This window comes from Myxocyprinus asiaticus, chromosome 33 (assembly GCF_019703515.2).
Source record: "Myxocyprinus asiaticus isolate MX2 ecotype Aquarium Trade chromosome 33, UBuf_Myxa_2, whole genome shotgun sequence".
NCBI classification, from domain to species: Eukaryota; Metazoa; Chordata; class Actinopteri; order Cypriniformes; family Catostomidae; genus Myxocyprinus; species Myxocyprinus asiaticus.
In genome coordinates, this window is record NC_059376.1 from 10,957,419 (window position 1) to 11,029,507 (window position 72,089).

The 72,089-nt window shown below is 39.5% G+C and overlaps 1 protein-coding gene across 1 annotated transcript; it reads right to left on the reverse strand.

The window, feature by feature from the left end:
* Window positions 1-15,583: 15,583 nt before the first annotated feature.
* LOC127423984 (fibroblast growth factor receptor 1-A-like) lies at window positions 15,584-53,290 on the reverse strand. The gene is made up of 5 exons (XM_051668727.1): window positions 53,158-53,290; window positions 32,078-32,227; window positions 26,830-27,020; window positions 16,629-16,773; window positions 15,584-15,785 (listed from the first exon to the last, which is right to left on the reverse strand). The coding sequence occupies exons 2-5, from the start codon at window positions 32,166-32,168 to the stop codon at window positions 15,670-15,672; spliced, it is 543 nt and encodes a 180-aa protein (XP_051524687.1). The 5' UTR covers window positions 32,169-32,227; window positions 53,158-53,290; the 3' UTR covers window positions 15,584-15,669.
* Window positions 53,291-72,089: the final 18,799 nt, after the last annotated feature.

Genomic DNA, 72,089 nt, shown 5'->3' on the forward strand with positions numbered 1-72,089 from the left:
CTTGTTTTAAGGATTTTTAGGCAATTTTAAATGGAAACAAGACAAACACTTGATAACAATAAACAATTTTCGCATTTAATTTTTTACTGAATTAAACGTATTATTTTTTTCCCTTTAATTCAGTGAATTTCATTTAGAGGTATTTTTAAAAGACGATTTTGTCCTCTTTATTGTTAGTAAGCATGTTTAATACAACCTTTTAAGTCAAGGCACAAGCTGAATAGTCGGTTAAGTGCTAATGATTAATCGTTGCAATAACCGACGAATAGTCAAATAATCCTTCTGATAATTGTTAGATTAGTCAATTATTAATATAATCGTTAGTTGCAGCCCTAGTCTGTAGTCATTAAGTCCTGTGATTTTGGGGTTTTTGAGGACCAGAATGATGGTGGAGCATTTGAAGCAGCAGGGATCTTCACAGTGCTCCAGTGATCTATTGAAGATCTGTGTGAAGATGGGGACCAGTTGGTCAGACTTTCAGACAGGCAGGTATAACACCATCTGGGCCTGAAGCTTTCCTAGTCTTTTGTTCCCGGCACACATCCTCCTCACAGATCATAAGTGCAGATTGAGTAGCTTGAGGGGGGAGGAGGGGGCTCCAGGAGGTGTTGGTGTGTATGTGTGAAGTGAAGATCAGAGCAGGGGAGGGGTGTGAGACTGGGCTTTTCAAACATGCAGTAAAACATTTTCAGTTCATCAGCCATTAGTTGACTCTGTACAGAGCGAGGGGGAGGTGTCTTGTATATGGTGATGCTTTTTAGGCCTTTCCACACAGATGCAAGATTGTTGGCTGAAAACTGTTTTTTCAGCTTTTCAGAGTAGCTTCTTTTTGCCACTCTGATTTCCTTAGTAAGTGTGTTCCTGGCCTGGTTGTACAATGTTTTTTCCCCACTTCTGTAAGCATCCTCTTTGGCATGACGGAGCTATCTGAGTATTCCTGTAAACCATGGTTTATCATTATTGAATGATAAAAAAGTCCTAGTAGGGATGCACATATCCTCACAGAAACTGATATATGATGTCACAGTATCTGTGAGCTTATCCAGGTCTGTGGCTGCAGCCACAAAAACATTCCAATTAGTGCAGTCAAAGCAGGCTTGTAGTTCCAGCTCTGCTTCATTGGTCCATCTCTTTACGGTCCTTACTACAGGCTTAGCTGATTTTAGTTTCTGCTTGTAGGTCGGGAGAAGATGAACCAGACAATGATCAGAGAGTCCTAAAGCTGCACATGGGACAGAGCGATATGCAACCCTGATAGTGGTGTAGCAGTGGTCCAATATATTTCTTTCTCTGGTGGGGCATGTGATGTGTTGTTTGTATTTTGGCAGTTCACGGGTGAGGTTAGCTTTATTTTTAATTCTCCCAGAATAAAGATAAGAGAGTCTGGGTGTTGTTGCTCCATGTCTGTGATGTGATCAACCAGCTGTTGCAACACTGCACTCATGCATGCTTGTGGCGGGATATAAACATTTACTAGAATAAATGAGGAAAACTCCCGTGACGAGTAGAAAGGCTTACAGTTGATGAAAAGCGCCTCTAAATTAGGACAGCACATCTTCTTCAACGCTGTTACATCTGTACACCAACTTTCGTTGATGTAAAAACGAGCTTCTCGTTTTTCCCAATGATTCCGCAACGCGATATGCTCTGAACAGCTGAAAACCTGGCAGATGAAACATGCTGTCTGGGATGGTTTCACTCAGCCAGGTTTCTGTGAAACACACAGCAGCAGAGTTAGAAAAGTCCATATTTGTTTGAGTGAGCAGAAGCAGTTCCCCCGTTTTATTGGCAAGGGAGTGGACATTCAGCAGATGAATACTCGGCAGCGGAGTCCTAAAGCCACGTTGACGAAGCTTCGCAAGCGCGCCGGCACGTTTCCCTCGCGTGCGTCTTTTGGATCGCTTGTAGAGCACTGCTGCGCCTCCAAATAAGATGTCTAATAAAACGTCAGAATAATTAAACACCTGCAAAAAATTATCAGGTATGCTCTGCCACATATTCAGCAGTTCATTCCTGGTGAAACTGATTGGGAAAGAGTGACAAAAAACATGACAAACAAACAAAAGTAACAAAAACGCTAGCGAGCTCCACACCGAAGCAGCCATCTGCGGCGCCATCTTTTTCTTTCCGCCATCTTTTTCTTTGGTAGCCGCAACATAAATTTGGAACAGTGCCAGTCCGTCATGATGACTTTGTGGCAACGTCTAGGAACAATAGTTGTTTGTTGGTAACCAGTTGGTAATTTTTGCTTTTAATGATTATTCTATGGGTGGACATGCAGTAGTCTAACCTAATTTATATCCTTATTTGCCCAACATTAATTTAAAGGTTATTTAAACAGTTATTATATTGAATTATAGCAAAAATGTAAAATTAATCAGTTAGCAAAAAAATTTAAATTAACAAACACACACACACACACACACACACAGATTTATATATATATATATATATATATATATATATATATATATATATATATATATATATATATATATCAGCCGCGGCCCGTGCATTTTAAATCTAGGCCGTCACACCGTATGCCTATCATACATTACGTGGCAGTCAACTAATAATACCAACTGACATTTTAAAAACACGTCCATGCACGAAAGCCAGAACCAAGAAGGTCTAATACCAAGAAAAAGCTCTCTAATAATTTTTGCGATTTACATTTTGCTTGTAATAAATTTTGTTTCGTCAGGGTACACGGTTACTTTTCAAAACTTGATTCGACACTGAATGCTCAAGCAGCCTAATTTACACTTAGAAACCTCCTGATGTTGCTTTAACAATGCAAAAAGCACTTACTTTTTTGCTAGAAGTAAAAATCAGCCCTCCTTTCATGTTTAATTAATCATTTGCACAATCATGCAGAACATCTCAGGTTTTTAAATCCATATGGATATCTTTCTCAACGGCAATAACAGTAGTGATGACAGCCGACTCATCACATTTAGACAACATTATGCCAAGACATTGAGGATACTAAATTGTGAACAGATTTTGATATATCGAACAGTGTTGCCATGGCGAGGCATTAAATTAATGGCAAAAAAATGGGATATAAGAAGTGTCTCTTATCTTCTGTGTGCAATGTGTGATTTAGATCAAAATTGAGATGTATGTTTAGTCTTGGGGGCTAATTACATGGATTTGTCCTGGTAGAAGGACGTGTGGCTTTTACAACAGACTTTAAAATAGTCCTCTTATATTTACTCAAATTGCTTCAAAATTGTTTAGAATTATGTCAAATGCCAAATGCATGTGTTCACATTGCATTGTTTTCCGAAAGCCACCGGGTGGAAATGGACCAGTTGTACTTGGGCCGGTCACCGCTATATTTATTATTATTCGTCTTCTTTTCAAGGTATATCTGTGAAAACTCTTGAAATTTTGCACACATATGCGAGTTGTTGGCCACAAGGGCTGGGCAAAGTTTCGGGGTGGGGGGGGGGGTGGTATTTTGATATTCTGAAAATCGCAGGCTCTGAACTTTTAAATACTCCTTCTTGGAGACTTTTGTGACTGGCACCAAATTTGTGCAACATCATACCAAGACATTGTAGATGCTAAATTGTGAACTGATTTTTGATATTTTGAACTGTTTCGTGATGGCGAAGCAATACATTTATTCTGAAAAATGGGAAACAGGAAGTGCCTTATATCTTCTGTGTGCATTGTGTGATTTTGATGAAAATTCAGCTGTATGTTTGGTAATGGGGGCTGATCACATTGATGTGGCTATTATGGGTCACGGTCATAGTGCCACCAAATAGCAGCAGGAAGTATAGCACTTTTAGCAGACTTTGAAATAGCCCTCTTGTGTTTACATGAATTACTTCAAAATTCTTTAGAATAATGCCAAGACACTGCTGATGTAAAATTGTAAAAGAATATTTGATATCTTAAATATCTTAAATTGTTGCCATGGTAAGACATTAATTGTTATTATTCCTTTCTTCCTATTTTTAGGTTATTTTGAGGCACTTGGCATGCTTAAAATTTCACACACATCAGAGTCGTCGGGCATTAGGGCTGTTCAAAAGGTGCGGGGGGGGGGGCCCTGTAGTGCCCCCTTTAAAATGGACATGTATCAGGGTCTCTGTAGCACCCCCATTTTCACCTAGAGTCACCAAACTTGGTACATACATTGTTCTCATCAAGTCAAAAAACTTTCATAATTACAGTCATTAGCTTGCACAACAGGAAGTCGGACATTTTGGATTTTCTGAAAATAGCAGACTCTGAACTTTTAGGGTGGTTTCACATATAGTATGCTTTAAGTGAACCAAACCCAGTTCGGTTAAAGTGAACCAGAAAGGGAACCAGCCTCAAATGACCTCAGTGGTTTTGGTGATCACAATGTAAGTGGACTTAAAAGGACCCAGTTTCTTTTTTTGTCCTCTTCACATTAAAATGTCTCAGACCCCTTGTTGTTCACATCACAGCTGCTTAAGAACTCAGACCCAATTGCAGCTAGGGCTGTCACGATTATGAAATTTGGCTGACAATAATATTTCATAAATAAATGTAAGCGCAGTGTAGTTCTAGCAGGAAGACTAGCAGCTGTACATCATTGCACCATTAGCTAGGTAACTCCTAGCCAATCACATGTAAGCCATTGCTTTATAAGTCTGCTCACAATCTATCCCATTGCTGTTTCAGTGTGCTAACACAGCAACCTCCACCACCCCACCACCACAAGTTGAGTCCCATCCTGCACGGGGGTAGGCTCCTCGCCCCTGCCTCCTATCTCCGGCAGGATATGACGGTTCCGAGTACAACTTCTTCGGACCGCCAGATGGGGTTTATGCCAAAGAGAGACATTTCATTTACTGTTTTATATTCATCAAATAAATGTCATCTTGAATTTCACTCAAGTCTGCAATTCTTCCTGATAGAATTGTGATTATTATGATAAGCAATTGTCATACAAATTGTCATACTTCTTAAAGTTCACATATGCTTATTACAGATAGGCCTACACCTTAAGTAGTAATTTATTGATGTTTAACTTGAAATCATATAATAAAATGGGGCTATATTATTACTTTTAAGGCTTTAAAGAATATTGAATTTTCCATTAAAAATGAATGCACAGGGATAGAATTACATAAAAAGTAATATTTTATGTTATATCGTTTATGAAACCCAGACAACACCGGCAATTATATTACATTATGCAATAGTAATAATGTATACTGTATTTCTATCCTAAATTCTTCACTCTCTCACGTTATGTTAAGGCTCTCCGATAAAACCTACAAGCCCTTATTCCACATGAAGGAAAATATTTGAAATTCTATGTGCATTTGAAAATATGTTTCTTTATCTATCATCTCGAGAGTAATGGAGCAAGCAAGCATCTCCTCCTGCGTGTCATTTACATTGTGTGCAAGAGCCAAGAACATTTGCCACTGCACAAATAAAGTTAAAGTGAAATTATAAAAAATCCTCGATTGTATTTTCGTGGGAGTTTGGTGCGAACCTTCATAGAGGGTACGCCCATCAGAGTGCTTTATAGCGGTTCATCTTAACGTGCTCTGTTCTGAATGCGACTGGTCTGTTCATTTTAGGTGCTCAAATAATAAAACAAGAATGGAATATGAGACACAAAAACGTGTCATGGTAATCATTATATATCTATATTCATGTAACAGGGACTCAGAAGGACTGGGATTAAGATCCATGTGCGGTTTATTAAACAGCAGAATAATCAGAGTACAAACAGGCATGGGTCGAAAAACCAGGAACAACAACAGTAATGAAGACAGGGCAATAATCATAGTCAGTAACAGGCAAATGGTCAGGGCAGGCAGCAGGCAGATAACAGCAATGGTAAACATTGTTAATAACAGGCAAATGGTCAGGGCAGGCAGCAGACAGGTAACAACAATATCCAGATAGATAAGTCAGGGTCAGAAGGCAGGCAATAGACAGTGGAGAAACGCTTAGTAGTATAGCCGTGGCAAAACAAGACTTCGCATTGATTCTAGTTTGCTCAGCGTTTAAATCGTCCTTGAAATGGGGAACAGGTGTATGTGCAATCAGACCAGGTATGTGGGTTCTGGGATTTGTATTCCAATTGTTAGTATTCGGGTGAGAGAGACCTCCAGTGGCAGACGAGAGGATTTTCAGAAGTGGCGTTCGTGACAACTCATTTAAAATTCCCATAACTGCATTTCATTGGCTCTGTACCTGTACTCCGCACAATGACAATAAAGTTGAATCTAATCTATCTAATCTAATATGTGGACAGTTAATTGTGACTGGAATATGAAGTATGTAATGCAGCTATGTATGACAAGCCATGAGGTACTTATGTCATAAAATGCAAAACGGACAGGTACCTCTTCGCTTTCACATCGCACAAATCAATCGAACCACAAAAGCACCCACAAACGAACCATACTCAGACCACCTCCTGAAATGACATCAGGACTGAATATCAGACATCACATTATGCTGTGCATATTGTATATGTTAGAATTGTGTGTTGCACACTTTATAGTACCACACTTTCACAAAAAAAAAAAAAAAAAAAAAAAGATGAGACAGAAAGAGTGGGGGGAGGCTGCTAAAGGGAGTGTTTCTTTGCAAAGCTGGGTTCAAAACACCAGCAAGCAAGCAGGTGAATCATGTGATGAAAATATACAGCAAAATATCCTGCACAGAGCACACTATGTCTCCAGGAAAGTATTATCCTCAAAATCATTTGCCATGGGAGGAAGTAATGTATAACTTTAGGGTTTGCAAGAAGCACATATTTTAGGTAAAACTAAAATTAATATTAGTTTACTGATAATTTTGGTTTAGTTATTTACATTATTTTAGAAGAGTTGTGCATTTAGCATATTAATATATAGACAATACTATTACAATAAGGCACCGGGTCAGAGAGTGAGTGAAAGTGTTTCTGAGCATCAGGAGTCAGGTATACTGGTGAGAGGATTTTATTGACTTACGGTAAAGTGACATACTACTAAGAGTTTGATAAGGAGAAAGATAGACATGGGAATCTTAGAATGGAACATAAGTTTTAACAGCAACAACAACAGTAGTATTATTAGCATGAAGCCTTATTATTAACAATATGACTTTGATCTCAGTTTGAGCTACTGCCCCTCAAAATGTCTATGCATGACCCTGCTTGAGATTATGGAGAGTTTTATCTGATTTGGATGATGCTAATTTTCTGGCTGAGAAAACAGAGTTGAGCAGTTCTAAACTGTACACTGTCAAGCAAATTAATTACTTTTTAGATAAAATTAAAGAAGCTCACAAACCACAGACTGAAGTTTTTTTCTGTTTTTGGTGTCCTGCAAAACCGCAACCGAAAGTAGTAACACTTGAAGAACTTAATGGGAAATTAAAAGACATAAGCGCTATTGTCTCAAAAAAAAAAAAAAAACAATAACAAAGGCAAAAGCATGATACATTGTAATGTCAAGAAGGTATTTCAGTATGGTGTGAAAAGAATATATGGAACATGTTTTGATAGTGTTAATAGCCTTCTTAAGTTAATAGCTAGCACTATGGCATCCTTGAAGTTCCATACTGGATCTTTAAATATCAATGGATGTCGTAGCACCAAAAAGAGGTTTGCTTTATTTTACTTTTTATCTTTGAAAAATTCCAATTAAACTTGCAATATGTCCCTGTGTGATTATTAAACCAAACTAAATAAATATATAATCTGCATGTCAAAATTGATGTGTGAAGCGGGCTGCTCATACACTGACAATACCTCATCATGAGCATCACTCCTGCTCTGGGTGTGTGGATGTGTGTAGCATGAGCACTCTGAAGCACGTAGCACATACAGTATATACAGTACGTATATATACAGTATATATCACTGATTCTTGAGATAAGGGACAAAACATGCCTTACACACAAAAGTCATCTTTCTTTTAAAAATCAAGAAATTCATAATAATAAATATACAGAAAAAGTTAAATCTAAAGGAAATGTGTATACTCAGGGCATTCAGAACATCAGGATATTCTGAATCAGTGTGAAAACTAAAATAACTAGAATGTATTTAATCACTTAACTCCTTTACTGAACACCATTATTAATGACTTTACTCTCTTGTTGGATGGATCAAATTAGAATAGCATGCTTTTTAGCGTGTCTGACAGAGTTGACACAAATGACAGTAAGATGAATGTTCTGAAGTGAATAAATGTAAATTTTAATTTAATTAAATCACAGCTTTTTGGGGTTTAATAATCACACTGGGCCATGCAGCGAACTGCTTATCCAGAGATGAGAGACCATCAAAACCATACAGAAACGCCAAAATAAAAGCTTGATATAAATGGTCATGTGAAATGAGGGGAAAAAGACAATAATATATTATTACTGTGTAGTAATGTAATGTTTATTGCAATTAAGTAATAGTAATAATAATAATGTATTAAAGGAATATCTTATATTTGTGATGTTCTGTTGTAAATCACTTAATTTCACAAAAATATCTCCAGTGTTGTTGTTTGATTGTGCTGTGAGGATTTCGTAGAATGCAACATTAATTATATTGTAGTTTGATTAAAGTTTTAATGAATTCATAAAACTGTCAAATACAGAATTCAGAAAAAAAGAAACATTCAATAACCACAATACTGTATACATTATGACCGTTTGTGTGTTTTTGTTTAAATATTACACCCGTTGGGCACATAAAATGTCCTGAAAATGTCCTGGAATGTTGTGCCTTGAAAAGAGTGGGAAACCTGAACAGTGCCGATCCCTACCTGACTGATGATGACGGAGCTACACCGCTACATAAGGCACTACTTATGGCGCAGCTAGATTTTATTATTTAGTTGATTTTATTTCACATTCAGTGGATTGTTTGTAGATTGTCAAAGGTATAGTTCATCCCAAAATGAAAATTCTGTCATCATTTACATTCCAAATACGTATGACTTTGTTTTTTTGCATGGACCACATAAGGAATTATCTTGCAGAATATCCAAGATGCTCTTTTCCATACAATGAAAGTGAATGGGGATGAGTAAATGATGACAGAATTTTCATTTAATGAACTATCACTTTAAGTTTAGTGTGTGGTACATTCTTTGATTGGGTAAGTTTCCTAGTGAGTTTGTGTTTGTATGTGAACACAGGCTGCTGAGCAGGGCCATCTGGAGGTGTGTGAGCTACTGGTGAACCGTTGTCCAGCCTTGCAAGCTGTGAAAGATAAACAATCAAATCAAACTGTCCAGAGAAGAACACGCTTTGAGAGTTTCTGAGGCCACCACAATGACCTTACCTTACCTACTATAATGAAGGTATATGAAGAATCAAGGTGTAATAACGACCATAGACACTCAGGGGCATATGTCTCAGCCAATATTGGGATTAGTGGTTTAGTTAATTAATTAATGTGGGTTTTCAATGACTGGATCTTAAGCTGTTACATTTGGTTTCCCCAATCTTAAATATTTGGTTACATCCTGGGAAGAACAAAGCAGTGCCTTAGTGATACAGTGTGTCTTATAGCTGAAAAGAAGCAAAGTGGCAAAGTGTCTTTATGGACACCTAAGATGGTCCTCATATTGTGTAAGAGAATGAGAATTGATCCTGTTTTAATGGATGACTTGTCACCAAAATGTCTTACAGCAGTGGTGCATTTAGCCAAGACACTAATGCTTGTAAATTTCTTCTACATGAAGTGACATAGTCAGCCTGTACTTTATGAATTCTCCAGTAGAGGGTGCTATTATCTTATTAATAATGCATTATTAATATTATTCACCCACATAGCTGCTACTGTGGAGCTTGAATGACTTACTACATTATAAACAATTTTGATGAATGACACAGTATATTGGTGGCTATACTGGTAAACAATATTTAGCATTTTTTTTTATTGTTGGTCTAAATCAAATGATATTGGAATATCATAGATAAAATCACAGCTTATTTCTTTCCAATTCAAACAGTATACTCTTTTTTTATGCAATTTTACAAAAGTAATAAACAGCTGTACATCTATTCTGTCATACATTAAAATGTGTTGATATCTTGCAGCATGAAAAATTCTAGACTGGAAATTCATTGCAAACACTGCTTTTTATAACAATCAAAAGAGTATAGATTTGTAATATCTGCACTCTAATTGATTATTGGCTGTAATAAATCAGCTATCAGTGTCGTCCAAAATTTTTATATAATCGCATACCTAGTAAAAATAAATAAATAAATAAATAAATGTAATGAAGATTCAAAATGTTACGTTTGGAAACGCTAGTTACAATACAGATCATCTCTGAGTTATGAAACTGCGTACACAGTAAGGGCAATTCAGTGCACAGTAGACTTCATGTTTCATGTGACTGTGGCTCTGTCATATCAAATTGCAAAACAGATCTAAAAAGACAATTAATAACTGTGTTGTTTGCCAGTGAATGTACATTTAAAGTACTTTGTTTCAGTCAGTACAAGGCTCTGGTTGTTATTTGGGCTGAGGTTTGTGCATGTGGCTTGTACTTTCACCAGCAGATTTTGCACTGCTGTATTCAGGATGTACTCTAGTGATACACAGTGGCCAACACATCTGGAAAATAACAGTGCTGAGGTTTCTGAAACCAAATCAAACAACTGTTTGGACCTCATCTCCTCTGTTCGGATGTAACTCCATTTCAGGGACAAGTAAAACTTTGCCTTGAGTTACAATGTCTGCTGTATTTTTTTAAAACAGGGAAAATAATGTACATTACATGCTTTTTGTGGATGGTTGAAAGCAATAAGAAAGCCAGCAGGATTTAATGTAGAAGCTAAAGTAGTCAACCAAATTAAATAATGTACTGAATCCATCCAGACATCTTTCAATTAAATTCAGTCCTCTGTTTTCTTTTATCAACATCAAGATTTAAGGTTGTAGAGGAATGTATAAGGGAAAGTGTATACTTTATTATGGTATATGTTCCAGCATTGTCTTGTGTCTTAATGAGAGAGTTAAAAGCTAATGTTTTAAGAAGAGGATCTACTGAGAAGACTTTAAATGCCAGCAAAGTTAAAACAGAATGATTCTTAGTTCAGTCATGGTGCAGCTGATAGGCCTGTTGACATTAAATCTGTTAGCCAAATAAACTTGCTTACTCTCTCTTTGTCTAACATTTAAATTGCCTCAGTTGTTTGAAAGCCGGTTTCACTGCAGCTCGCTATGAGAGTTTTCTCTCTGAAACCCTCCTGTCTAGATCTGCTTCAAGGGATTGTATGTATGTCTAATTGTGCAGCAGCAGCAGCATGCCCTACATGCTCAACACATCATGTGTGTAAACACTAGCAGAAGTAATCCTCTTACTTGCTCTGCAACAGCAGCGTAAACAGATCTTGTCCGCCAAGACCAAACCTACCAACTTGTTATTTCCATAAAAAAAATAAATAAATAAAAATAAAAATAAAAAAAAAACTTGAAAATATCTAATGAAAATAAACAGCCTCTCTATTATTCAGTTCTACCATGTGGTGGGGTATCTTATTCAAACCTTTCCTGGTATTTGACATCATTTGTGGTTTGGAGAGTTTTTCTGATGTGATAAATCTAAGACAGACTCTGCAGATAATAAATGTGTGGAAACGCCCATGCTGTGTGTTGTCAAGTGAAGGCAGTGTCCTCCTTGATTAATACAATATAAATCATTGAATTTTAACGACTAAATACCTTTGAATAAATCATTTAAATATAAAGATTCCAGTCATTCCAGTCATGGCAAGACTCATTATTCGTTGGCCATTGGCCTTTATAACATCCCTCCCTCCAGCTGTTCAGCTGTTAAAGTTCCCAGGATGGGCTGACAGTCAGAGTTCATTTTAAAATTGATGTTTGAGTGTTTAGCGCTCAAAAGTCAACGATGTCATAATAGCCTCCCTGGTGCTAATGTTCGCTGCCTTGTATGTACTGTTATTTTCTTAGGATAATGCATATTTAGAATCACTTACACTGTTACTTATTATTCACTTACAGCTACAGAGAATGACTAATGTTGCACTCAGTGGATGGAGATTTAAACTGTTTTAGTTTATCCTGAGTCACGCACATCCAAATGTCGTGACTCATTAAATTTCCCAGTAAGGCAAAATATGAAAAAAGCTAAAGCTTGCCTCTAATTAAACACCCATGTGAGACCGTACACACCATTCCGAGATAAAAAACGCTTTAAAATCTGTTTTATTTTCACTAAGGAATACAACTTAAAAAGCAGAATAAAAAATATTGTCTCTCTAATGCACAAAGTTACATTTTGTAGATACAGAGAGTTCTACAACAGAGATATGCCTTGTAATGTAATTAAATTAGTTATATATGATTAATTATGCAATGTTAGCCAGCACAAAATGGGGTGAAATTATAAGTGCTCGCAAAGTAAAGCAAAGCATGACTATTCCTATTGCTCAAACTCTAGTACATGCAGGGCCACGTTAACCCAATGGGCAACATGGGCTGCAGCCCCGGGCCCCGCCCGTGTATTGTGTATTTTCGGCACCACCAAATTATTTCTAAACAATTTTTCAGAACATTCTTGCCACTCTTAGTCTGCTATTGTTTGCAAAAACGAGTAAATTAACAGCTAAACAGTGTATTACAGGTACTCCCGCCCCAAAGTCATGCAATTGGATGAGCCAGAAATTGACATGTCACTCAAACTAAGGGAATAAAGTTTTGAAAGTGCTACAGAGCCAGTGTTTACATTAAATCTACCTACAAATGGCTTACTTACTGTAGGCTATAATTGTCTCTGCGATAAGAGACATTATTTTAACATCCGGTGAGAGTTTGTTTTCGGAGATCAGCCTTATCAAAATCAGCTGAGGATGTCAGTGAATTGTAACAGACTGAACTGTACGATGACAATGTAAACAGAGCACAACGATCTCCTGCACCTTTTGGGTTTCAAATATTTATATGAGGGCTTGCTTTCAAGAAGACCATGAAGAGGGCACTTTAAGTGGTTTGATGATAGTGGTGAGTGTCATTTAATTTTATGTAGATCTCTGCTTGACTGTTTTAGTAATATTAACATGACTGCATGGTAAATTTATCCTCACTGGCGTGGGCTATTTTTGTATGTATTCCGCAGTCTAAACAAAATAATTCCTGTCTGTGTTACATTCATACTAATGGCCATTCAAGGGCTGATGTATTTACTATTTGTTCTTTATTGGACAAGCTTTGACATATGGATTGGCGAGTCATCTGTAATCAGATACTGTATGTTGGTAGTTTGCGACTTTCTGGGTCATGAGCGAATATTTAGGGGTGTGGCTCATGAATATTAATTAGTTTATTATGATGTTGGTTAACCTGTGTAGAACTGTAGATCACGTGACCTAATTAATATTCATGAGCTAGCCCAGGGCCCCAGGGAGGTTTAACACGGTCCTGAGTACATGAAGAAAGAATGTCTTATTCAGTCACATATATCCATACACATATAAAAGTCCAAGCTGTCTACAAAGTAGGGATGTATCCGAAGCCGAATACCTTATTCGGAAAAGCACGAATAATGACTTTAAAATGAGTAATGGATTCATCTGAATAATATAAACAATATTGCTATGATTGATTATCCAAAAAGCACAAGAATAAAGTGACATTTTAAATAAACATATCCAAAATTACAAAGAATTTATGAACCTGTGCAGCCAATATTTCTATTCACATCAGCGATTAAGGTAATTATCTGGTTAAGACTTTATTCTGAAAAAAGTTAAAATGCTCCATAAAGGTTTAAATGCTCCATAGAGTATTCATCTATTAGGGATATTATACTAATGTAAAACGAAGAAAATTAAACTCCATTTTTTTTTCTTCTTCTTCTTTAAACTGTGCTAAATTTGAAAATGTTAAGTATTCTTGAAGTATATAAATACACTTTATATGTAACATTATTATTATTATTTATCTAAACAATGGTGTTCTATCATACAAATTCCTGACAGATTTACGGGACTTTCACCTGCTTGACATTTCACATTTTGCTTGACACCTCTTGCCTCCAGAATAATGTTGTTGTATATGCACAGACAGACGAAAATTCTGTTTCATGCAGATATTAATATCAGAAATACCAGGAGAACCACAACATATTCTATAGTTAATGTAGCCTACACATTCAGCTTCATCCGGTAAGAAAAAAAGAGAAAATAATAATAATTTTAAAATAATAATTGTATAATAATAATAATAATAATAATAATATATTATTATTATTATTATTATTATTAGGCTATTATTATAAAAAGGCCTATACAAGGCATTCTTTATTAATAGAAACTATAAATGTAAGAGTAACATATAAAAATGGGAGTTTCATTTAGTTTTGATGTAGTTAAGTCCCACCCACACCCGGTTTTATCCAAATAGAGAGACAAATAATTTTGCCATATGAACAGATACACATACAAATACAGATAATGGCTTTGCTGCACAACCCTACTACAAAGAGTGTCTAAATGCCTTCAAAGCATATATTGCCTGAATTGGTTTATTTATTTTGTAGTGTTTATGCGTATGAGCACATTTCAGACTCCAGAGGGGTAAGCCTGGTAATTCCATAGTGTTTTCTAGCTGAATGAATGCCAATGGCTGCTCTCCTTATTGTTTTTGCAGAATCTGCACTGCGATCTATTTTAAACTTTCAGACCAGGCTTTTTAAAGCCAACCTAAAGTTTGTCCACACACTTTTTAATCTAGTTAAAAAATAATGTGCTGTTTTGCATGTAGGTGGTTTATCTGCAACCTCACAATTTTGCAAGCTGTCATATCTCATACAGAGGGTGAGAATGAACAAGTCACTTTTATTAAATTTAGGAACTTTATAGCCATAGAAATAAAAAATATATCTACAAGGAGTTAGTACACCATACTTGTAGTGCTGAGTAGATTTGTCGTGTGTCTCCTTACACCCTGAAGGCATTTTTGGAAGATTTAATTGCATGGATTCATTTTATAGAAAACGCTTCGAAATATATATATATATATATAAAAACATTATTTGGAACAATTCTGAGATTTTCGGTTTAAGACACTGCTGAGAAAACTCTTTTTTTGACATAATATATCTTAGAGAAGTCAGAAAAAAAAAAGAAAAAAAACAAAAAACTTTTGTGTTGTTTCCCAACATGTCAAGTGTACGTAGCAAAAATGTTGTGTTGATCCTACAAAGGAATCAAAAGATACAGAATTGGAAAACAAGTGTCTCTTCTTTACTCCAAGTGTCTGAAAACCTCCCTAAGTATTCAAGTGTTTTATGGAACATTAAAACAGAATTTAACTGAAAACTATAAATGCACGGTGGGCCTCTTTTTTCATCTCTTAAAATTTTTTATCTGTCAAAATGACAGACAGCATTTAAAATTTTCCATCAATCTTTAAAAAAAAAACAAAACAGTAAATGACTCGGTTGTCACACCCATAAATAACCATCCTGTGTGTGAACGTAACCGTATTAAGCACTCAAAACAGGTCTGACAACCGTATTCTGCTGCTGTGGCCGTGAACGTGGCCACAATGTCTAAAACACAATAAGAGTGTGAACGAAGAAAGAGGCTTGGACTCAAAAAGCAGAGTGATGGGGTTTTACTTAATAACAAAAACAAACTGAAACTACCCCGTAGGGGAGAAACACAGTCCAGGGCCGTACTAGTCTTCTAGACAGGCTGGGCTGGGGCTGACAAACAGAATCCAGACAGAAGGAACACGACTAACAGGAACAGACTGGTGAGATAACAAGATGAACTGGCACAGGGCAGCGCACACGAGGAGACTAAAACAGGGAGAGAAATCAACAAGTTAACAAGTGGGGCAGGTGAAACGAATGAACTGATAATGGACAGACAAGGAGGCGGGGTATGACGCAAGACTGAGAGACACGTGGCAAAACAGAAACAAAACTAAGCCACACACTCTCACAAAACACAAACACATGAATGACACGAGCGCATATCACCAGAAACTACAAGGCAACATGTGCTCATACCAAACGACAGACAAGACAAGAGAATGTATGGCAACAACAACAAAGCGATGCCCTCTCACACTAGACAAAACCTGAACGCACATCGCGAAGCAACCTTCACATGATGCATGCAACAGGCGTCAAAGGAGACAAGACACCTGTTCGAGAGTTCGGCCACAAATAAACATGACATCTCAGACCGAAGTGACCGAACCTCTGCACAATGTGAAGACAGATCACGATCCGGACGAGGTCGCGAGAGACAAACACAAACAATTGACGCGAATGCAAGCCGCCAAGATGACAAAAAGAGCAATGCACTCATGCCAATAACAGACAAGACATAAAAACGCATGACAATGCCAATAGGGCAAGCCATGCATTCTCACACAAGACACAGACTAGATAAGACACAAAACATGAATGTCAGAGCTCAGCCACAAAGATGATTAAAGAAAGTAACTAACCGAAGTGGCTGAACCCTGACAAGCTTTTGCTTTCCACAAAGTCAAACTATAGTTTGTTTGATTTTATGGAAACCATTGTTGCCGCACTGCAGTGGTTTGACTGAATTTGACCCAAAGTGTGAACTGCTGTTGCTAGACAGAGAGAAACCATTAACCAAAAGAGCACCAAATCAACCACAGATACCTTTATAGACAGTCAACCATGCAGAGCGACGGGAGAGGCCAATATAATTCTCAGCCAAGCAGGTGTACTCCCCAGCGTCCTCTAAAGACACATTCCTGATCTGCAGTACCTCCATCTCCTTATCCATGGTGTTGATGTCTGCCATCTAGACAAAAGAACCACAGGTTGAAGCCAGAACATTTCAGAAAAACTCACCAGAAGAGAGAGAGAGAGAGAGTCAGAGAGTTTGGATAGAGGGTATGATACAAGAGAGAAGGGTGTTGATCCTTCACAGAGGAAAAAGGATTGCTCCCTTATTGGAAGTGGATTCTTCGATGACCCTGCTGACAGACATACAGTTAATTGCCAGACAGAGCGCACGGCTAGAGACCCAACACTTGAAGACCAGTCATTAGAGAGGAGGACGACATCCACTCACCTGATTGCCCTAGAGTCCATCTCCACATGCACAAGATGGGCCACATGGAACATTACCCAGCAGAGACTGTAAAGATATCGCATACATACACACACACACACATTTAGAAAAGGAAGAATGACCACAAAAGAGGGAGAAGATACAAAGAGATTAGATAAGCAGTCTTGTCAAAGAGTGACAGAAAGAGGAATATGTGGGAAAAGGGATTTCAAAATATGAGTATGAGTACATTTGTACCAAAGTGATACATGTAGATTAAAGAAGCGAGTCTTGTAGGCTAGTCTATGAACCAAGAGTTTGAATGGCAGTTACAGATTAATTAAATCATTAGGCTTTGCAATATCTATAAACTGTTGACAGTTGTATGTAATGATCAGTGTGAGGGAGTAACTTACTAAAATTAATGCTAATAACTTAACATTTTTCAGTAGCATGACATTAGCACAGCTGTTTTCACAACAGTAGCATTTTAAGTAACAAAATCTACATTTTCAAATGAGCAGCGATGTTGCATCACAAAATACTACATTTGTCGCATTGTATTGTGAATGCTGCAATGGTGTCGAGGGACAAAACAAACACGCTCATCTAAACCATCGTCTCTCTCTCATGTAGCGCTGGGAAAACAAAATCATTTAAGTGAATCAGTTCTTTTGGACAGTTCTTGTAAATTACCCAGTTAAAATAAACAATTACCTCATAAATAGTAGTGATAGACTGATATATCGACCAGGCCGATTAAAGGGACAGTTCACCCAAAAAGTAAAATTCTCTCATCTTTTACTCATGCCATCCCAGGTGCGTATGACTTTCTTTCATCTGCTGAACACATACAAAGATAGTTAGAAGAATATCTGAGCTCTGTTGGTCCATACAATTCAAGTGAATGGTGATCAGACCTTTGCAGCTCCAAAAATCACATAAAGGAATCATAAAAGTAATCCATAAGATTCCAGTGGTTAAATTAATATATTCGGAAGCAATATAATAGGTTTGGGTGAGAAACAGGACAATATTTAAATCATTTTTTACTCTAAATCTCCCCTTTTCACTTTTACATCTGAAAGTCACATGTGGTGCCTGTTTAGTTTTACTATCACATCTGAAAGTTATAGTGGAGATTAATAGTTAAAAATGACTTAAATATTGATCTGTTTCTCACCCACAACTATCATATTTCTTCTGAAGACATGGATTAAACCACTGGAGTCTTATGGATTACATTTATGTTTCCTTTATGTGATTTTTGGAGCTACAAATGTCTGATCACCATTCACTTGCATCATATGAACCTACAAAGCTGAGATATTCTTCTAAAAATCTTCTTCTGCGCTCTGTTGTGCACTGATAACAGTGTTCACTTCTGCTCTCTAGATATCAATATCGGCCATTGAAAACTCCATGTTGTTTGACCACTAATAATTGGTGCTAGAAACTCTGATTCATTGTAGTGAGTCGTTTGTTTGGACGGTTCATATAAATGAACAAGTTCACAAATGATTCACTAATTGACTTGAGCCCATGCACTGCCATAAAAGGACATGTCTTCTTTTTTAAAGTAAAATATTTATTGTATTGCTGCTGTTTATCACTATATTTTGACTACTTATTTAATGGGTATTTTTTTTATTTTATTTTATTAGTTTGCTATATATTTAGTATACATTTTTATGTTCAATTTAATGTTGTCAAACTAATTGTTTTATGTCACCCTAATTGAATAATATCATCTAATTGTTATTTATTTAAAGGTGCGGTACGTAATATTCAGAAACCCTTGTTATTAATGACACCTGTGGTCGTTAAGTGAACTGCAGCCAGCTACCTGTTGCTCATGCTCCTGCACACACTCCATAGGGACGCGAGCGAGCGAGCATCGGCTAAAACAATGACGTATCATACAAAGAGACTGAACGTGATCCACCGGCATCATGCTGACAGATGAGGTAACATAATTAAAATTACACAGTTATGATTGTTTTACTACAAATTTTGAGACTAAACTAAAACTACTTATCAGCTAACATAGCATACTGATACACACATACAGCTACATACTACCGAACTATACCAGACAGTTTACTGTTGCACTGTTATGTTGCACTATTGTATGTTTTGTATGTCATATGTTGTACTACGAATAAGAAACCAGCGTATTTACTTGATCCTGTTATCTGACTTTTAGTATAAACAGAATATTGATTGCAATTCATCAGCGTTTGCAGGCAAGATCAAGTTAACTAAAATTACACAGATCAATCCTGATGGCACTATATTCCAATAAGAAGAACACCAATTCACGGTCGGTTTTGATCCCCCAAACTGAACGAAGGTCCCTCCAGGAATCAAATGCCCTGCCGATGTTCACTCTAGTTTTCGCTCAACCACGATCACGTTCCCGCTTAGCCAGGCGGGATTCAGTAGATTTTTTTTTGTCTTACTCTCGAGTTTGTGTAGGAGTCGGTGTTGTGCTGGGAGCCGGACATTTGCTGGATTCCATCTCTAAGATAACATTACCTAGTGTTGCAGTTTGTTGTTGCTGTTGAGTAGCAGAAGAGAAGCTATTACTGTCTGAGGCAAGGCTCTCGGGAGCGCGCATAAACGTCACATCCTTTGGATTTTCCCTGCAAAAGTGACCCGCTCCCTTCGCAAGAAAATCAGTCTACAGGCTTTAATAGGCAACCTAGGAAGTCCGGGAAGGGGTCATTTTTTAAGTTGCGTTACAATCCGTTAAAACATTGGCAAAAAAAAAGGCAAATATTACAGGAAAATTGTTACATATTGCACCTTTAAAAATTCTTTCTATATCTTCATTGAAATTAGCTACTTTTGTTAGTAACATGTAGTGCAACTAACTACTCTTTTAAAAGAGTAGCTTCACTGAAGTTTAACTACTTATAGTTCACCCAAAAATGAAAATTTGCTGATAATGCGCTTCCTGCCTCCTCCTCCCATGATGCGTGACCTTACCAACGAGCTTACGTCATCCCTCTCATGAGTGCGCGTCGCAGAGATGTACGGAAGTGAACATTTGTAGTTAAAAAGTATATAAGCATTGTTTTGTTTCTAAAAATAATCAATCGTTTGGGTTCAGAAAAATGTATTTGTTGACTGGAGTTGTGTGGATTATTTTTATGCACCCTAAATATGCATCTTGGACCATCAAAAAGAGTACATTTACTTGCATTGTTTAAAGGAGGAGGCCTGAAATGAAATCCTAAAAATCTTCAATTCTGTTTTGATGAAGAAAGAAACTCAGATACATCTTGGATCAGCAAATTTTCATTTTTGGGTGAACTATTCCTTTAAAGTTACTGTATAAGTAGCTTGTACCTCAGGAAGCTACAGTTTAAAAGTAATGTTCCCTATCTGTCACTCACTCGACGTTGTGTCGATGTAATGACACTCGGGGTCACTCTTGGGAGCCCGAAACACCTCTGGTCTTTAATAAAAGGCCAATGAAAATTGGCGAGTGGTATTTGCATACCACTACCCCGGACATACGGTATAAAAGGAGCTGGTATGCAACCACTCATTCAGATTTTATCTTCGGAGCCGAACGGTCGATGTTCACTGAGCTGAATTCCACGACTGTTCATTCACCTCTGCTGGATCTGACGGCGCATTTCAGCGGCTTCTCCCTCCTCTGCACTGGTGCACTGCAGAGAACGCCCCTGGGCGCTCCGGCAGAAATAAAAGAGTATATTTCTCTAAAAGAGCGGCACACACAGAATGTCTTTTTAAAGACACGTCTTTTTAAAGATGCCTTTCTGTTTGTGTGTTATTCCTTCTGATGGTCACAATTGCTGTCTTTCGTGTCTGGGCGCGACCCATGAGATGACAGCATTGTGAGAACATGACCACGGCAACGTTGTGGTCACGGCTTGTCTTCGTAAGAAAGCAAGCCACCCCAGCGGCTCCCCGCCTCGGTCATTCTACCTATGGGTATGAGGCCAGCACGGCTAGCACTGGGGGCAATTTGGGGACCCCAATGGGACCACCTCCACCGGGTATCCCCCCACGGACCTCCCATTCCCCAGCACACTCGTCTGCCCCGATTGGGCTTCCGGATGAGTCCGCGGCTCGTCTCACGGTGAGTTCGACCTCTTGTTCGGAGCCCGCGAAGGTGATGAGCTCTCGAGTGCAGCATCGGAGAGCGGGCTCATCCAGTCGGATGCGGAAGCCTCAGCAGTCACAGGCTGACACGGAAATGACGGACATGCTTTCCCGGGCAGCCGGCTCAACTCACGGCCATGCCCCGTCCCAGTTCCTTTCTTCCCGGAAGTGCATGAGGAGCTGACAAGGTCGTGGGAGGCACCTTTTACTGCCCGGTCCCAATCTTTCAGCTCCCCCGCCCTCACTACCCTCGATGGTGGGGTGGCAAGGGGCTATTCTGCGATTCCCCCGGTGGATAAGTTGCTCGTGGTGCACCTATGCCCACAGAGCGCCGCTACCTGGAGCGGGTGCCCAAAGCGCCCGTCCAAGGCCTGTAGGTTTACATCGTCCCTGACGGCCAAAGCCTACAGTACTGCTGGACAAGCCACCTCCGCCCTGCACCCCATGGCTCTCCTGCAAGTCCACCAAGCCAAGGCACTAAAGGAATTGCACAAGGGTAGTTCTGCCCTTGATGCAGGAGCTGTGCTCGGCGACCAACCTCGCTCTCCAGGTGACGAAGGTCACAGTGCGGTCTCTCGGGCGGTCGATGTCCACCTTGGTGGTCCAGGAGCGCCACCTTTGGCTCAACCTGGTCGAGATGGGAGAGGCCGACAAGGCACGGTTCCTTGGAGCCCCCATTTCCCAGGTTGGCCTGTTCGGCGACACCGTCGAGGACTTTGCCTAGCAGTTCTCGGCGGTGAAGCAGCAGACAGAGGCTATCCGGCACATCCTGCCCCGGCATGGCTCAAGATCCGGCCTGCTCGTTGCCAAGGGCGTCCCTCTGCGGTGACTGCACCGGCTCCGCTGCAGCCCGCCTCTGCGGCCCGGCCCCGGCGTGGAGCCCACCGCAGGAAGCAGACGCCACCCGTCTCACGGCTGGCCACCAAGAACCCGCGAAAGGCTTCGAAGCGCCCCTGAGGCGGGTGACCCATGGACGACGAAACCCACTGCTTTGGAGCTGGTAAGCAGACCACTCCATCCCCCGGTGGAGGGCCGGGAGGAGAATCTTTTGTTGCCTTTTCATTTAATTTCGCCGCATGACCAAGTGGCTGCGGTACCTAAGAGTTCAGCAAAAGAGCGGTTTCCTTGTTCCCTGGGTCACATACCCGGTGTGCACGGCCGTCATCACGACCACCGTCCACCATTCCATTTTGTCAGGTTTGGCGCTCCAGCGGCGGTCTCCCCGCCCCTGCGCACCCAGCTGTGGCACAAATCCGCCCCCAATGTGACAGTCTCCACGGGTCACGAGGACAGGCCTCTTCCTCCCCCGTCCCAGGCTGTTCTGGGGGTGGTCACAAGGAGCCAGGTAAGTGCTTCGATGAAGAGGAAAAAAAAGGATAAGAGGCCACGACTGGGCTAGCCTATCTCTATCTTTTGGGCAGTCGACTTGTCCCCAAAGGGCCATTCGACACTCATAACAGCGTTGGGGGAGGTTACGTGTCGGCCTGGTGCGCTGGCTACGAGGCACACAGTGGTCTTCCTGTCACACACCGCCAGTTCACGTAACACAGTTCAGCCAGTTGTGGCGTTTCGTATAGGGACCCCTAGTGTCACTACATCGACACAACATCAAGTGAGTGACAGATAGGGAACGTCCTGGTTACTTGCTTAACCTCCGTTCCCTGATGGAGGGAACGAGACGTTGTGTCCCTCCTGCCACAATGCTGAACTACCCGCTGAAATGGCCGGGACCTTGTCTCGGCTCCTCAGCACAAAACCTGAATGAGTGGTTGCATACCAGCTCCTTTTATACCCGTATGTCTGGGGGAGTGGTATGCAAATACCACTCGCCAATTTTGATTGGCCTTTTATCAAAGACCAGAGGTGTTTCGGGCTCCCAAGAGTGACCCCTAGTGTCACTACATCGACACACGTCTCGTTCCCTCCATCAGGGAACGGCGGTTATGCAAGTAACCAGGACGTCCCTAACAACACTGGTAATGATAGCCAATAAATGCATGTGTGAATGTAAATATTTTGAGTTTGACATCTTTTGTACTCTTTGTGATACAGTACAATAATAATGCAATAATTTTAGAAGTTTTACTTTATATTTGATTACTTTTGTAGTTTTATTTATAAATGTTTACTTGCAAAGTACTTGATACTGCTATTAGATACCTAAAACACTTTCTAGCATAAATCAATTTGTATCTCTACAAATTAGGACTGTGTTTAATAGCATACTCATTTTTGCTGTGGTATCAAAACTGGTATAGAGAATCATTAAATTTCACTGGTATTGGTATTAAAATATTTGTAAGTATTTTGACAACCCTACGTGGGAGAAAGAAAGACAGCAAATTTTAATGGTCATGGATCAAAGTAGTTCTGAAAAAATCATTGTGAAGCTGACAGAGCCGGTTAAAAAATAAAGCCCTTGAGCGAGGTGAAGGAATTTAAACAGACACATTTTTAAGGTGCAGCTGAAATGCCTTTGAAGAGAGTGCAACTAATTCTTCAGAGGGAATGAAACACACCCTTATTAGGAAAGAAAAGTGTAGACCAGGAATGGAGAGAAGGAAACTTCCAGTAAAAACAAAAGCCAGAATTCTTTCAGTTGCTCTGCTGGGATTTTTCATGGCATCATTTACAGCAAGAGGCACCACAGAAATTTTAAACTGAGCAACTTTTTTGTGTGTTCATCTCAAAATGAGAAGTGCTTGTATCTTTCATCTTTCATTCTGGACACACTGTGTTATGCTTTTTATGGGCCAGTTAGGGCTGCACGATTATGACAAAAATCGTATACTTGTTGATTATTTCCTATGATATTGCAATTGTCATTATTTAGATAAATACATTTACATTAAAATACTTATTTTGTGTGGGGCAACTGCATGTCGTGATTATGTATGCTGCATATCCAAAACAAGCTGAGAACTATGTTCCTGAATTATACACAATAATTCTATGGGCCTGTTTACCCATGGCCACTTCATGTGTTTTTACTGATCGGATTGCTATCTGATTGAAACAGCTCATTCCATTTACACTTGGCCACAGCCGTGTCTCCGCCAAACGGATATAAATCTGATCTTCAATTCCTTCGCTACACAAATTTACGATTTGTCATGTAACGTTACACAGATTTCTCAATATGATACAATGCAGTAGCCTCACGATATTATACTGTTAAAAAACACACTATTAAAAAACATGCCCACAAATGTTTCAACTTATTTAAGGATTCAACATAAATTAAATGTACGGTATTTTAAATCTTAAATGACACAACAGTGTCTCACATTGGCAACAAAGGCAGAGCTCCATAATAAAGTAACTTATACAACAGCGCTGCATTTATCAACAGATTGTTATGAGGAAAAACTCATAACATATGTATATTCACAATTTTTTTCTATAATAATAATGAGCTTGTCTACATTCAAGTTTTTTTTTTATTATTATTATTTATATAGCACTTTTCACAATATACATTGTTTCAAAGCAGCTTTATGGAAAATCATGCCTTAATGTCTTAAAGCCCCCAGTGAGCAAGCTATGGTGACTGTGGCGAGGGAAAAAATCCCTTTAATGTTAATTAGTGAAGAGAAAAAACTTTGAGAAGAGCCTGACCTCTGGCTTTACGATATATGTACAGAGGCCAGTGTTATTTAGCAGTTTGAACAAAAAATGATCAGCACATTGCATGTAAATACCTTTACCTTCATTCTTACCAGCTTTTTTAATAAGCTGATTTTTTAAAGTTATCAGCATCTTGCTGTGCATGTAATCGAACTCAGTGTCGGCTGGGTGAGGCTGTCGGTTGAATGCACCAATGAGGCTAACTTGCTGCTGCTGTGATTCTACATTTCTCACATTTTTTGCGATTACATTGATCTGCACAGTAATGTCGCCATAAATTAAACAAACATGTTTAATGTAGCACTGGGACATGACACTGTTGTTTGGCAAATTCGACAAGCTGTAACGCTTCAATCTACTTTGTGTTTGCCATCGATCTTTAAGCTCTCAACTCAACTATCTACACTAGCTGCTCTGTTCTCCTGCAAATGCTATGCGCCGCCTCTCCATGGAGGAGATGTTTCGCCACTTGCAATATTGCATTGCGTGGTTTTAAACACTTCTTTAGCAGAAGCCATATTAACACTACCAGTTCCGTATTTATTTATGTTTGAGCAATGCATACACTATCGAAACGAGAGCGTCATATCATAAGATAATTTTTTATATCCCTAATGATGATAGATGCTGATTAAACGCTTCTGATTTTTCACTGCAGTCTTGCACATACCGGACAAAAAAAATAACTGTAAATATAACAATAAATATATGGGGCCCTATTTTAAGAGCACTAGTGCTAAGCGCAGCGCTATGCTTTAAGTCATAAATGCAAAGTCAGTGGGCATAGCCATGAAGTTTTGGTATTTTCATGAAAGCATGCTCTAAGTCTAATGGGCTGGGTCAATTGCAATTTAATTCCGAGGTTCTTCTCCTGTTATTGTACCAACTGCATCCTATTATACTGTTTAGTCCATACCCTGTCAAACACCAGCGATATAAACAAAGACAGCACATTCATAAGAAGTTGGTAGTGTAAATGGACTGTATGCAATGAATTAGAAGAATAGAAATATTCCTATGACAGTGACACCCTCCTTTTATAAGCATAGAAAATGTGATTCTTGTCAGGTTTTGGATGTGTGTTCCATTAAATTATACAAAATCTATATAATTTATATATATATATATATATATATATATATATATATATATATATATATATATATATATATATATATATAAATCAAAATAACGAAGTGGTAAAAATCATACCAAATCCAAACATTTTACCCTGTCCAACTTCTTCACTTGCCCCTTTTGCAGTGACTTAAAAATCACTATGAAATCAGGTGGAAAAATACAGATTAGATTATAAATACAACTGCAAATATAAACATAATAATTGAAAAATAAACCATGACCTATAGATAGTTAAAAATAATCTAATACATTTTTGTTTCATAAAATGGAAATTGTCAGGGACATCCACTATATTTTCAGAGTTTGGACATGAACTTTATTACCACCTGATGGAGGAATCTCCAAACTGTAAATGTAGGAACTGAATTTAGACGTGCTTTTGAAACATCTTAGCGCAATGACCTATTTCTCAGGAAAATAGTAAACTGCGCTTTGTGATACTTCTTTAATACACAATACACCCACAGTTTGCAACCATACACCCAAAGATAGTGCAAAAACTCCCACCCACGCCCACTTGCGCTTTGCGCTGACACAAAAACTTTGCTTAAAATTAGCGCTCTCACAAAAATTGGATAAGACATTGCGCACGGCCGTTGCACATAGCCCAAAATGTAATATACAATAAATATATACATTTTGACGCAATGGGAGTAGACATACATGGAGTGCTTCAACTGACACTTTTCATGATAAGCTAATTGTGGCAGCTGTAATTGTAATCTTGATTATTTTTTGTCATTAATTGTGCAACCCTAGGGCTAGTTACTTTTTCTCTACATTTAAAAAAGTAGCCACCACAGCCAGCAAATTAAATTTTGTTTGGACTGTCATTATTGAACAATCATTATAATTCATTTAGGTCCATCTCAGACAAATAAAGAAGAACATGGTTTTTACCTTCAAGATCCGGACGTAAGGCACTCCATTAGAGTCAACTCTACTGCCGTTCACCTTGATATGTTTCACCCAGTGGATATGATGCTGAGGATCACTGAAGACTTTACACTCAAACTCTACGTCGCTTCCCACCACTGCTGTACGGTTAGCAGGCAACCCAGCATGAAAGACTGGCATGTGCGGTGAATGCTCTATAAAAACAAAAACACACAGTCAGTGATAGCACTAGTAGAGGAAGCAATACTAATCCAATAAGGCCAGTGTGCTTTGATTTTAATCTTTGTGCTAAACTGAGAAACATTTTCCCTCTTAAAGCAATCAAAGTTGAGATCTGCACTTGGAAAAATTAGAAATTCAACAGATTGCCCATCAGATGCTAATCTCACATTGTCTACCGGGAGCAGCCTTTTTAACATGCAGACCAGAATCTTGTTATAATTGCTGCCGTTTGATGGAAATGAGTGGTAATATTTTTTTAAACCACTGCCCATCAGGGCTTTTCAACAGAGGCAGTACTGTACAATAGTGAACGAAAGTGCAAACGTGGTTTGCAGACATTCTGCAATGGTGTAGTAGGTATACTCTGCAAATTAGATCAGAAACATTTTAACCCTCCTATGGTATTCGGACATTTTTGAGCGATATACATTTTTAAAATTGAATAAAAGTGGTTTCCTTTATCTGAGCAGTACAAAACGTGGTAACTTTTCCTCTATTTGCCATCCGAACATTAAAAAAAAAAAAGGACTTGATTCGATAAGTCTAAGTGGTCGTAAAAAAGAAAAGAAAAGAGCGACACCTTTGGTATTCGTGGTCAAAATTGACCGACCACTGAAAATGAATGGGAAAGATAAAAAAAAAAACAGAGCAAATTTTTTGTTTATCTGTCAATCAATAAATCAGACTCAATGCAGAAAACAAAACAAAACAAAACAAAACAAAAAAAACAGACAGAAATTACAGGGTAAGACTCTAAGACATCCTCAGTGCAAAACATACACACCCACTCACACACAAACACACTTACACACACACCCAAGAATGAACCGGTGAGACTTTAACACAATGCTTTTTCTTTTTTTTCTTTTTTTTACATGTCAAAGAAAACAAATAAATCAGCCACAATGCTAAACACAGGCACTCAGAAATGAAGGGTTTAGACAGTAAACAAGGCAGAACACACACAGAACCAGGGCATCAATAAGTGGAGCTCTACAGCCATCTTTTGGTCATTGTTGGCATTACAATCTGTAGTTTTCCAGCTGATGACAACAATCTCACACGTTTGCAAAATACATTTTTACTATAGAAAATATGAAATTGCAATTGTTTTGAAAATGTTTACTCTGATTCTTCTGTTTTATACTCTAATTTAATTTTCAGAATTTTGCAGTTCATTTCTGTTTCTTGATATTAATTTTTTTGAAAATATTATTTCTTGCACTTACGTTGAGTTGGTACATTTTTATGTTTGAAATAAATTATTGGTAGAAAAATGCTTATTCTGTGTCTTCTCTTTGTAATACCATGGCCAGGTTTGATGACAAGAATAATGAAATACATTTTAAATTGCTAAACTTTGACAAATAATAGTTTGATAATTTCTAAATATATATCCAAATGCATATCTTGCGATAAAATATAAAATTAGGTTACAACAAGCCATCAGACTACACAATAAGTGACTACAGCCATCTACTGGCTGTTACTGGCATGACATGGTTTTCAAGTCATGTTATTTATATTTTGTTCAACAGATGGCAGCAATCTCCCTCCAATGTATGTCACATTCTCATATTTTATTCACGTTTCAACTTATAGAAGTTTAATTTCTTAATTTTTATTTTTTCAAAAATGTGCTTATTTGTGTATGCAAATTAATGGTAAAAATTTGGACATTTGCATGTAAATAAGATTAAAAAAAAATCATACAATACCAAAAGAAATGCATAATTTTATTGTTCTTACTTTAGGGAAGAACAAATGGTATTATCATCATCATCAGAAAAAAGGGTTACACATCTAAACCTTCTGGTCAAAAATGACCGGAAATACCAAAAGGAAGGTGCCATTTTTGAATACCATAGGAGGGTTAAGTGAAAGCTTGGCCAACACATTGCTAGTAGAAGATCCTGCTGTACATACTAGATGTGTATTCTTGCATTACTGTGATGGTAACAAACCTCAGTGCTCAAGAGAGGCAACAGAGTTACCATCAAATATGTGTGTGTGATTAAACCGGAAGGGTTGTTTTTCAGGAAGCAAGCTATAAACCTGTCAAAAGTTTAACCAAGCAGAAGACAAGACATAGAAGTGCCTAGTGAAAATGCTGAGAATGCGTACTTGTGTTGCATTTTGAATCGCACTCTGACACATATTGGAATGCAATAACATGTGAAATTGAGTGTGCATAGCTTTAAGTGTTCACATCCTTGCACAGAGAATGTTTCTGAACTTATAGCATCTAAAAGCATGATCAGTAGACTTTATGCAAACTTGTGTTTTGCATTTATGCGCAAAGGCAGAGCGGGAGAGAATGTGTAAGTGTCTGAGTGTTAGAAATAAAAAACGTGTCTTTTCCTGAAAGTGTTTGCTTGTGCAATTGATGTCACAATGGGCTTTTGTCTTCAAGGGTTTGGCACTGATTTACTGGACCCTTAATGAAAGCATTAATTAAGTCTATGTCAACCCATCAGTGTTCTGAATTAATTTATTCCAAACACTCTGATCTCATCTTGAGCAATTGACCGCATCTCTAACTCATACTCAGCAGCAAGTAAACACTTTTTCCATCTTTTCAATGGATAATTTACCACGCACCATCAACAGAGTGTACGTGTACACATATGTGCACATAGTCACTAACATGCAAAGTGTGAAGCCTCCCATTACCTCAGTTCATTTCAGTGTAGTAATGGTAACCATTAGCGGTGCTGTGCCGTACCATTAGCTACATGGTAAAAAACAGCTATTTGCATCTGATTGACTCAAGTAAACACAGAAACCGTTCTGTGACCCTCCCTTGGGGACCATTTGCCATCTACACTCTGTGTCATGGCGATAGTCATTTTCAGGGTTTTTCTGTTACTTTAGGCTCTTTTGCCCTCTGTTTTTAAGTACCGTATTTTCCGCAAATAAAGTCACACCTGGTCAAAATTGCGCTGTTGAGAGAGAGAGAGAGAGAGAGAGAGAGAAAACAGATCAACTGCATGTTTATATAGGTTGCACTGACAGAGGTCCCAGACTAAAGCCCTTGCACAATTCTAACGAAACTGAAGAACGAACATGTTTGAAAACGAAGGCTTTTGCATTAGTTTCGGTGGAGAACTTTCAGGAGAACTTCTTACCGGCTGCCAAACACCTTACTGCCACTGGTCCAGGTCATCGGTAGGTGTGACCTTGACCTCCACCTACTTTGAGGCCGACAACTAATTCCCGTTCAGTAAGTTAAAATCAGCCAACATGAACACACCGGCGTGCAGACGTTTTAGCGAGCTGGTCTATTCAGCTGCTGAGTATTGTGCACCAGTGTGGCTAAACAGTGTAAACACTACCAAGGTAGATGTTCAGCTGAACAGCACTATACACTTGATCTCAGGTGTAACCAAGTCATCTCAGTTATCTTGGCTGCCAGTACTAGCCAATATTGCTCCACCTAAACTGAGGCGTGAAGCTGCAGCCATACGTGAATACCAGGTTTGCTGGCAATACAGGAACTCCCTCCTTTATCACGTACTTTTAGATCTTCCAGATATTAGACTCTGCTCACGGAGACCAGTCTGGATACTTGACCCAGTTCAAAGAGGAGCAGAATTCTGTATGGAAGAGAGGTGGAGAGAGCAGTGGATCTCTTCCTTGCCAGCAAATGGCCACCTTGTTGCTGACCCAGTAATGAGAGCGCCTGGCTGTGAACTGAGGCGGTGTGAGGCGGCGTGAGTGGGTCATGTTGAACCGGTTTCGCACCACCCAAGGAAGGTATGCCTCTCTCATGTATAAGTGGGGAGCTACAGATTCCCCAGCATGTGACTGTGGTGCACCTTGCCAGACAACTGATCACATAGTAAATGAGTGCCCAATAAGATGCTTTATTGGTGGTCTTCGGGCGCTACATGAAGCAACTCCTGAGGCAGTGCAATATCTAACTGACTTGGACTTTAACTTATGACAACTTTCCATGTAATGCTGACTGTGTTCTTTTACAAATTGCTTAATGTCATACAAATTGAGCACAAACAAACTGCACCGGTTTGGAGTGATTCGGACCACATGGGGTGGAAAGTGACGTCACACAGCCAAAAAATTATGTCTAATATCTCAAACACTGAACCAGCACAAACGTTCATTTTTGCGGCACAAACCAGCACAAATGAATGGTGTAGATTTGGTAATGATTTAATTATATGGGGTGCCAACTTCACAGAAGTTAATATTTCCTATAATACTACTTATAGTAATAAATAAAAGAGATTCCTCACAGTGATTTGGTCACAGTGAAGGTCGGGGGGTTGAGAGAAGGATTTGATCCAGATAAAATTAACCATAGTTTTACTGTAGTAATATTGTAATAACCATGTGTTTTGGTGGAAACTATATTCTGATGTATTAACAATGGTGTTACTACTGTAACAAGTTGTTAATAGTAGTTAATAGTAACCATGTTTAATTTTGTGGTTACTATGATTTCACTAGAAAAATACCATGGTGATACTATGGTTACTGTAGTAAAACCATGGTTAATTTTTGTAAGGTAGGGTTAGAGGTAGGGGTTGGTGTAGGGTGTCTTTGGGACTCCAAATAAACAATAAAAATGCTGCAGGGATGCCATTATACCGTATGTTAGTATTTAAACCTTTACAATGCAAAGCTCCCTCCCAAGTACATTTATGAAAATGAAGATCCAAAAACGAGTTATTCAGAAATCTTCATGCTTATAGCAAGCTTAGCCAATCATAACAGAGTTCATTTACAAAACAAAGTCTTAAAGGTATAATAGTAAAAACAGCCTGTTTTATTCTAAGGGTCAGCAAGAGGGTGGAAAAGGTAAATGGTAATGTAAAACTACATTACAGTTGTTTTTGAGACCTTGACTAATATTACAAGTGGACTTTAGGGGGGAAAAATTACAAAGGTATAAGATATGGCTCCTTTAAAAACTATTTTAGGAAGTCTAATTGCAAAGATAGCAAAACCTTAGCTGAAACATGTTCTAATACTACAGAAGTAATAGGAGGAAAAGACTTATCCACACCTTTGGTGGTGGGTCTGCCCTGGGACTGAAGAGCCTGAGTAAGGAGGACTGAAATCAGCAGCAGCATAGCCTTCATTATCATCATCATCATAAAGGGTCCTCTACATCTAACACTGTACCCAGCCCAGCTCTCTGCAGCAAGGATATCAGCTTTGTGAGAGAGAAAACCAGAAAACAATTATCATTATTCCATTCACAATGAATGATCAAAACAACAAAAAACATTTAACTTTCATACTGTGAGGTATAACTGAGTGAAAGAGTATTCAGTGGGAAATAATATAAGGGAGGACTTGATTTTATCCTTCATGATTTGACTGCATCATGAAAAGTGGACAAGGATAATACTGCAGAGTTTGCGCCAGGATGAAATACGTGAGGGGGCATTTGGAATTGCTGAGAGAGCCACATTTTGCAGTAGGGGTGAGAGAAAAAAACTGATTGAGCGAAGCATCGAGATTCTTTCTTCAATGATTCTTAATTGATTGTCAAAAATTCTAAGTCGATTCTAAGTTCAGTTTAAACCGCAGCAGCGCACACCAGAGACAGAGTGATTTTTACAAACAAAAATGTGCGTTAGATGCACATACACTAAAGCCAAGCATACAAACACGACTGCTGGCAGTCGTGGTATCAACCACGCGACCATTCGTGCCCAGATGAAAATATAATCCCAAAATTCATTCAGAAACCCACGCACATAGCAATGGGGGAGTTTATTTGTGATAACATTACAACAAACAACATGAAAGACAAACTTGTGCAGAACAGGAAAAAACAGCAATAAATAGTGATGAGACAGCGGTTCAGGAGACATGGCTGGTGTTTTTTTTTTTTTTTTTTTTCTGCTTCCAAATGCCTTTCACTCCTCTTGCACTCTCTGCATTTCTTTGGCTGTTGCTCATAGCAAGTCTCTCGCATGTCTGGACAGTCTAAGAAACCAGATTTTGGTCAGATTGTGAAGTTACTGTGTTTTAATTGTCTTTGTGGCACACAGAGTCGAATGATATCTAATGTTACTATGGAGGCAATTATGGGTGTCAGCCTTTTTGAATTTTGCTATAAAATTCTGTAACACCCTTTGAATTTGCAAGAAGCCAAAAATGATCTGTATTGACATGGAACTTTGCCATTGCAGCACTGTCCTGTGTCTCACAGTCTCATTTAAACAGTACTGCCGTGAAGTGCATATTCCTGTGGAGAAGCTCATAGATCTTCCTCTGAAACATGCATTATATCTGCCTGGATCAAAACTGTGTCCCTTTGACTCACGAATTCTGCATTATGGACAGTCAGTTGCTGTTGCTGGATCAGCACGAGAGAGAGACAGAGCAACTTTAAAATCAAAGTGCTTCAAGTGTGCTGAATGGCTATATCTGTCATATTTAGGGCTGAACAACTAATCAAAATAAAATCGAAATCGAATTATGATAGTGTTATAAAAGCAGTTCTATGCTTAAAAACACAAATTCCTTCTCGTTCCACATGCTCAGAGTTAACAGATGAGATCGAGTTCAGTTCGGTGTGCCAACATGTGCTGAACGAGTTATACAGCACTCTAGATGCACTAATCACACACAAACAAAAACTCAAAAATACTTCCTTCAGTTTTCAGAAAAGGCTTGAGGTTTAACCGGACTGTGTAGTAGGACCGGGAATTGCCAAAGACCTCACGATTCGATATTACAACGATATTTACTTGCTGATTCGATATATATTGTGATTTTTTAAATACTGCGATTCTGTAAATATTGGGATTTGATTTTTTAATATAGTTAGCTGTGTCAACTCTTTTTTTCTCATAAAGACATGTCTATTGAAGAACAGATTTGTCTGAAATGGCAATTGTTTCACTCCGTGAATTTGCAGGTAAAAAGTAGCAATGTGCAAAACGACCAATTTAAAACTACCAATCGATCAGTCGGTATGTTGTCTGAGCTATTAATTGACTAGTCTGTGCTATGGAACCATGTATAAGGCTGCATTATGTCCATGTTATCCAATCAGATGTGTTTCATAGGGATTAATGGATGATAAGCACAGCCCTTTAACAGGGTAACTAACGGACATTAATAAAAAAATTGGCTAAATAACTTAAACCTCTTATCCCACAAAACAATTAAAGTAAAACAAATAAGAAGCACGAAAAGTTCTAATACAGAGTGGTACAAAAACTGCTTATGTGCATCCCAGACGCTGAATGACGTACTTCAAGGCTGTAGCAGTGGTGCATTTAAGGACTAAACATAAAGAATTAAAGAGATGAAATTTCTCAGAGAGAAAACCTGTTTGTGTGAAACTCTTCACAAATATAGCTTCCTATACTATCTATCAATCATTGTATTAACATCAAGCTAAACATGTAATTATTTTAATAATAATAATAATAATAATAATAATAATAATAATATTATATATATATATATATATATATATATATATATATATATATATATATATACATATATATATACGTATATAAAGTTGTGCTCAAAAGTTTGCATACCCTTGGAGAATTGGTAATATATGTACCATTTTTAAAGAAAACATGAGTGGGGGGCCTGGGTAGTGCTCAGTGGTAAAATACGCTGGCTACCAACCCTGGAGTTCGCTAGTTCGCTAGTTCGAATCCCAGGGCGTGCTGAGTGACTCCAGCCAGGTCTCCTAAGCAACCAAATTGGCCCGGTTGCTAGAGAGGGTAGAGTCACACGGGGTAACCTCCTCGTGGTCACTGTAATGTGGTTTGTTCTCGGTGGGGTGCGTGGTGAATTGAGCGTGGTTGCCGCGGTGGATGGCGTGAAGCCTCCACACGCGCTATGTCTCTGTGGCAACGCGCTCAACAAGCCACGTGATAAGATGCGCGGGTTGACTGTCTCAGAGGCGGGGCAACTGGGATTCGTCCTCTGCCACCCGGACTGTAGCGAATCACTATGCGACCACGAGGACTTAGAGCGCATTGGGAATTGGGCATTCCAAATTGGGTGAAAAAGGGGAAAAATCCCCCCCCCCCCAAAAAAAAGAAAAGAAAACATGAGTGAGCAGGCAAATGTAGCAACTGGACCAATCAGACACACAATTATTCATTATTTAATGAATAATCCAACAGATGTCTCAAGACCGTAACAAGCAAAGGTCCGAGCAGGCCCAAGCAGTCTCCGAGATGTCTGTTCTCCCACTAATCATTATCAGCTCTTACTCCCCCTTTGCTGACACTGGTCCAGCAACTAGTGGACCTCAGAGACATTCCAGGTAGGGAAAGGTAGCCACATGCAAAAACAAAGGAATGTGGGGAAAGCTACTCACTCCATTCCCCCATAGGAAAGACACACAGCCCATAAAACAGACTTTTCTTCATTAATTTATAGACAAATTGTTCTATAAATGAACATGCATATCCTCAGGACATTGTGTGTATGATTATTACTGTCTCCTATAGTGTCTTTTGTACTGTATACCGTTTTATGCATGCTTTATGACAGAACCACTAGATAATGTAAAATTATTGGTATCATGCTTCCTATCAAATTAATCCTTGTGTGATGCCCTAAACATTGGAGTATAGCACCCCCTTATAGCATGCATTGTATGCTTGTTATATTAATCAGAGCATAAAGGGCACAAACTGCTAGCTTACTTCAATTATGCAAATGAGTCAGCTTCCAGTGGAACTTTTCCAGCTAGAAAATTGCACCTTTCTCATTGGTCAAGCCAAACTCGAGAGGAGTGACCTCCCTCAGGAGTTAAAGGGCACTGTCGGAGTGACCTCCCCCTCTCTCGCTCCTCTCTCTTTCCTCTCTCCCTCTCCCTTCTGCTCATGGTTGCTGTTCGCGTGGGACCGGAAACACCCGGTCCGACCGCGAGGTTGCGGGCCGGCAGGCCTCAAACACATCAAGCCATGTGTAACTTCCTTGACCATAACAGAGTCAAACTAACACCGCAAGTTCATCATCATTTCTTCATTAAACGTGGAAGAAATTGATTGCAACTTCAACACCATCGACTCAAGGAACCATCAAGACTTTCTCCTGAGACTGCATCCGGGTGCTCTCTCAACAGCCAAGGCATTGCAAGTATCATACAATCAACTAACTAAACAGAAGTTTAGTATAAGCTGTGAACCCCTTTGTTAACAAGGGTGCTTTGAAGTAAGAAACTGATGGTTCTTTCAGATGGTTAAATGACTCTTTTCATAGCTTCATTCCCCTGTTCTGTTCCGGTTTCATTCACTTTCACTTTTCCATTTCTCATGTATGCGGGATTTGTGGGTATATGTTTGTTTGTGATTTAGTTAAATAAAGCTTTTGTGTACATTCTTGCGAGTTGATTCTGGTCTGCTTGTAAATCAACATCAATTTAACGATTTGATCACAGCTACATGCTAAGAGTTGTTTTTCTATGGCCAAGAAAAATATGATAGACGATCAATACCGAGTGTTCGCTGGACGAACAGATTAATTGATTGTAATGTTAATTCAGCTACATCAAGTTAATTCTATTAACTGACCTAAATATTTACAATTAATTATAATGAGTTATGATTAATTATTCATATTTTCATTTTAAAGATAATTTGACTGGTATATTTTGATAAATAATCTCATCCCTGTTTTTAAAAGATTTAGCTTCAAAGCTGTACCTAAATAAGTGTAATATTATTTTCAATAAGCCATGAGAATAATATTACTCCATTAAGAGAATTAATCATAATTCCCTTATTAAAGCTAATTCCTTACAATAGAAATTGTGAGCGGATACAACGAGACATTGTATTACGATTTTAATGGTGGAGAATTTTATTCAGACAAATAATCTAGTTATTTGTCATTTATCTAATTTATAATGGTTGTCGAACGCGACTAATTCCATTATAAATTTCCTTACATAATAATGTAGAATAAGGACAGTTTAATTTAATTCCTAGCTCACACATACTGTTTCCCTACATATAATGGTGGAGGTACACGGGCATTTTAACCCATCCCGTGTACATTTATACTACCAAATTCGCTACATATAATGGTGGTCGAATGCTGCCAAGATTCGTAAACAAAATAATTAATTATTTACATATAATTTTGCTACACAAAACACATTTCTTTTATTTCTTATGGGATTCATATTCAACTGCAGGTTATAACAGAATGGCACAATCATAAAACAAAACATGGCAACAAAGAAAAAAATGAAATGACCCCTGTTCAAAAGTCTGCATACCCTTAGTTCTTAATACTGTGAATTGCCCTCTTTAGCATCAATGACAGGGTGCAGTCTTTTGTAATAGTTATCTATGAGGCCCCAAATTCTTGCAGGTGGTATAGCTGCCCATTCGTCTTGGGAAAATGCCTCCAGGTCATGCAAAGTCTTTGGTCGTCTTGCATGAACCGCATGTTTGAGATCTCCCCAGAGTGGCACGATGATATTAAGGTCAGGAGACTGTGATGGCCACTCCAGAACCTTCACCTTTTTCTGCTGTAACCACTGGAGGGTCAACTTGGCCTTGTGCTTAGGATCATTGTCGTGCTGGAAAGTCCAAGAGCGTCCCATGCGCAGCTTTCGTGCAGAAGAATGCAAATTGTCTGCCGGTATTTTCTGATAACATGCTGCATTCATCTTGCCATCAATTTTCACAAGATTCCCCATGCCTTTAGAGCTCACACATCCCCAAAACATCAGTGAGTCACCACCATGCTTCACAGTGGGGATGGTATTCTTTTCACTATAGGCCTTGTTGACCCCTCTCCAAACATAGCGCTTATTGTTGTGACCATAAAGCTCTATTTTGTTTTTGTCACTCCAAATTACAATGTGCCAGAAGCTGTCAGGCGTGTCAAGGTGTTGTCAGGCATATTTTAACCAGGCTTTTTTGTGGCATTGGTGCAGTGAAGGCTTCTTTCTGGCAACTCGACCATGCAGCTCATTTTTGTTCAAGTATCGTCATATTGTGCTCCTTGAAACAACCACACCGTCTATTTCCAGAGCAGCCTGTATTTCTCCTGAAGTTACCTGTGGGTTTTTCTTTGTATCCCGAACAATTCTTCTGGCAGTTGTGGCTGAAATCTTTCTTGGTTTACCTGACCTTGGCTTGGTATCAAGAGATCCCTGAATTTTCCACTTTTAATAAGTGATTGAACAGTACTGACTGGCATTTTCAAGGCTTTGGATATCTTTTTATATCCTTTTCCATCTTTATAAAGTTCCATTACCTTGTTATGCAGGTCTTTTGACAGTTCTTTTCTGCTCCCCATGGCTCAGTATCTAGCCAGCTCAGTGCATCCACATGAGAGCTAACAAACTCATTGACTATTTACACACAGACACTAATTGCAATTTTAAAAGCCACAGGTGTGGGAAATTAACCTTTAATTGCCATTTAAACCTGTGTGTGTCACCTTGTGTGTCTGTAACAAGGCCAAACATTCAAGGGTATGTAAACTTTTGATCAGGGCCATTTGGATGATTTCTATTATCATTATGATTTAAAAAGGAGCCAAACAACTATGTGATAATAAATGGCTTCATATGATCACTATCCTTAAATAAAAGCATGATCAGTCATATTTTCAAAATCAATGCCAAAATTTCACAATTTCTGCCAGGGTACACAAACTTTTGAGCACAACTGTATATAATTTTTTAATTGTCTCCCTGTTGATATATATATATATATATATATATATATATATATATATATATATATATATATATATACATATAACGGATATATATTTCAACAGGCAGACAATTCAAAATTTTTAAAACAGATTACAAAACGATTTAAAAAACAGAATCGATTTCTTTTCCACCCCTACTGCATAGCAATGCCACATGCAATTTGTGTACAAATATTATTATTATTATTATTATTATTATTATTATTATCATTATTAGCTATTATTATCATTGTATTAGGTCTTTTTTTTGTGAGAATGCTATTGCTAATGCACACATACCTTCGGTTGTTATTTCCTTCTTCCTTTTTTTTTTTTTTTTTTTAGGAATTTTATGCACGTCATTTACAATGTGTGATATATAGAGACCATTTCAAGGATGTAAACAATAAAAAAGTATTAGAACGCTACTGGCCTTGGAGCACTTCCAGTATCATTACCAGATCCTTTAAATAAGGCTCTGCATTAACACATTTTCTCAAAGAACATCAAACTTTTTGCGGGCATTGCTATGCATGTGCTATATATGGCCCAGGCTCTACTCAGGTTAACCAATGTCATAATAAACTAATTAATATTCATGAGCCACACCCCTAAATATTTGCTCATGACCCAGAAAGTCGCAAACTACCAACATACAGTATTTGATTACAGAAGACTCGCCAATGACACATATGTCGAATCTTGTCCAATAAAGAACAAATAGTAAATACATCAGCCTTTGAATGGCCATTAGTATGAATGTAACACAGACAGGAATTATTTTGTTTAGACTGCAGAATACATACAAAAATAGCCCACGCCAGTGAGGATAAATTTACCATGCAGTCATGTTAATATTACTAAAACAGTCAAGCAGAGATCTACATAAAATTAAATGACACTCACCACTATCATCAAACCACTTAAAGTGCCCTCTTCATGGTCTTCTTGAAAGCAAGCCGTCAAATAAATATTTGAAACCCAAAAGGTGCAGGAGATCGTTGTGCTCTGTTTACATTGTCATTGTACAGTTCAGTCTGTTACAATTCACTGACATCCTCAGCTGATTTTGATAAGGTTGATCTCCGAAAACAAACTCTCACCGGATGTTAAAATAATGTCTCTTATCGCAGAGACAATTATCAGAATCAGAATCAGAATTATCTTTATTGACAGGTATGCTTACACATACAAGGAATTTGTCTTGGTGACAGGAGCTTCCAGTGCACAACAATACAATACAGCAACAAAACAGAGATAATAATAAAACATTATTGAAAAATAAATAAAAATTGAATAAAATAAAAATTGAACTGAATAGAAAATAAAGTATATATAGAATACACAATAAGACAATATTGGGACACTGTATTTTAAAGATAATTTTGTAAAAATCCAAATAACTTTACAGATCTTTATTGTAAAGGGTTTAAACAATGTTTTCCATGCTTGTTCAATAAACCATAAACAATTAATGAACATGCACCTGTGGAACGGTCATTAATACACTAAAAGCTTACAGACAGTAGGCAATTAAGGAAACTAAAGAAACCTTTCTACTGAAAAGTGAAAAACACCAAAAGAAAGATGCCCAGGGTCCCTGCTCATCTGTGTGAACGTGCCTTAGGCATGCTGCATGGAGGCATGAGGACTGCAGATGTGGCCAGGTCAATAAATTGCAATGTCCGTACTGTGAGGAAGGACAGCTGATCGTCCTCGCAGTGGCAGACCACATGTAACAACACCTTCACAGAATCGGTACATCCGAATATCACACCTGTGGGACAGGTACAGGATGGCAACAACAACTGCCCAAGTTCCACCAGGAAGGCACAATTCCTCCATCAGTGCTCAGACTGTCTTCAATAGGCTGAGAGAGGCTGGACTGAGGGCTTGTAGGCCTGTTGTAAGGCAGGTCCTTACCAGACATCACCGGCAACAACGTCGCCTATGGGCACAAACCCACCTTCGCTGGACCAGACAGGACTGGCAAAAAGTGCTCTTCACTGATGAGTCGCAGTTTTGTCTCACCAGGGGTGATGGTCGGACTCGCATTTATCATTGAAGGAATGAGCATTACACCGAGGCCTGTACTCTGGAGCGGGATCGATTTGGAGGTGGAGGGTCCGTCATGGTCTGGGGCGGTGTGTCACAGCATCATCGGACTGAGTTTGTTGTCATTGCAGGTAAGCTCAATGCTGTGCGTTACAGGGAAGACATCCTCCTCCCTCATTTAGTATCCTTCCTGCAGGCTCGTCCTGACATGACCCTCCAGCATGACAATGCCACCAGCCATACTGCTCATTCTGTGCATGATTTCCTGCAAGAGAGGAATGTCAGTGTTCTGCCATGGCCAGCGAAGAACCCAGATCTCAATCCCATTGAGCACGTCTGGGACCTGTTGGATCGGAGGGTGAGGGCTAGGGCCATTCCCCCCAGAAATGTCCAGGATCTTGCAAGTGCCTTGGTGGAAGATTGGGGTAACATCCCTCAGCAAGAACTGGCAAATCTGGTGCAGTCCATGAGGAGGAGATGCACTGCAGTACTTAATGCAGCTGGTGGCCACACCAGATACTGACTGTTACTTTTGATTTTGACCCCCCTTTTGTCAGGTGGACAGACAACTACTGTACATTGCTTTTCAAATCTAAAGTGAAGTGCTCTCACACAGTTGACACCTCTTGTCGTTGTATTCGAACCCTCGTCCATGGACTGCATCAGTTTGCAGTTCCGCCTTATTTTCGATTTATCAGTTCAGCAGTTTTGTTATCGATTTAAATTTAGTAATCATGACAGCCCTAAAATTGACATCAGCTGCAACACATCCATTCCATGTTCTTTCACAGATCTGCTTATGTTCATTGCAGTAGTTGATTGACACAATTGTTCACACAAATCAAGCTATTAATGTATTAATGAATGCATGGATTATATTTAATCATATCTGGACTCTTTGTGTTCAGCAATTTATCAAGAGTATAATAGACGTGGTTTAGAAAGTGAACAATGCAAAGAAAAAACCTTATTGGGCCCTATTTTAAGAGTGCTAGCGTTAAGCGCTGCGGTATGCCATAAGTCATAAGTGCAAAGTCAATGGGCACGGCCATGAAATTTTGGTATTTTCGTGCAAGCATGCGCTAAGTCTAGGCGTAGTAGGTTTGGCGAAATCAACCGCGCAACACGCAAATGGGCTGGATTAAGTGTAATTGAATTCTGAGGTTCTTCTCTGGGATTTCTACCATCTGTGTCCTATTATAGTCCATACCCTGTCAAGCACCAGCAATACAAACAAAGAAAGCATAAGAAGTTGGTAGTGTAAATGGACTGTATGCAATGAATTAGAAGAATAGAAAATGTGCATTAACTGTGTTCTTGATGAATGCCAGGCATATTTCTATGACAGTGACACGCACCTTTTATATGCATAGAAAATGTGATTCTATTCTGAATTTGGATGTACACTTAAATTATAGGGAATGTACTTTATTACCACCTCTAGTGGAATCTCCAAACTGCAAATGCAGGAACTGAATTTGAACTTTGCGCTGAGTTAAGAGGTGGTGTTGAAACGTCTTAGTGCAACGACCTATTTCTCAGGAAAATAAAATATTTCACTTTACGCCACTTCATTTACATACAATACACAGTTTGCGTGCCTACACCCACAGATAGCACAAATGAAAATAGAGCCCAATTTTCTAACTGTGAACATTACACTATGCAAATGTGTTCCACACTGAGAAGGAAGGGTGGGCTACACTGTGTACAACAGCCAATGATCTCGTCTTTCTGCTGGAGATCATTTTTTCAAGGGATTTAAAGCATCTGAAATGCTTTCAGGATTTTAATGTGCCACTCATATTTTTGTAATGTTTTTAGGAATTAACGTTCTGCCAGAGTACCACCAAAAACCCATACTTTAGACAGTTATGTTGTTGTTCCTTTTACATCAACAACATAAACTACAAGAAAGAACTTTCACATCAAGGTTTAACTTCAGATATTTATTTTGGCAAAGGGTATCTGACTCAGGTATGGGGTGAATACTGTTTTGACAGCATTGTTTCCCGTGAAGAAAGATGTAGGCTACACTGAAGAAACCATGTGGGGAGGGGGGCCTGAGTAGCTCAGCAAGTATTGACACTGACTACCAACCCTAGAGTCACGAGTTCAAATCCAGGGCATGCTGAGTGACTCCAGCCAGGTCTCCTAAGCAACCAAATTGGCCTGGTTGCAAGGGAGGGTAGAGTCACATGGGTAACCTCCTCGAGGTTACGATTAGGGGTTCTTGCTCTCAATGGGGCATGTAGTAAGCTGTGCGTGGATCGTGGAGATCAGCATGAGCCTCCACATGCGGAGTCTCCGCAGTGTCATGTGCAGCGAGCTACGTGATAAGATGCGCGGATTGATGGTCTCAGAAGCGGAGGCAACTGAGACTTGTCCTCAGCCACCTGGATTGAGGTGAGTAACCACGCCACCATGAGGACCTACTAAGTAGTGGGAATTGGGTATTCCAAATTGGGAGAAAAGGGGATAAAAAAATGTACAAAAATAAATAAAAAAAGAAACCGTATGGGGACAATTTATACTCAAATGCAATCTAATTCACAAGGGGAAAAAAACACTCATAAGCAAGTAACTAACTAGCTCAATCCAAAGGAAAACACACACACAGTTAAAACTTATATTACGTTGATCTTGAAAATGTTGCTGAGATATGCCAACCTGTTTGTATAACATGCTCGTACTCCAACTACATGGATTTAAATCTGAGATTTAGGTGAGAGTAGGGTTGCCACCTCGGCCCTGTAAAATTCCTGGACACTAGATCAATGACCGAAAAACGTATTGCTGGCCATCATACAAGAAATAAAACATATTATTTGTGATTGTTTACTCCTTGTTTGATATGGAAACTATCATATGTACAGTTGCAATTGAAATTATTCAACCCTCCCCCCCCCCCAAGACAGTAAGGATTTACAAAGGTGAGCTTTTCTGATAACCCAGAATTTTTAAACTTTACATCTATATCAGATGAGTGACACATTCAAAGTCATAGTGTGAATATATAACCTAATATTTCTAAATAGCAGGATTTTTTTTAATACAGCCATGTCATAATTATTCAACTCCTATTGCATGTAGCTGTTTCTTAAATATGTAAGGCTGCACAAGTAATGGTTTTAAAACAAAATTAAGTCATCAATCTGCAGTGGCACTTATTTAAGTTTTAAAATGTAAGTTTAGTGTTGTAAGCAAAAATGTATTTCTATGCAAAAAATGCAATTAAAAATAAGCTGTCTCAAAAGCTAATAGAGGAGATTATTTCATTACACAAGAAAGGTCATGGCTAAAAGTACATTTCCGAGGCACTTCAATTTCCAATAGACAAAGTTGGCAGCACCATTCATTCATTTTTTTTTTAAATATGGTACAACAGCAACCTTCTTGGGGTGTGGAAGAAAGCAAAACTTCACCAAGGTAAATGTTGACTTGAATATTCAAGAAGTAATAAGGAAAGACCTGTGGAGTCCTGGAAGGTTTTATAGATGTATGACACTAAACTGAAAATGAGTTTTAGACCCATGGGTCAGCAGTATGTCTGGAGTAAGATGACAAGATGATGACAAGAACGACACCATCCCCACAGACAAGCATGGAGGTAGGTCAATCCTGTTATGGGGGTGTTTTGCGGCTGCAGGAAACGGCTATCCTGACTATGTGACTGACACCATGGATTCTTTCAGGTATCAGGCCATTTTGGCATGAAAAATGTGATGCCTTCAGTGTGTAAATTGAAGCTCAGTGATCACTGGACTTTCCAGCAAGACAATAACAGCAAGGATACATCCAATTTGTCCAAAATCTGGTTCAGGGATAGGTTGTGGAATGTCCTTAAATGGCCCTTTCAGTCCATCATTAAAATCCCATTGCAAACCTTTGTTGGGATTTCAAGGAAGCAGTGGCAGCACAGAAACCAAAGAATGTCAATGAGCTGGAAGCTTTTGCTCATGAGAAATGTGTAAAAATTCTAATAGAGAGGTGTCCAAAGCCTGAGAACACATACCTGAAACATTTATTTGCTGTTATTAAGGATAAAGGATGCTCCACAAATGACTGACTTTGGGGGTTGAATATTTTTGACATGACATTTGTGGAGAGAATTAGTTATTTTTTATTTTAAAATTTGGATAAACTGAACTCTTTGTTCACAAAATCACTCAAATGTGTATTAAAAACATACTTTGACTGTTTATTGAGGTTTTAGTTGATGTGTTTTAATTCACATCACCAGAATGTATTGCTGGTCGGAGGGTTGAATAATTTTGATTTCAACTGTATAGCATTTATTTCAATGAAAGAGTAGCATTAATACACTCAAAAAATATTTTTGCCTATTTTTAAGATACGGATTTGAATTACATAACAAAATTCCAACTAAATGAATTGTGTAATTTTTAACTAAATTAATGAAACTGATATTCAAACTTATATAAATATTCAGTTTATATGTATATATATATATATATATATATATATATATATATATATATATATATATATATATATATATATATATACATTACCGGTCAAACGTTTTGAAACACTTACTCATTCTTTATTATAATTTTTTTTCTTCACATTTTAGAATAATAATAAAGTCATCAAAACTATGGAATAACATAAATGGAACTATGGGAATTATGTTGTGACTAAACAAAATCCAAAATAAATCAAAACTGTGTTATATTTTAGCATCTTCAAAGTAGTCACACTTTACCTAGGAATTTGTTAAAGATTATAAATTCCATTTGATGGAATTATGTTATGAAATTGAAATGTGTAAAAACAAAATCCAACTGAGACTAACCTTTAGCATTGAGCTAATTGAACAGTAAAGCAACCAAAACAATGGAGTGCAAAATAAAAAGTCCCATATCTATAACACATTTTTATATATAATGACAATTTTATTACTATCAATATTCATTTTAAGATAAACTAGATAGTAAAGTTTGAAGACAAAGGAACATCATACAGATAGACAGCCAGCTGCAAGAAGTCCTATGCAACCCTACCCCTTGCTTGTTTTTCTGAATGGCAAATTGGTTGCTAGGGTAACCCCATTTGTTTGCTTGGCAGTTACCAAGGTGATCCTCAAAAGGCTCCTTGCCATCCTGAATGAAATAAGTCAACCCGGAAGTCTCAACGATGTTCTGGTGCAGAGATACTGTATGTTATTTGTTATTTGGTTGCTAGGGTAACCCCATCTGATTGCTAAGCAGTTACCAGGGTGATACTATTCAAGGTTCCTTGCCATCCTGAGTGAAATATGTCAACCCGGAAGTCTCTACAATGTTCTGGTGCAGAGATATGTGATTTGTTACTTGCTTGCTAGGTTAACCCCATCTGGTTGCTATGCAGTTACCAGAGTGATACTTATCAAGGCTCCTTTCCATCCTGAGTAAAATAAGTTAACCCGGAATTCTCTACAATGTTCTGATGCAGAGATATGTGATTTGTTACTTGGTTGCTAGGGTAACCCCATCTGGTTGCTAAGCAGTTACCAGGGTGATACTTATCAAGGCTCCTTGCCATCCTGAGTGAAATAAGTCAACCCGAAAGTCTCTACGATGTTCTGGTGCAGAGATATGTGATTTGTTACTTGGTTGCATGGGTAACCCCATCTGGTTTCTAGGCAGTTACCAAGGTGATTCTTAACATGGCTCCTTGCCATCCTGAGTGAAATAAGTCATCCTGGAAATCTCTATGATGTTCTGGTGCAGAGATATGTGATTTGTTACTTGGTTGCAAGGGTAACCTCATCTGGTTTCTAGGCAGTTACCAAGGTGATACTTAACATGGCTCCTTGCCATCCTGAGTGAAATAAGTCAACCCGGAAATCTCTACGATGTTCTGGTGCAGAGATATGTTATTTGTTACTTGGTTGCTAGGGTAACCCCATCTGATTGCTAAGCAGTTACCAGGGTGATACTATTCAAGGCTCCTTGCCATCCTGAGTGAAATAAGTCAACCCGGAAATCTCTACGATGTTTGGTTCAGAGATATGTGATTTGTCACTTGGTTGCTAGGGTAACCACATCTGGTTGCTAGGCAGTTACCAAGATGATACTCAAAAGGCTCCTTGTACCCTGAGTCAAATGAACAAAACCAGAATCTCTACAATGTTCAGGTGCAGAGATATGTGATTTGTTACTTGCTTGCAAGATTAACCCCATCTGGTTGCTATGCAGTTACCAGGGTGATACTTATCAAGGCTCATTGCCATCCTGAGTGAAATAAGTCAATCCGGAATTCTCTACAATGTTCTGATGCAGACATATGTGATTTGTTACTTGGTTGCAAGGGTAACCTCATCTGGTTTCTAGGCAGTTACCAAGGTGATACTTAACATGGCTCCTTGCCATCCTGAGTGAAATAAGTCAACCCGGAAATCTCTACGATGTTCTGGTGCAGAGATATGTGATTTGTTACTTGGTTGCAAGGGTAACCTCATCTGGTTTCTAGGCAGTTACCAAGGTGATACTTAACATGGCTCCTTGCCATCCTGAGTGAAATAAGTCAACCCGGAAATCTCTACGATGTTCTGGTGCAGAGATATGTGATTTGTTACTTGGTTGCTAGGGTAACCCCATCTGGTTACTAAGCAGTTACCAGGGTGATACTCATCAAGGTTCCTTGCAATCCTGAGTGAAATAAGTCAACCTGAAAGTCTCTACGATGTTCTGGTGCAGAGATATGTGATTTGTTACTTGGTTGCTAGGGTAACCCCATCTGGTTGCTAAGCAGTCACCAGGGTGATACTTATCAAGGCTCCTTGCCATCCTGAGTGAAATAAGTCAACCCAGAAGTCTCTACGATGTACTGGTGCAGAGATATGTGATTTGTTACTTGGTTGCTAGGGTAAGCCCATGTGGTTGCTAGGCAGTTGCCAGTGTGATACCAAGAAGGCTGCTTACTGTTCTGAGTCATACAAGCCAACAATGAAGTCTCTACGACATTCTGAACCTGAGATACACATCTAAGCGTTTTTAAATGGAAGTCAGTGGGAATTGGTTGCTAGGGTGCTCTAAATAGTTGCTAGGGCATGGCTAAGTAGTTTCCATGAAGACTGATTGCTCACCCAATTCAAACAAGCCAACTCTCATGTCTGTAGGACATTCTGATCAGGAGATATCACACTCAGCCTTTTTGAATGGAAGTCAAAGGGGTTTGGTTGCTAGGGTGCTCTAAATGGTTGCTAGGGCATGGCTACGTCGTTTCCATGATGATACTTGAAGGCTGATTACTCACCCAATTCAAACAAGCCAACTCTCGTGTCTGAAGGACATTCTGATCTGAAGATATCCATCTAAGCCATTTTGAAAGGCAGTCAATGGGTTTTAGTTGCTAGGGTGCACTAAATGGTTGCTAGGTTGTATGCAGTTGCTAGGGTGTTAAAGTGATGGAGTGAAAGAAAGAATAAAAAGAATGGAGTGATGGAAAGAAAGTATGAGTGGTAGAGTGATTGTAAGTAGATTGAATCCTCTAAAGGAGTTACTACAGGGAAAAGTTTTCACACCTTAAATGGGAGTCAATTTAAAATCAGTCCTGTTCGGAAGTCTGATACGGGAATACTGGAAGTCCGATCAGTTAGAAAAGAGATAGCAACCCGAGTCAGACCAGTCTGAAAGTCTGTGGCGAGTTTGGTGTTTGTAGTTTGAAAGCTCTAGGAGGAGATACTGTTTAAATTTTGGCTCAGAAGAAGAAGAAGAAAAAGAAGAAGCTTAAATAGTAGATCAGTATGTTGGCTTTGTCAAGCCAACATAATTATAGCCATTGCTAAAACTCAAACCAAGCAATGAATATGCATTTTCTTTTTATCCTGCTTTGTATTAAACACTAATACAATAAATCTAACCATTTTAATAAATGTTTTAATTAATGTTTATTATACTGGTTTAAGAATAGACCACTGAAACCCCTTTTCTGTCCACCACTAATATGAATATCCCATTAGGAACACATATAATTCTCTAAAACGTGTTTTAAAGTTCACCAATCAACATTCATTCTCTCTATATCAAGCATATAGACACAGTACTCACAGACTTGCAGCAGAATATCTCACGTTTTATTTGATCGACTCAGTTTTTGCGTACAGAGCATTAAATTGAGGTTTGCGGCTTTTGAGCGCAGCTGAGTGAGTAGCGTGTCATTTTACACGTGTCGGAATTTTATTTTTCCTGGACAGATGGCCAAAAACCAGGACGATCCCGGAAAATCCAGGATGGGTGACAACCCTAGGCAAGAGCGCATGTAGTAATGCAGGCACACGCATCAACGCACTCACATACAGCCACAACATTAAAACCACCTAATATTGTGTAGGTCTCCCTCATGCCGCCAAAAGTACGCCAACCTGCATCTCAAAATAGCATTCTGAGATGATATTCTTCTCACCACAATTGTACGGAGTGGTTATCTGAGTTACCATAGACTTTGTCAGTTTGAACCAGTCTGGCCATTCTCTGTTGACCTCTCTCATCAACAAGGCATTTCCGTCCACAGAACTGCCGCTCACTGGATGTTTTTTGTTTTTTGCACCATTCTGAGTAAATTCTAGAGACTGTTGTGTGTGAAAATCCCAGGAGATCAGCAGTTACAGAAATACTCAAACCAGCACATCTTGCACCAACAATCATGCCACGGTGCAAATCACTGAGATCACATTTTTCCCCATTCTGATGGTTGATGTGAACATTAACTGAAGCTCCTGACCCATACCAGCATTGCACTGCTGCCACACGATTGGCTGATTAGATAATCGCATGGATATTTGTTGGTGCCAGACAGGCTGGTTTGAGTATTTCTGTAACTGCTGATCTCCTGGGATTTTCAAGCACAACAGTCTCTAGAATTTACTCCGAATGGTGCCAAAAACAAAAAACATCCAGTGAGTGGCAGTTCTGTGGACTGAAACACCTTGTTGATGAGAGAGGTCAACAGAGAATGGTCAGACCAGTTCGAACTGACAAAGTCTACGGTAACTCAGATAACTGCTCTGTACAATTGTGGTGAGAAGAATAGCATCTCAGAATGGTTGGCGCTGTTTTGTCGGCACGAGGTGGACCTACACAATATTAGGCAGGTGGTTTTAATGTTGTGGCTGATCGGTGTAACATCTCAGATTTAAAGCCATTTAATGATGAAAGACAACGTTCTCTCACAGTGTTTTCTCAATTTCAATTCCTCACATGCTTCTTTGCATAAAAACCAATAGATAGCAAAAACAGTCAGACAGTCTTCGGAGTCATAGGCTGCTCAGTCAAACTATTTATTTACTATTTACTGTATATAGTTTATAGTAATAATATAGAGTATTAATATTGTTATTAAACCACTATAATTTTAAGAAGCTACTGAAACCATTGGTATAGGGACTTTTTGATTCAAAGAGATTCCGACAGAAGATAAAATACAAAATTCTGAAAATAAAATATTCAAAACACGGCGCAAGGTAAGATGACAAGAAGATGGAAGAATATATAAAATATATAGATGCGCAAAGTTCTGGAAATGTAACTGTCATCTAACTCTTTCAAGGCAAATGTTGTTTATAAAACGTCAGGGGACTATTAAAACATCATTACTCTTATTCAAATTTCACAAAACAACAAAGAATTTTAATTTTATTAAAAGCAAGCAGACTGATTCAAAACAGGCGTTGCTCACGTTTTACTTTCTGAAGCAAATCCTTTCTGAAAAGAGCCAAACCCAGATTAGATTTGGCAGAAGTTCATCAAAACTTCCCAATGGTTATTTACAAAACTCCATGGGACGGGTGCTTCTCATTTCTGAAATTGTGCAAACTTATTTCCTTTCCTTGCATCCTAGCTCAACACTCTTAGGAAATGAGGAAAGATACAAGAAGAAATGAAAACAAGGAGGGAGGAAACAAAGCAAGATATAACCTATTTGTAAAATGGATGTCCTGTTCACTCAAGCGTCTTCAGAGCACCGTCTTTGCGCGGCTGCATTACATCGGAGTGCTTGCTGTTATGTTGATGAGACCTGATAAATTGATAGATTCCTATTCAAATCTATCTAGATAGAAAAATAGATTTGAGCCGAATTTGGGGTGGATTGGACATCTGAAGCACCAGCAGTTTTCCCAGTGGGCCACTGGTCAATGCAGGCCGGCCCACCTAGTGCCACACAATTATAAAGAAATAATGATCAGGGGCGTCCCATCCTAAAGGTGATATAGGCGGCCTCCTTGGGCACCAATAATGCCTGTGAAAACCCCACTTATAAACACATGAGTAGTCAACATTGTCAAAGTAAATGATTTTTATTCATTCGGAATTATGGCACCTTTGAATAAACACATGATGTTTTAGCAAAATGCCTGGTGCTGATTATTTGACATACAAATCACAGTAATGGTGACAAACAAAAATAACATTAAATATAAGATGAGCTCTGAATAATCACAAAACGATAAATAACTGGAAGTTACAACAAATAAAATAACAGCAGTGTAAATAAAATCGGCAAACAATAAAGCTATGAGCAGTACGCAGTCATTTGCATAATTTATTCACACCGCAAATCATTACTAGGAACTGGAGCACGGCTTCTTTATAGTGTTATTAGGCACAGATTGCACACCTTGCTGAATAATGCTTATGTCTGACAGAAACACAGAAAATAAGTCATGAAAAATATTACTTTGTGGCTATTTATGTCTTTGAGGCTTACTTTGTTTAAAGGATAGCAGAAACAGTGCTTGACAAATCATATGGTTTTCACATTTTCTCAAGAATAATATGGAGAAGAAATTCAGACACTGTCAATATCAAGATGCAAAAAACTCAGAGTGAAAATTTGAGCAATTCATCTGCACAATAACCAAACTATCCCATCTGCAGAGATCTTCACTCTAAGAGGCATTTTTATACTTTACATATATTTATATTTGTTTATTTTTATATATATATTTTTGAGGAGTTGTGTTTATAGCCCCCATTGAAAATATGTAATTTTATTTATAACATTTTCTCAATGTTGCTACCTGATTTTAACTGGTGTTTTAACATTCACTTTTGCACATATTCTGGCCAACTTTCTGTTTTCATTGATTGTTTTGCAGTAAATAAATATTTACACATAGTTATGTGGGTAATTGTCATGAAATTAAAGCATTGTCAGCAGTGTCCTGTGGTGTGACATACTTTCTTCATCTAACTAATTTAAACACCTTTAAAATCTGTAATTATTATACTTATTATATTTTATACTGTTATACTACTGTATATTAAACGTAACTATATGTTTCCATGACCTCATATCAACTGAGACATTAGTTTATTTGCACTTCTAGAAAAGAAAATTGAAAGATGATTAAAATCATCTGAAAAATGGTGATGAAATGCTGACTTGTCATATTACTTTAATTACACACTTTATTTTGTACTTTCATGTACATTTGAACCTAACATCTGTATGTTGGGGGGTGGGCGGAGTTCTCTGACATGTTCTTTGTCTGACCTATAAAGTGCTTATTTTTAGTGCTTTCTGTTAAAAAAAAAAAGCCACTCATCACATTTGCAGTGGTTATATTGATGTTTTAAAGTTAGGAGCATTTTCGGACCAGTGGGGCCTGTTGTCATGATTTTGCCTAGGGCCCCACAAACCCACTTTATTTGCCAGTCCACAGACATGATTTACAAGACTAATTTAAGCATTTGGGCCTTTTATTAAGGTCTTTCAGATCATGAGAAACATTCATTCAGCCAGGTGTGTCCAAACTTCTGGCCAGGACTGTGTAAAAGAAAGAGGCCTATCGAGTAATGGAATTGTTTTAGGAATAGAATATTTGATAAAGATAAATACCTCTTCATTCAGGACAAAATTGTAAATTAATTGACCCTTTTACAAACACTAGCAGTCAATAGAAATGTATTTTTTTTTTTTTTTTTTCAAAACAAACATTGAAATTGATCCGGAAAATTAAAACAATGAGCCAGTGTGTTATGGTGTGATGTGTTGTGGGAAGTGTGAAGTGGGCTGCCCTGCCAGAAAGTCCAGGGCTACTTGAGCACAACTACACGGGCCGGTTGCACCAGCTATGGTACGTTATAACTTAGTCTAGTTGTAGCGTAAATGGGCACTAAGTCACAATTTACGCACTACTAAATGGAGCGTTGCACCATTAAACTTAGGTTGAATGTAACCCTACATATAAACTAAATATTTACGGAAGACTCCGACCAGGAGTAACGGATGGAATAAAAAAGCAGACTGATATTTTATGACATCACTGAGCTCATGTTTTGCGTGACAGGCTTCAATTCTTTCGACATACAGTATGATGTTGACATTTACACTCATTTACATTTACGAGAGAGAGAAAAAACTTACTTTTAAGCAGCTCTTCAGCATGAAACCAACCAAACGGTGCCGTTTTCAGGGTGCGTCTCCCAGTGTCAAGTTTCAACACATTCAAAATACATATACGATATTAAAATGAATAAATGTCTGTTTTTCCAGCCTGTTGTATTAGTATTTATTTATCACCCCTTATTTATTTGAGATACAGTTCATATATATTGTTATTTACACTGGGCAAATACTATTTATCAAATCTACTTTTATTACGTATCGTAAATTAATGGGGATTTAATTTATTACAGCTGACAGTTACGTGAGTAAACAAGGTATGAACATCAACCGTAACGAGATAAAACTGAAATTCACAGCTTTTTAACACTTCCCTGTACAAATTTTAAGGCTGCTTATAGGATAAATACAGGTAAAGATTTACATTTACACTCATTTACATTTACAAGAGAGAGATAGAGAGAGAGAGAGAGAAACTTACTTTTAAGCAGCTCTTCAGCATGAACCGATCTAACGGTGCCGTTTTCTGGGTGTGTCGCCCGGTGTCAAGTTTCAACACATTCAAAATACATATAGAATATAAAAATGAATAAATGTCTATTTTTCCAGTCTGTTGTATTAGTATTTATTTATCAGGGCAAACTGTAAATTAATTGACACTTTTACAAACACTAGCAGTCAACAGAAATGTATTTTTTCAAAACAAACATTGAAAAAGATCAGGAAAATTAAATCAATGGTAGGTTATGGTGTGATGTGCTGCGGGCAGTGTGTAGTGGGCTGCTCTGGGCCAGAAAGTCCAAGGCCACTTGACCACAACTCCTTAAAATCCTTAGATTTCAGCCAGATAACAGCCTTAACATTACCATGCCCCATATCTAATGTAATATTTCTCATATTTTATCAAATTAGTAAAAAATAAATAAATAAATAAATAAAAATAAAAAAAGACAGAAAAGAAACCAAGCAAAAGCAAAGAATGTAGAAAAAAAATTATTCAGGTAAAAAAAAAAAAAAAAAGACACTCAAATGTCATACAGACATATACCAGCGAAACTTCAACCCTCTTAAAATAATAATAATAATAATAATAATAATAATAATAATAATAATAATAATAATAAAGGTGCAAAAAAGACAATAGAACTGAAACCAGCAATTAATTAAAAAACTATAAATAAAACACTTTTGAACCACAACAACAACAAAATAATAATAATAATAATAATAATAATAATAATAATAATAATAATAAAGAACTATGAGAAACTGCGAAATGAATAAATAACCAGCAGATTAAGTCTGTAACTTTTTCAGTGTTAAAATAATTTTCTATGACAGCTATATATGGAGAGACAACTATAAGTAAGCCATTCATGGGTTGATTTGAATTAATCTAGCGCTACATGAAAATTGCTTTGTTTTGAGCGACCCGATTAGACCCGCCCCAACAACACTACTCAACCAATGGCGTGAGTTGGGGAGGGATTATCTCTTTGTTTGACCAATGCAGTGTATTGAGAAAGAAGTTTTGAAAACAAAGGTTATTTCTGCCATTCCGTTTGGTGGCGCAAAGTGGCGCAGAAATTACACACTTTAACTAATCGTAAACTAACCCTTTCAAAATTATTGTTTTGATTTTAGAGTTTTCCTGTATATGTTCACATGCTGTTTATTATAGAGTATTTAGTCTACAATAAAATATTATATATATATATATATATATATATATATATATATATATATATATATATATATATATATATATATATATATATATTCAGTGCATTCTGAAAGTATTCAGACCCCTTCATTTTATTCACATTTTATGTTGCAGCCTTATGCTAAAATGCTTTAAATAAAGAAAAAAAAAATCACATCAGTCTACACTCCATACCCCATAAAGACAAAAAAATAAAAAATAAAAAATAGATTTTTGATAACTTTGCAAATTTATTAAAAATAAAAAACTGAAATATCACATTGACATAAGAATTCAGATTCTTTGCTATAACACTTGTAATTTAGCTCAGATGCATCCCATTTCTCTGGATCATCTTTGAGATGTTTCTACACCTTGATTGGTGCCCACATGTGGCAAATTCAATTGACTGGACATAATTTGGAAAGGCACACACCTGTCTATATAAGGTCTCACTGCTGAAAATGCATATCAGAGCAAAAACCAAGTCATGAAGCCAAAGGAACTGCCTGCAGAGCTCAGAGACAGGATTACATAGAGGCACAGATCTGGAGAAGGCTACAAAAACTTTTGGCTGCATTGAAGGTTCCCAAGAGCACAGTGGCCTCCATAATTCTAAATTAGAAGAAATTTGGAACAACCAGGACTCTCCCTAGAGCTGGCCGCCTGGCCAAACTGAGCAATTGGGGGAGAAGGGCCTTGGTAAGAGAGGTGACCAAGATCCCGATGGTCACTCTGGTTGAACTCCAGAGATCATGTGTGGAGACGGGAGAAACTTGCAGAAGGAAAACCATCACCGCAACGCTCCAGCGATCTGGGCTTTATGGCAGAGTGGCCAAACAAATGGGAGTGGCCGCTTGGAATTTGCAAAAAAAGCACCTAAAGGATTCTCAGACTGTGAGAAACAAGATTCTCTGGTCTGATGAAACAAAGACTGAACTACTGTTTGGCCTCAATTCCAAGCGTCATGTCTGGAGGAAACAAGGCACCGCTTATCACCTGCACAATACCATCCCAACGGTGAAGCATGATGGTGGTAGCATCATGCTATGGGGGTGTTTTTCAGCGACAGGGACTGGGGGACTGGTCAGTGTTGAAGGAAAGCTGAATGCAGCAAAATACAGAGATAACCTTATTGAAAACATGATCCAGAGCGCTCAGGACCTCAGACTCGGCTGAAGGTTCACCTTCCAACAGGACAGTGACCCTAAGCACACAGCCAAGACAACGCAAGAGTGGCTGAGGGACAACTCTGTGAATGTCCTTGAGTGGCCCAGCCAGAACCTGGACTTGAACCCAATCGAACATTTCTGGAGAGACCTGAAAATGGCTGTCCACCGACGGTCTCCATCCAACCTAACAGAGCTTGAGAGGATCTGCAGAGTAGAATGGAAGAAATGGTGTCCAAATCTTGTCGCATCATACCCAAAAAGACTTGAGGCTGTAATCACTGCCAAAAGTGCTTCAACTAAGTACTGAGTTAAGGGTCTCAATGTCAATGTCTACTTATGTCAATGTGATATTTCAGTTTTTTCAAAAAAGTTATCAAAATCTGGTTTTTACTTTGTCATTATGGGGTATGGAGTGTAGATTGATGTGGAAAAAAAATTATTTAAAGCATTTTAACATAAGGCTGCAACATAACAAAATATGAAAAAAAAGAAGTGGTCTGAATACTTTTTGAATGCACTGAATGCACAATATATATGCTTCATTATTCTCCAGACTATGTCCTTCACATCACCGCCACCCAACAACCCTTGCAAGTACCTGAAATTGTGTAAAAACATGCTGTCAATATTAAGCCAACAATGCTAGTGCATACTTGGTACTAGCACGAAACTTGTCAAATTTGATAGTCAATCAAAAATTCTAAAGTAAATCACATACCACTCACACACATATTCAGACATATTTATCTTTAAAGAAAGAAATCCATTGTTCAAAAACAGCACACACCCCAAAATCAATGTGTTTGTCCTTTTGGCCAATTATCAGTCTCTGTCATCTGAGATAAAGGTATCAAAGTGATGTGTTAATGTAATAATAGAATTGTCTTGGTTACTGATGTAACCTCTGTTCCCTGATGGAGGGAACGAGACATTGTGTCGATGTAGTGACACTAGGGGTTCGATCTTGAGAGCCCCAATCACCTTTGCTTAAAATAGAAAAGGCCAATGAGAATTGGCAAGTGGAATTTGCATGCCACTCTCCACCCCGGACATACGGGTATAAAAGGAGATGGCGTGCACCACTCATTCAGATTTATGCTGAGGAGCTGATAGAGAGTCCTGGCCATGTCAGCGGCCGTTTCAGTGCCACGGCAGGAGGGACACAACGTCTCGTTCCCTCCATCAGGGAACAGAGGTTACATCAGTAACCAAGACATTCCCTGTCTGTCATTCCCTCGACGTTGTGTTGATGTAGTGACACTAGGGGTTCCTATAGGAAATGCCACAGGCGCTGAATCGTGTCACGAGGTACGGAAGAATGGACACAGGCAAGCTGATGTGTGCCTCGCAGCGAGTGCTCAACCACGTCGTGACATTCCAGCGAGTTAGGTAAGACATCTCCTTAGTCCCGTTAAGGGGGGAGGAGGCACTTACTCAAGGAGGCTACTGGTGGATCCTTTCCTGATTTGCTGTTAAGCAATTTCCCGCTGAGCACTTTCTAGAATAGCACTGGGAAGTGCTCTTCCCTCTCCAGGAGGGAGGGCACTATGGAGACCACATCCTACTGGAGGGAGGTTAACATGTGGAGAATACCTCACATGGATTTACCAATGGGGGAATTTCACATATGGAATGATACCACCAGAGGACCCTATCTACAGAGAGGGTACACAGCAACAATGGCTGAGGCAGAGAAAGCTCTGGTGAGGGGAAACACAGGGTTCACCTACGGGGAAACTGAACAGTGGAAACTCATCATACGGGATTACCAAGGGGAATCACTACGTATGGAGCACTGAGCCCGAGCACACAGGCTCACTTGAAAAGGGGCATACCACGTGTACTGGGCCTGGTGCCGTAACTCCTCCGCCAAGTTCATCACCGAACAGTGCTTAAGAATTAAAGAGGCATCCAGGGTTCACCGGATACGGGGAACTGTTGTGGAGAAAAGGCGCACATTATCTCCTTTGAAAAAGGGGAAAGGCACAATGCAAGCGGTACACCCAACCGGCCGCCCGGCCTACCTGCTGTTACCGCGTAACACTCGGATCGAAACCGGCTCTATGCGTAGGTTGTAAAACCTCGCGAAGGTGTTGGGTGTAGCCCAACACGCAGCTCTGCATATCTCTGCTAGAGAGTACCCCCTTGCCAGAGCCCAGGAGGATGCAACATCTCTAGTGGAGTGCAACCGGACTCCCAAGGGGCATGGCAAGTCCTGCGATTGGTATGTGAGGAAAATGGCATCCACAATCCAATGGGCCAGCCTCTGCTTGGAGACAGCTTTCCCCTTCTGCTGCCCTCCAAAACAGACAAAGAGCTGCTCCGAGCATCTAAAGCTTTGCGTGCGATCCAGATAGATGCGCAGGGTGTGAACTGGACATAGCAAAGACAAGGCTGGGTCTTCCTCCTCTGAAGGGAGCGCATGCAAGTTCACCACCTGGTCCCAAAAGGGAGTGGTGGGAACTTTGGGCACGTAACCGGGACGGGGTCTCAAGATCACGTGAAAGTGTGCCGGCTTTCAAGAAAGTCTTTCTTATCTCTCTTGGCAGACTGGATCTGCTCCCATATTACTGACGCATGTTCCACACACCCAGGAAAACCTGGTACGCCTCCCTTCTGGCAGCTTGTTTCTATGTATCCATTCTTCAGGAGGTAGTCAGACATCCTCCTTGCTACCACCGAAAAGAAAAGCTTTCCCTCCACGATCAGTAGAGCAATGCTCCTAAATTGACTAATGCTGGTGGATCCCTGCTCTTTGGGTATGAAGATGGCCACTGCCTTTTGCCACTCCACAGGTAAGCACTACTTCTTCCAGGCAACCCTCAACATTCTACACAACATTTTAAGAAACATGGGGCAATTCTAATACAGCTTGTATGGTAGCCTGGGGCTGAAGTTGCCCTGGCATTTTCTAACACCTGGCTCACCTCACTCATCTTGGGCGGATCTACATCAAATTCCACTACCAGCTCTACTGGCCGTGGGACATATCCAGGGGAGCCAAGCGGGTTGTCTTTGTAGGGGTCATCAAGTTACTGTTCCATGTGGTCTTCTAGTTCCTCTTTTGCCATCACCAGCTTCCCACTCCTTTTCTTCCAACAGGTTTCTGGCAAACTTAAAAGGGTCCTTGATGAATTTTGCCCTTTCATGCTCTTTCTTTCTTATCCGCTATCGGATTCTCTCTGCCCTCCTCAAGACTGCTAATCTAGCCCTTATGCCATCCCACAATATCTTCAAGGCCTCCTTCTTCTGCTCCTCTGCCTTCCTCAAAGCCTTATGAAGCTGCCTAAGCTCTTTCACATGCTGAAGTATCTCCTTCCCTCTCCGAACAATCACCCTGGGACCACTCTTCCTTACTATTGTTTCACCAAATCTACCTATGCATTCTCCATACACAATATCGCTAAACATAGTAAGCTTGGCCTCCACCCTTCCAGTAAGGGCATTCTCCAAGGTGGAGCACAGGTCCTCATCTAGTCTGCTAGCATTTAGCATTTCTTTTCATTGTCATGTATTCCCTGTATTGTCTGTGGATTGAAGGTCATCTCTTCTTGCGGTTCACCTTGCAGGGTTGACCTGTCCTGCCGATGGTACTGGTCTTATTTTATCTCCCCTTTTCTCCCCAATTTGGAATGCCCAATTCCCAATGCGCTCTAAGTCCTCATGGTGGCATAGTGACTTGCCTCAATCCAGGTGGCCAAGGACGAACCTCAGCTGCCTCCGCATCTGAGACCGTCAATCCACACATCTTATCATATGGCTTGTTGAGCACATTAACGTAGAGACATAGCACGTGTGGAGGCTTCACACTATTCTCTGCGGCATCCACACACAACTCACCATGCACCCCACTGAGAGCAAACCACATTATAGCGACCACAAGGAGGTTACCTCATGTGACTTTACCCTCCCTAGCAACCAGGACAATTTGGTTGCTTAGGAGACCTGGCTGGAGTCACAAAGCACACCCTGGATTCAAACTCATGACTTCAGGGGTGGTAGTCAGCGTCTTTACTCGCTGAGCTACTCAGGCCCCAGTATTGGTCTTTTTGGTGCCCCTCCACAATAGTGGATTCAGTAGTGCTGTGGTGCTTAACCATGCTCTGTATTCTCCTTGTCTGACCTGCCGCTGCAGTGCAAGGTTGTGTCTGGCTGCTCCCTCCACACTTCATCCTTCCTTGATGAATCCGCAGGCCTTTGTAAGTTGTTAACCTCATCCACCCGCAACTGTATCTTCATTGCTCATTATCCATGGCCATTCCAGTTGTATCTATATTGTCTGTCCTAATTGGTCCATCTTCTATCCCACCTCTCGGACGACCACTGGGCTGTTTTCCTTTAATTTTGCTGGTAGTTGGTACAGTTGTGCTCAAAAGTTTGCATACCCTGGCAGAAATTGTGAAATTTTGGCATTGATTTTGAAAATATGACTGATCATGCAAAAAAACTGTCTTTTATTTAAGGATAGTGATCATATGAAGCCATTTATCATCACATAGTTGTTTGGCTCCTTTTTAAATCATAATGATAACAGAAATCACCCAAATGGCCCAGATCAAAAGTTTACATACCCTTGAATGTTTGGCCTTGTTACAGACACACAAGGTGACACACAGGTTTAAATGGCAATTAAAGGTTAATTTCCCACACCTGTGGCTTTTTAAATTGCAATTAGTGCCTGTTTATAAATAGTCAATGAGCTTGTTAGCTCTCACGTGGATGCACTGAGCAGGCTAAATACTGAGCCATGGGGAGCAGAAAAGAACTGTCAAAAGACCTGCGTAACAAGGTAATGGAACTTTATAAAGATGGAAAAGGATATAAAAAGATATCCAAAGCCTTGAAAATGCCAGTCAGTACTGTACAATCACTTATTAAGAAGTGGAAAATTCGGGGATACCAAGCCAAGGTCAGGTAGACCAAGAAAGATTTCAGCCACAACTGCCAGAAGAATTGTTCAGGATACAAAGAAAAACCCACAGGTAACCTCAGGAGAAATAAAGGCTGCTCTGGAAAAAGATGGTGTGGTTGTTTCAAGGAGCACAATACGATGATACTTGAACAAAAATGAGCTGCATGGTCGAGTTGCCAGAAAGAAGCCTTTACTGAGCCAATGCCACAAAAAAGCCTGGTTACAATATGCCCAACAACACCATGACACGCCTCACAGCTTCTGGCACACTATAATTTGGAGTGACGAGACCAAAATAGAGCTTTATGGTCACAACAATAAACGCTATGTTCGGAGAGGGGTCAACAAGGCCTATAGTGAAAAGAATACCATCCCCACTGTGAAGCATGGTGGTGGCTCACTGATGTTTTGGGGGGGTGTGTGCTCTAAAGGCATGGGGAATCTTGTGAAAATTGATGGCAAGATGAATGCAGCATGTTATCAGAAAATACTGGCAGACAATTTGCATTCACAGTCTCCTGACCTTAATATCGTCGAGCCACTCTGGGAAGATCTCAAACGTGCGGTTCATGTAAGACGACCAAACAATTTGCATGACCTGGAGGCATTTTGCCAAGGTGAATGGGCAGCTATACTACCTGCAAAAATTTAGGGCCTCATAGACAACTATTACAAAAGACTGCACACTGTCATTGATGCTAAATGGGGCAATACACAGTATTAAGAATTAAGGGTATGCAGACTTTTGAACAGGGGTCATTTCATTTTTTTCTTTATTGCCATGTTTTATATGCAATGATTGTGCCATTCTGTTATAACCTACAGTTGAATATTAATCCCATAAGAAATAAAAGAAATGTGTTTTGACTGCTCACTCATGTTTTCTTTAAAAATGATACATATATTACCAGTTCTCCAAGGGTATGCAAACTTTTGAGCACAACTGTAAGGGTGTCCCCTGTATACAGACCTGTGGGTAAGGTAACTAGCCTGCCCACCCCTGTGCAGACTTTCCTGCTGTTAGCCATTCCTCCAGTCTTCCCTGGACTCCAGCTGCCCTATTCACATTAGTCACTGGTTTCCCAGAAAAAACTAAACAGATGCACAGGTAGCTGTAATAACCTGCTGGGCATTATTGCCTGCCGCACCTACATCAGTGCCTTCAGCCCAGCTGCGGGATCATCAGCCGGGAGCCACCTATCTTCAGTGTTTCACCCCATTAATCCTGAAACATCTCCTGGTGGTGGGGCAGCGGTCAGGGACGTCTCCCTGCCACTGTGGTGGCTTCTGCCACCTCTGTTAAAGATCACTCTCGGAGTCTTGAGGTTTTGATGCCAGAAGATATTTATTATCAGAGATAAAAAAGCTGAGTTGCTCTGCAGAGCAACTCCAGCAACTGGTTTTCTTCCCGCTTATATATGCTCTACCAAGGTGTGGCTAATACATTCCATACATGTCACCATTATCCATCACCCTGTTCTGTGACTCCAGTCTGTTTATTTTAAGAAGTGGACAGGAGACACCTGTGGAGGAACCTCACCATATACAGGTGCATCTCAATAAATTAGAATGTCATGGAAAAGTTCATTTATTTCAGTAATTCAACTCAAATTGTGAAACTCGTGTATTAAATAAATTCAATGCACACAGACTGAAGTAGTTTAAGTCTTTGGTTCTTTTAATTGTGATGATTTTGGCTCACATTTAACAAAAACCCACCAATTCACTATCTCAAAAAATTAGAATATGGTGACATGACAATCAGCTAATCAACTCAAAACACCTGCAAAGGTTTCCTGAGCCTTCAAAATGGTCTCTCAGTTTGGTTCACTAGGCTACACAATCATGGGGAAGACTGCTGATCTGACAGTTGTCCAGAAGACAATCATTGACACCCTTCACAAGGAGGGTAAGCCACAAACATTCATTGCCAAAGAAGCTGGCTGTTCACAGAGTGCTGTATCCAAGCATGTTAACAGAAAGTTGAGTGGAAGGAAAAAGTGTGGAAGAAAAAGATGCACAACCAACCGAGAGAACCGCAGCCTTATGAGGATTGTCAAGCAAAATCGATTCAAGAATTTGGGTGAACTTCACAAGGAATGGACTGAGGCTGGGGTCAAGGCATCAAGAGCCACCACACACAGACGTGTCAAGGAATTTGGCTACAGTTGTCGTATTCCTCTTGTTAAGCCACTCCTGAACCAGACAACGTCAGAGGCGTCTTACCTGGGCTAAGGAGAAGAAGAACTGGACTGTTGCCCAGTGTTCCAAAGTCCTCTTTTCAGATGAGAGCAAGTTTTGTATTTCATTTGGAAACCAAGGTCCTAGAGTCTGGAGGAAGGGTGGAGAAGCTCATAGTCCAAGTTGCTTGAAGTCCAGTGTTAAGTTTCCACAGTCTGTGATGATTTGGGGTGCAATGTCATCTGCTGGTGTTGGTCCATTGTGTTTTTTGAAAACCAAAGTCACTGCACCCGTTTACCAAGAAATTTTGGAGCACTTCATGCTTCCTTCTGCTGACCAGCTTTTTAAAGATGCTGATTTCATTTTCCAGCAGGATTTGGCACCTGCCCACACCGCCAAAAGCACCAAAAGTTGGTTAAATGACCATGGTGTTGGTGTGCTTGACTGGCCAGCAAACTCACCAGACCTGAACCCCATAGAGAATCTATGGGGTATTGTCAAGAGGAAAATGAGAAACAAGAGACCAAATAATGCAGATGAGCTGAAGGCCACTGTCAAAGAAACCTGGGCTTCCATACCACCTCAGCAGTGCCACAAACTGATCACCTCCATGCCACGCCAAATTGAGGCAGTAATTAAAGCAAAAGGAGCCCCTACCAAGTATTGAGTACATGTACAGTAAATTAACATACTTTCCAGAAGGCCAACAATTCACTAAAAATGTTTTTTTTATTGGTCTTATGATGTATTCTAATTTTCTGAGATAGTGAATTGGTGGGTTTTTGTTAAATGTGAGCCAAAATCATCAAAATTAAAAGAACCAAAGACTTAAACTACTTCAGTCTTTGTGCATTGAATTTATTTAATACACGAGTTTCACAATTTGAGTTGAATTACTGAAATAAATGAACTTTTCCACAACATTCTAATTTATTGAGATGCACCTGTATTTTCTCAGCAGTCATGAGAGCAGCTTACCATATGTGAGTACAATCCATTCCTACACAGGCCTCTACACAGACACACACAGTAAGATACATGCTTGACCATCAGAAACAATTGTTGAATAAAATGGCTATATTTACGTTGATTATACTTGATTAATTTATATTCAACTTGATAAAAATATTCCACATTATCCCCATTTTGGGACTTACTTAAGTCCCACCTTTACTGTCTTTATTCAGAGTGCAGTTTCATAATTCAGTCGCCTCAGTTATGCTATCTAGTGACTAAGTTAAGTCACACAGCTCATTACCAATGACCAGATTATGCATCCGCACTCCGGTGGAGATTTCAGAACCAAACGTCTTCATTCAATTTTGATTAAGAATGGAGTAAAAGATTCTGTCTCCTTATGCCTTCATTCAATAAATGAAACATATAAGCATGTTATAAGCATGAGCATGCAATTGGTTCAGCCTTGCCTGTGGTTGTCACAGTTATGTAGAGTATATCAAAAACAAAATATTCATCATAATATTAAGAGTTCTTTTTTGTAGTGTAGATATCTTCAACCCAGATACTTTGCACATCGTAGAGGGTAAGGCTCATCATTCATCTCCTCATACATATCTTCATTGGAGGAATACATTTTCTCCCAATTTGGTCTTTCTGTCCATCCAGGGTAGTTGTCATTGTATTGCATTGGACCATTCACATTGATCAGTGTCATCTGCTTCACTGTTGCTCGGATCAAGAATGATTTTACTAATGGTATCACACAACAGAATATTATTCCTTCCACAAGAATTGTTATTCCAATCATTATATTAATTTTAGCCAATCGTGCACATTTCTTAAACAGTTCTATTTAAATTGTTATAAACAAACAAGACAAGCAGTGTTAATCTTTAGTCACCACCATGTTTTCTTTTTCCATTTTTCATTAATATTAAAATATACATGAGTTCAATAAAAGCATAAGTAAAAAGTAATAAATCATTTTTCAATCTTAATTCTTCATCATACAAACATTCCCAGGTTTGTTTAATACTTCTTTACTAATTCAGGCACTCCTTTGTCTGCAACGGTTCTCAAATCTTTACCCCTAAAACCAATCTATAAATAATCTTCTACACAGGGTATGATCCCCTGATGGCACAGTGACAGAATGCTTGGTGATAAGAACACTGTGATAAGTTGTTTTAGTAAAGCGGTTATTAAAATACAGCCAGGTTGAGTGGAACTCACAATTTTCTGACTGGTTTCTTCTAGACTTTCCTTTTGATGCTTCTGACCTAAAAGCATCCATCCACTTCCTTAAAACCATATCACCCCTTCTTGGGCAGGCTTACAGGGCAGTGATGCCCTGCCTTATGTTGTCCCCCCTTCTTGCCATTGGAGAGTCTTACCCGTCCTTGGGTCATCACCTCTTGCCACTGGTCTCGATACCACTCAGTCCTATCAGCCAATCCTTCATAATTTAGTATCAGTAAACAGATATTTTCTTTTGTTTCAGGGAGTATCACCTGAGAACCTTCGTATTCAATGGAACCATCTACAACTGCTTAAATATGGAGACAGTTCAAAACATGGTTAAATTCACAAAGCATTATTCATAATTTAACAATCTTTTAAAATTGTCCAAATGAAGAGTAAAAGTAAGAATTCTAAAACTGAATTTACAGATCATTAACTTCCATTCAAGTTGTATTTCTGCTCCTTTAGCAAACATCACAAAAGACCATGTATCATGGTGGGGACTAACATCAGAACAAAACAAAATAAAGGGTTGCCTCTGTCAAACTTTTAGGAAGCTTAATTTAAAAACATCACCTTGATTGCCCTCTGAATATATAAAATCTTTAATCATGATGAGGAAAACTGTTTGAACCTCTCCTTCATATCACTGTATCTAACATTATTGTCAAATCACATCATTTTCCATATAAAATAAAAGAAAATCAAAAGAAAATAAGACAATTTAGAGATGTGCCTTTAGCACACTTCAAAATCTGCTCTTGTATTTCTGTCTCAAACAGACACTTATCAAACTTAAACTGAGAGTGTGAGAGAGAGTAGGGTGGGGGAGGAATTAAGAGGGGGGACATAACACTCCTTCACACTGTTTCTAATCTCATTACAGCTATTCCTTCTTTTTCATTTTAGAATCTCACAATAATACATTTAAGTTATTCTTCAACAGTGAAAATAGTGATAATTATAATAATTCATTATATTAACTGCTTTCAAACTTTCCCATCTTAAACCATCTTCAAAAAAACCTCTTCCAGAACTTTCAGTCTACTTCTCTCCTCCCCTACTTTCTTTTGTCCATTCAAACAACATACATCAAAAACTGTAGAACCTTTCGGTATTCCAAATCTAGGTATTACCTTAGAAATGTGATTTCTGTTCCTGAACCCTGATCTGCTGATGGCACTGCTTCCAGCCATCTGCTAAATTTGCATATTACCTCAAGCATATAATGCTTTCCATGCACTTTCTTTATCATGTCCACATAATACATAACTAAATGCTTGAATGGTCCCTCTGGCACTGGTATATGACCTATGGGTGTTATTATTCCTTTTCTGACATTGTTTTGAGCACAGACTTCACATGTGGACAAAAACTCATCAACCTGTGCTTGCAAAAATGGAGACCAATATCCCTGTTGTTTAATTCTCCTTATCACTTCCCCCCTTGTGCAATGGTAAAAACCATGCGCATCTGTAATAAGAACATTGAGAAGCTTAGTTGATGCAACAATCTGTCCTTCATGAGAACGCCATATACCTTGTGAATCTTTCTTTGCACCCCTATTTTCCCACGTAGTATGTTCATATGGACCTGTTCCTGTTGAATTCGAATTATATCATCCAATTGTGGTTGTGGTTCAATAAGAACCATTGGTGCTACTACTGCAACTTGACAGCCAGAAGCCTTCTTGGCTTCTAAATCTGTGACATTATTTCATTATTTCATATAAAAGTCATTGCCCTTTTTGTGGGCTGGTGGACACCGGATCCCTGCCAACACCTCTCATCCTTGTCTTCCTATCCAGACAACTCAGTGCCACCAATTCCATATGGCATACTACCTCAGCACAAGCCCTCACCACATATCACCCAGGTTCCCTATTCCATAGTTTCTCACTTCTGAACTTTTTTTTAACTGCTGGCCAATGTCGACCATAACTGACCACTTCCAGGTGCCAAGCTTGATCTGGCTTCCCTCCGTGCTGTGCCTTGTGCGGCACCTCCCTTTTTAACAAAATCAACACCCTGCCTCTGGGGAGCATGGTTGCCTTTGTTTGCCTTTACTCTATACACCTCAAGGAGCTAATCATGCTGCCACCTGTACCGTCCTTGTGCAAGGGCAGTCTTGCACCCAACCAATATGTGCTGGAAGTTTGCTCTTGGGACCTCACAGAGGGGGCAACTCTCCTTTTTGTAATACTATAGAGACATACTGTATAGTATAATTGGGGTAAACAATTAGTAATTACAAATAAAAAGAAACAATAATGTGAAGAATTGAAAAATTGTGAAAAAAAAAGTATAAAAATATTTCAAACTTATTAAGCAAATTAAATAACAATACAGAGTAAAACTAAGAATTGATTGTGTATAGATCTAAAAATGTGAAATAATTATTTATTTTTACCAAAAATAAAAATAATTACAAAATTATTCTAAAAATAAATTGACAATTGTTGAAATCTTTCAGAGAAGACTCTGGTAAAGCATCAGCAGGATTCTTTATTGTAGAAGTTGGAGAATCAGTTTAAACGTCAGAAGGTGCTGTCATCAAGTCTAACTTAGGGAATCATACATTGTATTTTATAGGCATTCAGGGGCAGGACTTCCAGGTGGTTACAAAGCATCAAACCAAACCAAAACATTCAATGGGTGAAGACTCTGAATTCTACTATCCATAATCCAATTAGCATAACTATATCACTCAGATGACTTCATTATCATAGAAAAATGGAAGGGTTCACATCTATGGCAATGCATTTACATTTGGCTCAGACACTGATTGAATCAAGAACAATGGCTACCAATTCACAGAATAGGGCTGGGGCACCTAGACCCATCACAGTGTGTATTGTATGTATGTATACACTTTAATTTTTAATGTCACGTTAAATGACAGACAGTAGACCATCTGATCTTATAGTGGCACATAAATTTGCAATCCCACATTCCCCCCTTTTAGAGTTAATAAAAACTTTCATATAATGCTAATTTAAACCTTCAAAAATCCATTCTATGGCATATGTTTGTTAACATAAGCCCCATCTTTTAATCTTGTAACCTTAAATAGTAACATGCACATATTACTTATTCTGTATCCCAGAGTCAGGTAAATGTAAAAGAATCTATGGATGATAATTATTTTCAAAACCGTAACTGCTCAAAATTTACAACAGGTGGTAAAATGTTGTATAACTTACACGATGATACAGAATATCATATAGCCCAAAAATGGAAGTACAAAAGTTCATAAAGCTAGAATAGTCATCAAGTCTTGTGTTCAATGTCCTCTTGATAGCTAACATCGCAAAATCACTCAGCAGATGACTCTTTCTTGGGAGATGTCCTTCACAATGTTTTTCCATGTGTATGTCTGTGGCACTGCTCCACACCAGGGTGATGATTGTGACATATGCACATACCTGCAACAGAAGAAAACAAAGAAGCAGCAGACCAGCAGTATTCATGCAAAGACTTCAGGTAGCACTTTATTTTGATGGTCCCAAATAGATATTTAACTGACTATAAGTGACTTATCAACTGGCTTGCTATAGCTAGTAAACAGTGTTTCAACAAACATTCAGTAGACTTTCAGTAGCCTGTATATAGATCTCTATTAATGACCTACTTACATTATTGTTGAGAACATCAGTTCATTAAAAGGTCATTAATATAGATCTATATACAGGCTACTGAAAGTCTATTGAATGTTTGTTGAAACACTGTTTACTAGCTATAGCAAGCCAGTTGATAAGTCACTTATAGTCAGTTAAATATCTATTTGGGACCATCAAAATAAAGTGTTACCAGACTTCACTAATAGTTGATTGTATAGTTTTGTTTTGTTTTTTCACATGTAGACTTCACTGTGTTAGGGTTCTATTGATCGTATAGTTGTACACTAGTCTTAAGTAACATGACACCTATGGAGCAGTGAGGTGGGGATAAACTACTTAAAGGGTTTCACCTATGAGGAAGTCTTCAACTCAGGGTTGGCCCCGAGGCCTATTGTTCCCTATCTGTCACTCACTTGACGTTGTGTAGATGTAGTGACACTTGGGGTCACTCGTGGGAGCCCCAACCACCTCTGCTTTTTTGAAAAAAGGCCAATGAGAATTGGCGAGTGGAATTTGCATGCCACTCCCCCGGACATACGGGTATAAAAGGAGCTGGTATGCAACTACTCATTCAGATTTTCTCTTCGGAGTCGAGCGGTTCTATTCATTGAGCTGAATTCATCCGCCGAGTTCATTCACCTCTCTCTGCTGGATCGTATGGCACATTTCAGCGGCTTCTCCCCCTTTGCATCTGTGGTTTGCAGAGAACGCCCCTGGGCACTTCGGCAGAACATTTAAAAGAGTATATTCTAAAAGAGTATATTTTCTTTCTGAAAGAGCGGCACACACTGAACATCTTTTTAAAGATGTGTCTTTTTAAAGATGCCTTCCCGTTTGTGTGTTATTCCTGGTTGCGGTCGTTATCTCTCCACTTCCGACGGCCACGATCGCTGTCTTACGTGTCTGGGCACTGCCCATGCGGAGACATCGTTCGTGGATGGGTCATGTCCTCATTGCGAGAACATGACCATGGCAACGTTGCGGTCGCGAGATACCAAGCCACCCCAGCGGATCCCCGCACCGGTCCTTCTACCTACGGGTTTGAGGCCACGTTGGTTAGCACTGGGGGCGATTTGGGGACATCAATGGGACCACCTCCGCTGGGTATCCCCCCACGGACCTCCCATTTCCCAGCACACTCACATTTCTCAGCACGAGTTCGACTTCTCATTCGGAGCTCGGGAAGACAATGAGTTAACGAGCGCTGCATCAGAGAGTGGGCTTGTCCAGTCTGACGCAGAGGCTTCGGCTCAGCTTCCTCCTTTGGGAACGGTCACCCAGCCTCATGCCGATGCGGAAATGACGGACGTACTTTCCCAGGCGATGTCCACCCTGGTGGTCCAGGAGCGCCATCTTTGGCTAAACTTGGTTGAGATGGGAGAAGCGGACAAAGCACGGTCCCCCATTTCCCAGGTTGGCCTGTTTTAATAATTATAATTATATTTATTTATCACACATTTGCACATATACAGCGAAATTCTTTTTGTCACATATGCAGGGTCAGCCATGATACAGCACCCCTGGAGCAGATAGGATCAAGGGCCTTGCTCAAGGGCCCAACAGTGGCATCTTGGCGGTGCTGGGGCTTGAACCCCTGACCTTCTGATCAGTAACCCAGAGCCTTAACTGCTGAGCCACCACTGCCCCCTGTTTGGCGACGCTGTTGAGAACTTTGCCCAGCATCTCTCGGTGGTGAAGAAGCAGACGGAGATTTTACAACATATCCTGCTCCGGCACGGCTTAAGACCCCACACCCTTTCTGCTCGTCGCCAAGGGCGTCCTCCTGCAGCAACAACACCGGCTCTGCTGCAGCCCGCCCCCGTGGCCCGGCTCCGGCGTGGAGCCCTCCGCAGGAAGCAGACACCACCCGTCTCACAGCCAGCCGCTAAGAACCCAAGGAAGCCTTCGAAGCGCCCCCGAGACGGGCGACCCAGGGGCGAGGAGATCCTCTTCTCTGGGGCTGGTCAACAGACCACTCCATCCCCCGGTGGAGGATCGGGAGGAGAATCTTTTGTCGCCGCATGCCCAGGAGGCTGCAGCACCCAAAAGCCTGACAAAAGAATGGTTCCCTTGTCTCCTGGGTCACATATCCAGTGCGCACGGCTGTCATCATGACCACCGTCCACCATCCCATTTTGGCAGGTATGGTGCTCCAGCGGTGGACCCCCCGCCCCTGTGCACCCAGCTGTGGCACAAACACACCCACATGGGATTGGTTCCAGTGGACTCCGGGGACGAGGTTCCTCCTCCCCCCTCCTCGACCAATCTTATGGTGGGCAGCAGGAGCCAGGTAAGTTCTTCGATGTCCCTGGACTCAACATGGCCACAGGGCTCGAGTCCCCTCGACATGGCACCTCGAGCTCCACCCCGCCGCGAGGCCCCACCCACCGGTATGTCCGACGTGATCATTCCCTTGGTCCCTCTCACCCGGAGTTTGGGCGCATGGCTCGCGCTTTCCAAACCGTCGTGATGGCTGACCCAGACTGTCTGACTCGGCGTTTCAGTTCACCAGGCATCTGCCCAGGTTCAGGAGTGAAGGGCGAGAATGCTGCTACCTTGCGTGCGGAGATTGCTACCCTTCTGTGCAAGGGCGCAATAGAGCCTGTCCCTCCAGCCGAGATGAAGAAAGGGTTCTACAGCCCTTACTTCATTGTACCGAAGAAAGGCGGTGGGTTGCAACCAATCCTGGACCTGCGAGTACTGAACCGGGCTTTGCACAGACTCCCGTTCAAGATGCTGACACAAAAACGCATTCTAGCGAGCGTCCGACATCTAGATTGGTTCGCAGCACTAGACCTGAAGGATGCATACTTTCACATCTCGGTCTTACCTCGACACAGACCCTTCCTGCGATTTGCCTTCGTAGGCCAGGCGTACCAGTACAAGGTCCTCCCCTTCGGCCTGTCCTTGTCCCCTCGCATCTTCACCAAGGTCGCAGAGGCTGCCCTTGCCCCGCTAAGGGAAGTGGGCGTCCGCATCTTCAATTATCTAGATGACTGGCTAATCCTAGCTCACTCTCGAGAGTTGCTGTGCGCAAAAAGGGACCTCGTGCTCCGGCACCTCAGCCAACTGGGGCTTCGGGTCAACTGGGAAAAGAGTAAGCTCTCCCCGGTTCAGAGCATCTCTTTTCTCGGTCTGGAGTTGGATTCAGTCTCGATGACAGCG

Bases quoted from the DNA above. Each gene is read 5' to 3' on its own strand.
- LOC127423984 (XM_051668727.1), bottom strand. From the start codon at position 32,168: ATGATGATGATGATAATGAAGGCTATGCTGCTGCTGATTTCAGTCCTC. The intron at 27,021-32,077 runs GTGTGGATAAGT...TTGTTTTTATAG, and splicing joins GGGCAGACCCACCACCAAAG to AGCATTCACCGCACATGCCA. The intron at 15,786-16,628 runs GTATCTGTGGTT...TCCCTGTTTTAG, and splicing joins ATGGTTGACTGTCTATAAAG to TCTCCTCGTGTGCGCTGCCC.